The 72,089-nt window shown below is 37.2% G+C and overlaps 1 protein-coding gene and 2 long non-coding RNA genes across 3 annotated transcripts; 1 reads left to right on the forward strand and 2 right to left on the reverse strand.

The window, feature by feature from the left end:
• Positions 1 to 1,241: 1,241 nt before the first annotated feature.
• LOC135407438 (uncharacterized) lies at positions 1,242 to 4,698 on the reverse strand. The gene is made up of 3 exons (XR_010426873.1): positions 4,112 to 4,698; positions 3,401 to 3,555; positions 1,242 to 1,436 (listed from the first exon to the last, which is right to left on the reverse strand). It is a non-coding gene; the product is annotated as an uncharacterized LOC135407438 (long non-coding RNA).
• Positions 4,699 to 16,612: 11,914 nt separating this feature from the next.
• ANXA1 (annexin A1) lies at positions 16,613 to 34,250 on the reverse strand. The gene is made up of 13 exons (XM_064640841.1): positions 34,144 to 34,250; positions 30,292 to 30,370; positions 28,058 to 28,151; positions 27,190 to 27,284; positions 25,805 to 25,918; positions 25,130 to 25,220; positions 24,083 to 24,162; positions 23,121 to 23,177; positions 21,666 to 21,759; positions 21,002 to 21,097; positions 19,924 to 19,982; positions 18,923 to 19,045; positions 16,613 to 16,981 (listed from the first exon to the last, which is right to left on the reverse strand). Exons 2-13 carry the CDS (start codon positions 30,355 to 30,357, stop codon positions 16,922 to 16,924), a joined length of 1,029 nt encoding a protein of 342 aa, XP_064496911.1. The 5' UTR covers positions 30,358 to 30,370; positions 34,144 to 34,250; the 3' UTR covers positions 16,613 to 16,921.
• A 22,838-nt stretch (positions 34,251 to 57,088) lies between these two features.
• On the forward strand, positions 57,089 to 58,697 carry LOC135407384 (uncharacterized). The gene is made up of 3 exons (XR_010426852.1): positions 57,089 to 57,218; positions 58,043 to 58,164; positions 58,602 to 58,697. It is a non-coding gene; the product is annotated as an uncharacterized LOC135407384 (long non-coding RNA).
• The last annotated feature ends 13,392 nt before the right edge of the window (positions 58,698 to 72,089 follow it).

Below are 72,089 nucleotides of genomic sequence, written 5' to 3' on the forward strand. Positions count from 1 at the left end.
CTTTCAGAACAGTTAGCTTCCTCTGTCATATATGCCTTTTTTTCTGGATTTCCAACCCTCTTTTTTTTTAATACAATAGAGTCAATCTTGCAATATCAAAATAACTAGAAAATCATCATACTGCTGAAATATTCTTGCTCCTAAAGTTCTGTGGTATGTCACTAGTTCTGTTGATTGGCTTTACTGTTAGTGCAAGTCGCATTTATTATTATTATTACTACTACTACTACTACTACTACTATTACTATTACTGTTACTACTATTACATTTTAAAGTAAACATTCTGAATAAGCGCTTTTTGTGATAATTGTTTTGGGAAAGAATCCATTAGGCAAACACTAATGACTGCTCTTTAGGATGGAATATGAACATTACCTTGTCTGTTGTTTTATGATAAAACATCTGTCTTCTGCTGAAACCCTTTATTATTAACAGTAGTTGGAAATGCTTCTGTTAAAAGATATCTGTACTAAGGATTCACAATCCACTTTTTTTTAATAACCTCATTTTCAGCTAAAATGTTAAAAAGTTTCTTTAGAAAAACAATTATTTTAATTTTGAGGTTTATATTTTTGAGAATTTTTCACCTCTTTCACCCTTTTTCCACTAAAAATGCAGTAGAAAACTACAAGGCTTTATAATTTTCCTTTAACATATTGTAACTTTAAAAAAGAAATCCAAAGTTAATGGTATTAAAAATAAAACTGAAACTGTTGGGTTTTGGTTAGGTTTCTTCTTTTCTCCACAGATGTACTAACTCTGTGAAGACAAATAAAGAGAGGGACACAGGAGAAGAACAGGGAAAAAAATTGGGGGGAATTTTAAAAGAATTTAAAGAATTTTAAAATATGAAAACTAGTCCCATTTGAAGTGGCCCCTAATAAAGCTAGGCTCAGTCTTGAAGAATTACACTGAACTCATGTTTTCCAATTTTGCAGACAGTTTTTTTCGCAACAGCTGCATATTTTTTATTGACTAGAGCCATGCTGTGGCTGTACCAAATCTCCACAACAGCAGACTGTTTAAATGAAAGCAGAGGCAATTAGAACAGAATTAGTCAGTGAATTTTTTATGAGCTCTAATAAGATCCATTAAAATATATGATTGATATATATTTTTATATATTTATATATTATATATATAAAAAATATATATTTGATACTAAAATTTTTTCATTAATTTACTTTTTCCCCTTGACTTATATTTAACAGATGAACCCCTTAGGACTAAAGAATCTTCAGTTTCACTTTATTTCTCTTCACCATGGTGTACATTTTAATCTTTTACAAGACCAGTAGTTTGAATTAAGTGATGGTCAAAAGTCAACAACACACTTAGAAACCACATCTGTAGGTATACAGTAGGCTAAAAAGGTACATTCAGAGGCAGGCTGAGAACTTCTGTTGTCCAAAAGCTAGACTACTTTTTGGCTTTATCTGTAAAAAAATATATGTGAAAAGTCTGCTATAGAAAATTGTATTTTAATGGTGTCAAAAACTTTTAGGCTGGTTGCACCATCAGGAATACAAATGTAAGAAATTCTGGTGCCATTAGAACCACATGCTACAGACAAGTGAAGGTAAAGGATAACTTTCTCTGCTGTTCCAGCAGGGAGAAAAACAGAAGAAAATAATGATAGAAACAGGACATGAGGAAGGTGAAGAAAAATAAATTTTTAGATTGCTTTTTAGTATTTTTTCTCAGCTACAAAATAATATGAAGTTTCAGCTGCAAAACCAGCATTCTGAAATGACCATACAAATAGCAGCAATTTTCAAATGTTCCTTTTGTAATGCTGTGTCATCGGAGGCCAAAAATGTCATTCTTGCATAAGCTTTGTTAAATGTTATTTACATAACAACAGGAGAATCTGCTCTTAGGTTATGACAGGCTTTACTCCTACCAGGAACAATCTGGCAACCCATGCAGTGGTCCTCAGATGAAACAATGCAAAGCAAATAATTACTATAATAGCATAGCAAAAGACAGAGAAATGCAGAAGTTAGGAGAAAAGTGTTGTAAGAGATGGCTTCCATCTAGTATTTAGGAAGGCTATAGATTGCATTAGTTGCAACTCCTAATGATTGTTTTTGTAAACCTATGAGTCTTTGTACCATACAGATTTTGACAATTCCCATAATATAAAATGGCTCAAACTACCATTACAATCAACAGCTATTACAATCAACTGCAGGAAGTGGTATGAAGACTCAGAAATGTCTTTTCTGCCAAGTTGTCATTCACCGAGGGTGACCTCAGGCCATTTTTTTTCCTTGCTTGATTAGACCATCTCTTAGAGCACCCAGGACTCTAATTTGATACAGAAGAATAACATAGTACTTTCTTGTGGGATTTTTTGTTGTCACTTTGTGCAGAATTCTAACATTTTGCCTATGTCAAGGACACAGATAAAAGGTGCTTGGGGTATTACAATAGATTTCTGGGTGCTAACGGACTACCGCCGCCTCTATTTATTTTATGTCACTATAATTACAATATGAAAAAAAAAAGGACAGCCTCCCCTCTAAAAAGATGCAAACAAGGACTTTTACATAGGCACCTGAAAAAAAACCCCACAACTTCCCCCTCCTCCTCACCGCCCTCATGCTCCCCTGGTTTGCAAATATTTCTGTGACTGTGTCTGAAAACAACGTAGTAATGACAGGCTTACCTGTTATTGCCAATTGTATTATGCTACTAACAGCTTCTGCAATGTCTGGTGTTTTGTTTGCTTCCAATACTCTCACTTTTATCCACTCTCACTTTTATCCCTTTGAAGGTAGCAGTCCAGGCATAATGTGTACAGTGTTCCCCTAAGCACCCTACAGAAGGCTAATAACCAAATGAACTAAAACTGACCACAGACTAGAGCATGGAGTCTTGTGCTTTTTTAGTAACAGCAGTTACCCAGATGCAATTCTGTTGATGTCAGCGAGCTCAGAGGAAGTGGGAACAGAACTTTGAATTTCAGCTTTAGAAACAGAGTTGGCTGTTTCACCTCTACAGATGTTAGAGTGGAGAATTCTATTGCGCTTATTCATTGCAATAAGTATTATGGTTTGTCATTGGATTAGAAAAAGCAGTTGGCTTGAAAGAGCAGAATAATAATTTGAAATCATGAGAAAAGTCTGAGATCGGTAGTTTTTTTTTTTTTTCATTTTCCTTCCAGTGGATTGTCAATTATTAAATATCCTATAACTCGTAGAAGCATATGCTTGTTTACAAATATGTTGCAAATAATATCTGAATATGTATTACAAGTAGTTATGCTGACTTTCTAGCTTCAATGCAAAATTAAAAAAAAGATGGATTACCTTAAAAAAGACTTGCACATCTTTTTAGGGGGCAGGGAGAGAGGGAGTATTGCATATTCAGAACACAGCCATAGAAAGCAGCATACCTTCCTCACAATGCCAGTAGTAATGTCAGCTACATATTTTCTATGGGGTTTATTGGCATCCATTTTTCCTTACCCTGCTTTCAAGAATGCAGGAAAGTTGTATAACTTTTGTAGCAGTTTTTGTCTCTGTTACATCATTTTTAATTATTGTTTTTCTGAAAAGAGATAAATTTCATGAGATAAATTTTATCATAATATTCAATGTCACATTTTTATTCATTTTTTTGTTTGTGTTGCTAAAAGACCATAGAGTTAGGATTCTTACAGGATTAAATGAAAATTAATTTGAAGCATCTTCTGTATTCATTAGCACCTGCCGAATGAATTACAGGAGTGGTCATATTTCTTCAGTGACAAAACATACACTCCATTAAAAAAATTAGGCAGCTGTTGTCTCTGTTGCCTATGGAATGTATGTGTGGAACAGAAATTAGCCCTTTAACCCTTCTGCACTTTCGAGAGGATGATGTCCTGGAAGGATTGTTAATTCCATTGTAAAGGAGTGCAAGAAGGATTTATGCAAGATTTCCCATGAGTCCAGAGCAAGTGTGAAAACACAGCCCCTACTTTGGAAATTGCTTCAAATTTCTTCAGGTTGTGCTCTAAAAGATTGGGTCAGTGGAATTAGAAACCTATTTGAAAAAGTAAGTGAAATAAGAAAGTAGAACACATCAGCAACCATTCTGGGCTATTCTCAGTCACTGCACTTACCTGTGGCATTGACCTCAGCATGAGTCCTCAGCAATACTATAGAACACATGGTAATCACTCTTCTGTATTTTCTGGATTTGAGTGTGTCCTCCTGCATTTGTGAATATTTTCAGTAAAATTAAAACAATTACACTTTCTACATCACACAGCAAGCTACGTGCTAAATGGCTTCATTAATAAAGCTGTGAGATGTTTTAAAGCGCAGGCTATGGAGGCTAATGGGAGCCAGTGAGCTGGCAAGACATCTCCTGAGAATCTCTAAGGACATTCCTGTGTTAAATCATAGAATCATAGAATCATAGAATCAGCCAGGTTGGAAGGGACCTCTGAGATCATCAAGTCCAACCCTTAATCCACTACCACTGCGGTTACTAGACCATGGCACTAAGTGCCACATCATCTTAAAAACCTCCAAGGACGGAGAATCCACCACTTCCCTGGGCAGCCCATTCCAATGCCTGATTACCCTCTCTATAAAGAATTTCTTCCTAGTATCCAACCTAAACCTCCCCTGGCAGAACTTAAGACCATGCCCTCTTGTCTTACTGATAGTTGCTTGGGAGAAGAGACCAACCCCCACCTGGCTACAACCTCCTTTCAAGGAGCTGTAGAGAGTGATGAGGTCTCCCCCGAGGCTCGTCTTCTCCAGTCTGAACAACCCCAGCTCCCTCAGCCTCTCCTCATAGCACTTGCGCTCGAGTCCCTTCACCAGCCTTGTTGCTCTTCTCTGGACCTGCTCCAGCACCTCAATATCCTTCCTGAACTGAGGGGCCCAGAACCGGACCCAGTACTCGAGGTGTGGCCTCACCAGTGCTGAGTACAGGGGCAGAATCACTTCCCTGGACCTGCTGGCCACACTGTTCCTGATCCAGGCCAGGATGCCCTTGGTCTTCTTGGCCACCTGGGCACACTCTGGCTCATGTTCAGCTTCCTGTCAATCCAAACTCCCAGGTCCCTTTCTGCCTGGCTGCTCTCCAGCCACTCTGTCCCCACCCTGTAGCGCTGCAGGGGGTTGTTGTGGCCAAAGTGCAGGACCTGGCACTTGGCCTTGTTGAACCTCATCCCGTTGGAATCACACCATCTCTCCAGTCTGTCCAAGTTCCTCTGCAGAGCCCTCCTGCCTTCCAGCTGATCGACACTCCCCCACAACTTGGTGTCATCTGCAAATTTGCTGATGATGGACTCAATCCCCTCATCTAAATCATCAGTAAAGATATTAAAAAGAACTGGGTCCAACACTGATCCCTGTGGGACACCACTAGTGACTGGCTGCCAACTGGATGCAGCCCCGTTCACCACCTCTCTCTGGGCCTGGCCCTCCAGCCAGTTCCTAACCCAGCACAGAGTGCCCCTGTCCAAGCCCTCTGTGCTGCCAGCTTTTCCAGGAGTATGCTGTGGGAGACAGTGCCAAAGGCCTTGCTGAAGTCCAGACAGGCCACATCCACAGCTTTCCCCTCATTCACCAGGCGGGTCACCTGATCATAAAAGGAGATCAGGTTGGTCAGAGAGGACCTGCCCTTCCTAAACCCATGCTGGCTGGGTCTGATCCCTTGTCCATCCTGTAGGTGCTGTGTGATTGCACTTAGGATGATCTGCTCCATTACTTTCCCAGGCACTGGGGTCCGGCTGACAGGTCTGTAGTTTCCTGGGTCCTCCTTCTGGCCCTTTCTGATGAAGGATACTAATATTTGCAAAAAATCACATATAAAGAAAAGGACTAATTTTTATTTTGCTTAAAACATCACAGAGTCTATGTGTACCAGCAGACAAGTCCATGCTGAACACCAACCACTTTGTGCTTGTATTATGTCTTTTTGCCTTGTAAGGCATTTAAAAATTTCCAGGGTCTAAAAGGCTTTTCACCTACCTGAAGATTATTTAGTCTAACCAAAAGGGAAGTATGTGGCAACAGGCTATTTGAGACTATAACAAGAAGAGCTCCTGTCACAGTTATTGGAAACACTAATCTAGGTTTGTTGTTTAGGACTGCTTTTTGAACCTGGATTGTTCTCATATTTCCATTTGGTTCTCCAGATTGAAAGCATTTATATCGACCTGTATCTCACAAGTTTTTTATCAAGGCTCAGGCTCACCACAGTGGGTCAGGCATATGTAACTTTTAGACCAAATCACTTTGGTACTTTCTACAACATCCTCAAAAGGCTGTTGAATGCCTCTGATGCTGAATGTACCTGCCCTTCTATTAAGCCATGGCAGCTATGAAGAGATCACACTACTGGCATCCTGCTTCTTTCCACCAACAGTCCTAGGGGTTGACTGTGAGTGCTATATATATGCATCTGGGATTGCTAATGTACATTGCAGGTGCCATGAAGAAAAGGATCACCTCCTCCACCAGTCCAAGGACCAGAAAAATAGCAAAATACAGAGCAGACCTTCAGCCATATTCAGATTTTCCCTATTTCTAGGTACAAGAAATGCAGTGCAACATCTGTTTTGAACTGGATCAACCAATTAATTGTAACCATAGCAGTCTAGGAGAGGTTGTAGGCTTCTTTAGTCAGTAGTCAAAATTTAAGCAGGCAGTTTAAACGAATCAAGAGTGTGAGTAATGCACTGTATTTGCAATTCTTTTCCAAAAGAGCACCTTTGTGTGGCAGGAAGCAACTCAGTTTCAAAATTGAGTTTATAATACCTGACAATTAATTTCAGATTCCTCAGTTCTTTAATGATTTTCCCTAAATTCAAGAGACAAAAGCACACACACAAAAAAAGGAGAAAAACCCCAAAAAAACTACCCCTCCAAACAAAAACCACATACCCCCAAAAAACAACCCCTAAACAAATGGAAGATATTTGGACATTTGGATGGGATTGTTAAAATAAAGGTTCAACTACTGTAAAATGGATGATGTCAGTTTCAACATTTGGAAGGTTTACCTTTTTTATATCAAATGACTGAGTCATTGCTGGAACTTTTAAACTGCAGTGGTTTGTTTTGCTTACATTTCCAAGTATCTGATGGAAATATGAAAATCCGCCACCCTAAACTTTAAATCATCCTGTTGACTATGCAAAAATAGTATGAACACAGAGAGCTTGTTTTCATGACCCTTTGTACCATAAACATACAAATTAAAATTGTTTTGCTGTACCTTGGAGGGGCAGCACAGAGTTCATGACTGAATGAAAGCAGCCCCCTGTTATGAAGCACAGATTAGGAACAATGTGGGAAACAGAAGAAAAAAATTACTTTTCCTACCCTGATTCACAACTTTTGCGTGATAGATATTGTTGTGGTAGTTTCTGTACACTTTCTCTGGCCTGTGTACACATTTTGTAATGCAGCTCTTACCTTTAAGACCTGGACTTTCCAATGGCAGCAGCTACCCTAAATATGAGAGGAGGGAGAAAAAGGGGACAGGAGGAGAGTGGAAACAACCTCTCTTATGGGACTGGCACAGAGAGGGCAAAACTGTGTTGAGATCAGCAGCAGCACAGGACTAAGTTACTAGAAAGGGTACAACTGCTGCTGTTTTTCTCCTGGCTCTGTGGCTGCAGTGACTTTTCCCCGGCTGAGCAGGGAATGATGCCTGAGAAACCAGTGTAATTCATTATTAACTGAATTCTTCAGTTAATAAAGTAAACTGAATTTTACTTTGAATTCTGGAATTTCTCATGGCAAAACTCCTGAAGTTTTGCTTCTGGATTTGTTTAAATACCTATAATCCTATCTCTGTGACCAGTAGACTTCTTACACTGCTGATCTACTTGCACTTCTGCCTGGACCACATATGGATCTACAAATGTTGATGGAACTGTATTTATACCACAGCAATCACCCTAAAAACTATACAATGTCACAGAAGCACAACTGAGGGCAGGAGATGGGCTCAAAGAACAAGTGCATATGGGAATGGATGACACTCTATATGACAGGTCTTTGGTACCTGCAGGGTATTAACTTTCATTCAGAAAAGGGTGTAGATGCCACTCTACTTCCAATAATTAGTTTGTATAACACAACTTGTGTTAGTAACAAATAGAACATTTTCATTAACAGTAAACTAAACCCAAAACTCTTACATCTCTCCAAATACTTCAACATTCATAAATGCACTGGAATGTGTGTTCATCAAGAGTCAGACATTAACATTCTTCTAAAACTAATACTTTATTATAGTAAATATTTTTTTTGAATTTATCAGCTAGAAATGAAAAACAGCATCAGGTCCCTGGCTTCAGCACTTTTTCATTCACAGGGCATGAATGAAGCATGACAAACAGCAAAATGCATGACACTGTCCACCACCATATTCATCCTTTCTGTCTCTCCCTCCCTAAATGTAAGTTTTACAATTATATTTTAGAAAAGCATGTAAATGCAAATACAGGTTCCTACAAACATACTTGTCTTAACTTGCAGAGGAAAATAATGCAAAAACTTTTATATATTCTTACATGTATACCTTATTTTTATCAATAAAGGAATTCATAATTTATTTCACATTGTATTTTGTGAAATTAAACTGTTCCAGTAGAATATTATAGAGTGGCACTGTCAAAACTATTTTGAAAATTACTATGGCACAGATAGCTGGAAAAAAACTTTAAAAAGCAGTATAACAAGTTGTGTAACCTTATAAATGCATTTAAAATGAAAATGGTAGAACAGGATACAGGAGATTTCTCAAAGTAACTGAAATTAAAACCTCATCATATGTTTTGATTCAGTTCTGCAAGTGTTCCCTGATATTTTGCCAAGTGGTCACTGAATTCAATAATCTAGCCAGATTACTACAGGCCTTCTATTTATAGGGATCCATCTGGTATTGTGGCAATTGCAGCTGGTCGGATTACTGCCATGTCCCACCTATGTAAAATGCATCAAGGCTGCAAGAGAAACCTGCACTACACCACTGTAGTGGCAATATCAAGCCAATTGCTGGAAGCATATATACTAACATATTTTCAAATATCATTACTTAATAATTAATTCATGAAACTCATGTCATGTTTAAATTTTACAGTCTACATTTTTGAATCATGTCTAATGGAAGAGAGACTGACAAATTCAGAGACTGTGAAAGGAGCTACCTAATTATTAAGGAAAGCTACAATATGAAGATTTACTAAAAAAAAAATCCAAAACACCACACGCACAACAAATACTCAGCTGGAGAAGGTGGGGGGGGTGTAGGGTGGGCAAGAGCGAAAGTGTGGGTATGGGTTTGGGTGTGTGCACCCTTTCTCCTGCAAGTGTCAACAGCTACATCTAGTGTTTTTATGCAGCATGGACAATTTCTGTACAGCCAGACTGTATCTCAGGAAAGCATTTTGTATTCTGCATTAAAGAGAGAAGTAAAAATCTTCTCCAATACAGAGCCCTGATACAAATATCAGTGTAAAAGCACTGATGTTTCACTGAAGGTACTTTATTTTTCCCCCAATTAGTCTTGTGCAAATTAATCTACAAAGACTGGAGGTTTTTTGTCATTTTAAGTTTTAATCATGTATTTGTAAGAGTTTCATATACTACATTTCTGTATTTTCCTTATTAATAGGCTAAATACACATATAGATGAAATGAACTTGACCTTAGAAATTCCAGATTCTAAGATTTACATTTTGTGGAGTGGGATTAAGCAAGTTAAGGTGACTTGCCACAGGTTCATATCTGAGTTTGATAGAAACACTCAACTACAGCACCGTTTCCATACCTGGTAGGTGTACCATGGATTAACAAGATCTTCAATTTTCCATGATATCAATTGTCCTATTTTTCAGACACTCTGGAAGCAATCATCTCAATCAATTAGAGGTAAACTTGACGTATTTCAAACAATGCCACATAATGGTAACTTCAGATTATGCAACAAAAAATCCACACACAACCACTCCAGTTTCTTTTTTTGAAGAACAGGGTAGTGTTTGCAGGCATAATAAACAATGTATGATATTTATTAATTTCCAGTTATTAGTTGGAATAAACAAGTGTGGAAATAATATTACCAATTCAGACATCAAGAATATTTATTTACCAGTAAACTCATACTAACTGAACTGTGAAACACATAGAAAAAGTATATTAAAAATCTCCTAATCATCCTCATGATTAAACATGCATGACTTCACAAAGAGTGAAGTGCTTCGCACTAAAAAGGCAGAAATAACAGAAGAAAGCTTAAATTTAACTGGACTTCTTGAAGCCTTACATAACCCCTCAAGAAACTTCTGAGAAATTTGTCAGTAGTTTAGCAGCCAAGTTCTAGCATAGGTTAGAATATAGCAAGAGGTGGTGGAAGAAGAAAGTGTTGACTTTCAAAATGGATAAAGCTGAACAGTAGGAAATTCAAAATTTCTCTTCATACATCAAATTACATTCATCAGCTATTTCGAAAAATCAAATGGCAATTTTTTATAATGACCCACAATCATTTAATATGGATAGGAAAGAAAGATTAAGCAGAGTTTGAAATAGGCAGAATAAATTTAATTGCAGAGGTATTAATGCTAGTCAAAGAAATGCATATTATACAATACTAATTAGCTGCAACTGCTCAGGAAACCTATATTAGTGTCACAATGAAAAATTTAATACAAAGGTCTGCATAGCACAATCAAAGAATATACAAGATCTACTTTCTGCCCTTCTTTATTCAGACAAATCTAGAAATATTGTGATTTATTGATTTGTAAAGAACAGCATAGAAAACAATAGTAAATGTGGTAGTGGGCACCTTCTCCAGCTATTATAACTTGCCATCAGGTTTGTAAATCTGAATTCCTTAGAAGCAGCGTGTTTAGCTTTTCCATATTTGATCTATCTGAATGAAGGAGGTACTTCAACAGACTGCAAAACAGGACACTAAAAACTAAAGCCCAGATTTTTAAAGAACTTTTTGTCAATGTTATTCCAATGATTTGAACAAAATTCGGCACATAATAAAAGCCCAGAGTAATTGATAACATTGGGCATCAGCACCTCTGCAATGGAGATGGAAAGGTAGCTTGATTTAAAAAAAAATAAGTTCATCTAGTTTTATCTTTATGTTATGTAAACACACAGGGCTGTTTAGCTGTATCACCCTTCCATAGCACCTTCTATCATGACATCTATTAGAAGTTCCCCCTTACTTGCTCAATCTGCTGAATAATGAAGACAGAGAGCATGATGGATGCGTCTTTCTTTCAAGTACAAGGTTTGGTGTGAGCACCCATACACATTTGCTATGGTTTTAGGCAGGTTTGGTGATGTGTTTTGTTTGGGGTTTTTTTTCCATATTCTGTAATTGCCTGTCTCAGTGCTCTGAGGAACAAACTTCTCTTTGCATCTCCCCTTGAGAATACATCAGCTAGTTGTTTTTCCCTACTTGTTCCTTTTGAAACCAGAGCACCATGAAAAAACAATGCTGGAGCAGTGAAAAATTCCAATTTTACATAATATTCTGAACTACCGTATCGGTCTTTATTCCTACAGACTAGAAAACAGTCAGGATAAGACCTTCGCCTCTTCGAGACTGAATTTCTGTTGTAATACAATTCCTTGTCCTTGTTCTCAACATAGTCACGAGGTGGCACCAGAGCTCAAATTTTTGGAAACGCCATTCTGAAGCTGTCTGCCTTCTTACTAGCCTTCCGCAAATTCATTGTTTCGTCAAGGCAAAGCCAAAAGGGTCAGAAAAGCATTTACAGTGAAAGAGAACAGGGAGAATCCATCCGACTCATGCAGGAGATGGCTGATCAGAAAGCTTTAATAGATTAAATGTGAGAAATGTAGCATTTCTAGTGCATTTTATCATCATGGCTAGACTTTGCAAATGAAGATTTGGGAAGGGCGCTACCCACGTTTGTCACAAGCACGCTGGTGGCTAAAAAGGACAATATGAGGTAGACATGTCCGGTTGCAAAAGACACAGCAGAAAGACTCCTTAGGTGGTAAATTCTGCAAGACACGACTCTTTCTGCGTTGCCTTTTCTCCTCAAGAGTGATCCTGCGTGCCTTCTCAAAAGCATCAGCAGTGTTATAGATGGTGTGTCTCCAGGCCTCCCGATTGGAGGCCAGAGTAGACCAGTTATGTTGGTCAATATGGCCAAGGCTGAGATGTTGTTTCAGGGAGTCCTTGTATCTTCTCTTTGGGGCTCCTCTCATGTGGCAGCCAGTGGCAAGTTCACCACAAAGCAAGATCTTAGGGAGGCGGTGGTCCTTCATCCTGGAGACGTGCCCTGCCCAGCGCAGCTCTGTTCTCAGCAACATGGCCTCAATACTTGTGACTGCTGCTTGTTCTAGAACAGATGTATTGGTCACATAATCTGCCCAGTGGATGTTTAGGATTGTACGGAGACAGCGTTGATGGAAGTGTTCTAGGAGTCACAGGTGGTGGCGGTAATTGACCCATGATTCAGATCCATATAAGAGAGTAGACAGCACAATGGCTCTATAAACACTGATCTTTGTGCTTTTCTTCAAGTGTTTTTTTTGACAAACTCTTTTATGAAGCCTTCCGAAAGCTCTATATGTCTTTGCTAACCTGTTGTCTATCTCCCCATCAATCTTACCATCCGAGGAGATGAGGCTACCTAGGTAATTAAACTGCTGGACTGATTTGAGCTCTGATTCACCAATGGTGATATGGGGATGATGGAAGACTTCCTGAGGTGCTGGTTGATGGAGAACTTCTGTCTTCTTTAAGCTGACTTCCAGCCCAAAGAGCTCAGCAGCATCTGCAAAGCAGGATGTTAAACGCTGCAGAGCTGCTTCAGTGTGGGCAACAAGGGCGTCGTCGTCAGCATAAAGCAGCTCCCGGACAAGATGGTTTAAGGTCTTGGTGTGGGCCTTCAGTCACCTTAGGTTGAAAAGGCTTCCATCAGTACAGTATCGAATGTAGATACCGTCCTGATCATCGAGGTCTGCCGTGGCCCTTTGGAGCATCATGCTGAAAAAGACTGTGAATAGGGTTGATGCAAGAACGCAGCCTTGTTTCAAACCATTAGTTATTAGAAAGAGCTCAGAAAGTGCATTGCCATATCTGACTTGGCTGATCCTCGTGGAGTGAGATGATCATTTTAAGGAACTTGGGGGAGACAACCTAAATGTTCCAAAATGGGCCACAGACCTTTTCTGCTCACAATATCGAAAGCCTTGGTGAGGTCAACAAAGGTTACATAGAGACCTTTGTTCTGTTCCCTACACTTCTCTTGCAGTTGTCTGAGAACAAATATCATGTCTGTGGTCCTCCTGTTGGCTCTGAAAGCACATTGGCTTCCAGGTAGAATTCCTTCTGCTATGGTGGGTATTAGTCTGTTCAAGAGTATTCTTGCCAGGATTTTGCCAGCAGTGGAGGGCAGAGTAATACCACAGTAATTTGATCAGTCTGATTTAATTCCTTTCTTCTTATACAAAGTGATGATGACTGCATCACGAAGGTCTGATGGTAGTTTGCCTAGTTCCCAACAGTGCACCACAAACTCATGAAATTTAGCATGGAGTACAAAGCCCCCATGTTTCCAGACTTCGGGTGGAATTCCATCAACCCCAGCTGCCTTGCCAATTTTCACCTGCTGTATGGCCTTGAGGGTTTCTCCTAAAGCGGGCGTGGTATCCATTTCGTACTTCACCGGTTGTTGTGTGATGCACTGAATTGCTGAGTCTTGGACTACACAGTTGGTACAGAGGAGAGTCTGAAAGTGTTCAGACCATCAATTGAGAATGGAGGTTTTATCTGTTAGAAGCGTTTATCAACAGTAGTGAAGGAACTAATACTATTTGAAGTAATGATTTTTCAATATTTTCTAAATTATTTAAAAATTACTATCCCTTAAAAAAGCTTTACCTGATGAAGATGCAGGGTAATTCTTTCATTTACGTGGTTGCTTTGAAGCTGTGACCTCACAGTACTTTTCTGGTTATAGAATATAAGTGTACAATGATGAAAAAAAATCATATTTCAATCTTTTTGCTGCTTTTCTTGTGGCTTCTTGGTCCCCTCCTCACCCACCAATTTGCAATATAGCAAGGAAGACCTTCTCATGAATGTCACTATGGCCTTTTTTTAATATATTTACTGACAATTCCTTTCCTCTTGATTTCATCACGTACCTCCCCTTCATTAGCTTTAAATGGCTGAATGGCCATTCCCTGTTAAATGAGTGTTTCGCCATTCCTCGCAAGTCTGAATGCAATAATCACCACCTTACTCAAAGTCTAATATATGGCTTTCCAATAAAATCATATCTGACTGTCTTTAAAACGTGGCAGGCTACTTTCCTCATATCCCATGTTCACACTTAATTAAAAGCTTCTTTCTTTTTGTAGGCTGTTATGAAATACTTTCCCCAACTCAGAAGAGGCATTATAAAATTCATAAAAATAATAAAGTTTATATAAAATTCATTGTTTGTTTCACTAAAATAGTGGTAAAAATTGCAGCACACTGACTATGCCCAAGCAAGCCATCCTTCAGACAGCCTGAGTAAGCACCAAGCTGTTCTTTTCAGCAACAGTTTGTTGTGGTAGACTTTCTGGTTTGATTTTTATATAAGTTTATAAAAAGACTTGAAAATACCTTTCTTTATATTACTTTGTCTCATTTTTCCTAATATAGATGCTTAACTTCTAATATTGATTGAGAAAACAGCTGCAGAAAATTTATAAACAGCCTTCCTTGGTACAAATCTGTGGACTCATCCCATGCCTACAGCTCACCACAGAGAAAAGTATATTATTGGATGGAGTCCTTAAGGACTTACATTTCAAACTCATTTGCAGTGATTTTATGTGACATTTTGTCCTTTGATGCAAAAGGATAAGTGCAAACAATATCTAAACAACCTTTGCTTACTTGTCTTCTGTGGTAACCCAGATTTTCTTAACAATATTCTGACTAGAGTCAAACTACTTAGACCTCGTAAGGTAAACATATGCAGGTATTTTTCCCAAGAATGCCTGGGCAGTGGAAAGATTAAAAAAGGTTTATTTCAGATGCCAGGACCCTTTTTTACTATGTTGCACGGACCAGGCCTCTAGGGGCAAAAGGCAATGCCCCTCCTCCTCCAAGGCTTTTTGTATCTTCTCTCTCTCCTCCCTGACTCTCTCTGGCCCAAGGAGGCCTTGTACATGTCTGCAAACATGTTATCTCTCTGCATACCAGAGAGCAAGGCTGAGAACTTCTCTTGCTATGCAGTGGAGGGGAAGCATTGAGAAAGAGCCACTACCCACGCAGAAAGCCTTCATAGCAAAATGAATTCTAACTTTCTGTTACAAATTCTTCTGGATATGTATGTATTCCTACAGACCTGCACTTACATTTTGCTGTTGATGCTTTTATTAATTTGCATAGAAAAAAAGACTATTTGTGCTGGTCCATCTAATTCTCTGTCTCTCCCCTTTACTGTGCACATTGCTTTTTAGGACAAGGGTTACCCTTTCTTAATGCCAGGAAATCACCTTTCTACTTAGGTGTTAGCATAACTGAAAAACATTCTTTTTTTTTACTTTAGAAACATCCTTCATGTCTACTCAAACCATCTTGAGACCTTCTGTCAGTGAAATAGATGGTGCAATCACTCTGTTTCACAAATATTAACCTCAGCCCTACTTTTTTGCAGTACAAAAGTTTCTGGACTATAGTAGTTTGTTGCATATTTCCCATGGAAATAACAAGTTATAATAAATACATCATAACCTTGAAAACACTTGTGAAATAGCCATATGAGTAGAATTTTTATCAAAAGCTTCTGGTGAAATGTGTGCCTCTTAGACAGGAATGCATGCCTAGGGGGATTTAACTTGCTTGTTGGAGTAGTAAAACTGTGTATGGTCCTGCAAAACTCACAATCAGATAACAACTGTTTTTCTATTAATAGCACATTTAACTTTATACTCCTGTACTCAAAATGAAAATGCTAGGTGCTCATTTGTTTGTGTTTTGAAGTTGAATCGTTAGGCTGGACTCTCACAAAGAACATGTTGCTGCTTACACCCTCTTGAACTCAGCCAAAAAATGACTCCTTCAAAAAATTTTAAATAACTACTTCATCTTTAATGGGAAGTAATTTTTAAAACCTGCTATACTCAAAACTTCTTCTCTCTTTTGTTTGGGGGTGCAAACCCGGCCTTGGTAAAGCACCCGATACTTTTGCAAATGGCCAATTGTTTGAGTCATTAACCTTGAACATTTCAGTCTATCACAATGAGCTATGAAGAATTTTTCATTTTTTTTCTTTTTTTTCCCACTAAATACAACAGATTTATTTACTCTGCAATATAAATGAGAAAGAACAAGACAGAGATATTGTTAGCTTTTTTTATATTTTTAACAAGTTAATTTTTTTTAACAGGTTATCTTTAGGTGTTTTTCATGTATCTGGCTTACATAAACGCTAGCTGAAGTGAAATGAAAGGTGCAAACTCAGCTATACAGTCTGATATTTCTACATTATTTTTTGATTAAGTTATTTACTGATTTTCACATACTGTACTCAGACAACTTGAAATTAAATGCAGAATAGCAACAAACGACATACAAAGTTCCACATGGCTTAATTTTATTTTTTAAAATTTATTTGCTTAGAATAAATGAGAACTTTACAATTTTCTTGAATAATCAAGCAAATAGAAACTTGTGGATATTCTTTGACTTTGGATAAATGATAACAAGAGATATTAATGCCATTCAGAATAAAGATACTGGAAAAAATACATTCTGGGTTACAGGTTTGCAACAAAATACATATTGACCAAGTACCATTCCACAGAAACCTCACGATGTAAAACCTGTCTTTTATATAGACAGGTAAATATATAGATGTTCATCAACTGGGCTTGAGTGTGTTTCAGGAACATAATACTTAGTTATCACTTCCACATAAAGCCACCAGGATGCTTTCATAATCCCCTTTGAGTTCATCCTGTCAATTTAAGCACAAAACCCCCACAATTGTTAGAATAATGGTCTTAAGTGAAATAAATTTCAATAAGCATTCAATATACATGTACCAAGCATCAGTGCTTCACCTAAATAAATTAACCACTTGATAATACACATGTTCACCATAGACTGTGCTGCAACTGAGTACCCTCAGTGAAATTATCTGTACAACCTAGAAATAAACACATGCATTTCCAGAGTTGCGCAGTTGTAGACAAGGTGTTGACCTGGACCGGACACCAGGTGCCTACCCAGCCCCTCTATCGCTCCCCTTCCCAGACAGACAGGGGAGGGAGTAAGATGTGAAACAACTAGTGGTTTAGGAAAAGGAAGTTTCTTAAAGCAAAAGCTTATGCATGCAAAAGTGACACAAAACATAACAAGGTTTGTTCTCTACTTCCCATGAGCAGCAATGTCTGGCCATTTTCCTAGAAGCAGGGCTTCAGCAACATGTAATGGTTCCTTAGCAGGCAGCCATTGAAGACAATGAGTACGTGCCTTTCTGCTCCTTGCCCCAGCTTTCATAACTGAGCTGATGGCATATGGTCTGGAATATCCCTTTGGTCACTTTGGATCAGCTGGCCTACTTGGGTCCCCTCCCAGGATCTTGCCCTCAGCTGAGGAAGGAATGTTACAGTGCTGATGCTGTGCTCAGCAGCAGACAAAACACTGGTGTGATCAACACCCTTCTAGCTACCAATGCAAAGCACAGCGCTGTGAGGGCTACTATGGGTAAATGAACTCAGCCAGATTCAGTACAAAAGGCCAGGAGATTTAATGGCAAAAATAGAGAAGCACAGGAGATTTCTAGACATCCAGGAGCTTAAGCTTTTCTTCTCTAAACTTAGTGAAAGTTCTTCCTTGACCAGTGACGTCCAATGTTCATTAATATTAAAACACTACACACATTGTGTCTAGGAGTATCTCAAACAAAGGCTAATAGTGCAGAAATACTCTATCCACCATGGGATATTCAGCTTGGTAAAAATGGATATTATGCATTAAGTATGCAGTGTAATTATTACATGCTTTGTTTTCTCTAATTTGAATCTACTTTTCAGAGACATATGAACTGTTTAGTGTAGCCGTGCTATGCTTCAAGACATTTGGATGCAATTATCACTCTAGGACATGATGAGGTGATGTACTTACATAGCAAATTACAGTTCACCCACATTCATGAGGGAAGAATAAAAATAACCTTTGGCACCTAACAGAAAAAGTAGCAGACACCAATAGAAATCCAAAAGGTATTTTGATACGTGTAGAGAGTAGGTTTCTACTCCAATCAAGATTTTTTTTTTTTTGTCTGCACTACTAGCATCCAAAAAGATGCTCTTCCCTTTTCCAAGTTTAGCTTTCATCAAGTCCCTCACTGGTTAAATTTTCCAGAAAATACATTGGGTAGTCAGTCTCTTTTGAGAAAATATTTTTGTTAGTTTAACTCATTTACTTAGGTCATCTGGAAAGCAGGCCAAATAAATATTAGTAAAAGTTAACATGCATTTGCAGGAGTACCTCAAATGCTAAAACCCAATAGCCAGTTTCGTCAAATGTCTCCCATAGAGCTGTCAGGGCAATCATCTCCACTCTCCTGCCAAGGTACTTTATGTCTGCCTAAATACAGGAACCTGGGGATATTGTAATCTCCATTCAGCTCTTGGCTTCTATTGAAAGATGATATCCTGAGATATGTATCGTTACTACCAAAGTACTATCCCTTTTCTGACAAAAAAAAGGACTCAGAAAAGGAATTAGTTCTACCACCATGTGGACCATTGGAAACATGAGTTACTCAGTTACAATGAGATACTCAGGAAGAACTGGTGACTGAGGAGCAGAAGAGTTAACAAACCTTCACTGGACTTCAAAAATCCTCTGGTTGTTTTGCATTTTGTATGTCACTTGAGAGAAAACCTACCATAATGGCTTGGCGGAGAGAGATGCCATACAGCCTCTTGTAATAGCCTTTGATCTCATTCATATCCACTTCATGGCGCGAAACCATGATTCTGATGAGGTCTTTGTGCCGTGTCCCAGCACCCTGTTAAAAGAAAAAAAGAAAGGAGGAAAAAAGAAAAAAAAATTGAAAAGAATGATACTACTTATGTCATTGAAACATCTTTAATCAAGTTTTGTGTGGTAATCCATTAGACTTCTTTGCAGGTGAACAAATCCCACATCCTTTTCCTTAAAGCATAATGGGGACCTCTCATATCTACCTTCTGTTCCCTATGAGCACAATTCACTTCTAACAGTCTACCTCCACCCTGAATTTTTTTTACATATTTCTTTTATCTGTTTCTTGAAAAGAGTCATCTCCTTCACAGTGCTTGCTAGACATCGGAGACAACCTAGAGTTCACTGTCTTTTTTCATTATTTTTTAAACAGTGCAATGATCCGTATCTTCATAATGTTTCACTCAATTTTTCACATACTGTTCCTAAACAAGTCACAAGAGTTGTGACAATACCTGCATACTAGACTGTTTCACAGTCTCCAGCTGCCTCACTCAACTTGGGTTCCAGATTTGCCAGAAGGATCATGGATGTCTCATCAAATATTAGACTTCCACAAGGTTCGTGCTCTGTAGTTGCTTTCCTATTTCCTTCTCACTAATATTTTTGTGGTTTCACAAGTAAGAAAAGTTCCAGTCAACTTTCTGTTACTGTTGACTGTGAAAGATATGTGTGGATGGATAGATGCCCTCCTGAACACACTGCAGCACACAGACAGCTCCTCCTATGGAAAGACTCTCAGGTTTCAAAGGCAGGAACAGAAGGAGTGAACAAAATACACTGAATTTCCTTCCACAGTCTTTTTCTATCACAAGAAGAGCTTAGAGAGCTCTAGCTAGCTTGTTATTTTTCAGCTTATAAAGCACCTCATGTTTACAAAGAGAAGTTCTTTCTTTAGGTTACCTTCATTGCCAAATGGAGTTTTTCAGCAAAGAAAGCCGGCTTGCTTGTGGCACACTTCACTGTAATGAAGGAGTGAGATAATGTCACTTCTGCTCTACATGTAAGAAGTAACAGAAGACAAAAGTCTGGCAAAAGAACACTTTAAAAACAGTCTCATTGTTCCTACCAGCACATCCTATTTATGTACTTCTTTGATACCTGTCTCAAAAATATAGGAGAAGGAGCAGTTCCTTTCCTCTGTCTATTCAGAAAACAATTCAGTCAGGGAATTCAGTTACTATAAAGACAACAGTGTTCTCCCTAGTTTACTGCCACAAAATTAAGGAAGAAAAGAAGAAAAAGGTGAAAACATTTATGTCTTCTACAGAAGAGCTGAAGGTTATGATCTGATGTTTTGCAAACCAAGTTATGGTAAGTACTTGCCTAACACTTTTGATATTAAGAAGTATCTGATGGAAATAATTCTTTGATTCAAAATATGCTTGATAAAAATATTATGTGATATAAAAGCTGAGAACAAAACAGGTGCCTGGCTCCTGATTCCATGCCTGGTCCACTTGTTAGAATAAGTCCCTGCCTGACCTTATTGTTCATGAAGAACAGTCACTAGCTTTATATGAATATTTTCTTGAACACAACCACAGAAGGAAATTTGTTATATTTTTAATAGTCATATATTAAAAGTGTTTTCACAAAACTTGGAGAAGAGTGGGTTTAGTTGAAGACAAGTTTAAAACTATTGGGTTTTCTACACAAGTTGTGCTTGTTGTTTTTGGCATAGTGACTTCTTATAAAGGTTTTTTTATGTTGACAATTCATCTGTTCTTTTTAAAAGATCATCCCATATATCAGGAGAGGTATTTCTAGTAATTCATCAGCAGATAGGTTAATTAATTTTAGATAAGTTAATTAAATCACTATGATTGGATTAGATTTTTTTTTTTTTTTTTACTTAGGAAGTTTCTCAGTGAAGCAGGGCAAGTCCAGAAGAGTTTCTGATCAGAGCAAGTGTAGCAAAAGTAAAACTTAAGTTTTCAGTCAATACATACAGTAGGTTGCAATGTACAAAACCACTTACCAAGGGCAGTGAGGCAATTCTCAATGTCACCTTTGAGCTCCAAATCCAGTACTTTGTTCATGTCATGCTTGCTGTATTTGCTGTACTTCTGAAAGACTAAATAAGGGAAGAAAACTGAGTGAATAGAGATGAAAATACTGCTCATTCTGCCTCTTCTGCTGCAGCAGAGGACTGTTTGTAAGTCATCTTTCTCATTTTCTTCAGACAGCACAGTGTAAAGAGCAGTATTACTTCATGGGCTGGTGAAGTCTGCATATGGAATGGGAAGGGTTCATGTTCCCATTGGTAGGGATAGAAGTGGTCCACTGACTATCAGAGCCTGTGACATTGTGTGATAACCCTCTATCTAGGGCAAAGTGGCTTAGGAGCAAGACTATGTGGAGGAGTGTTCAGAACCTCTGTCATACTGATTGCTTGACATTGTGATCACTAGCCATTTGAGACTTCATGGTAACAGTTTTGCTAACAGCCTAAATGATATTGCTCATCCCTACCACAAAAAGAACAGCCAAGCTGCCAACTGGACCCTTAGTCAGCAAGCATTCTTCCAAAGACCTTTGTATCAGCCAGAGTCACATCTTGATAATCTATATCCTCTCTGAATTCATGAGCAAGCCATGTGCAAAATCCATGCCAGCAAAGCACAAAGTTTCATTCAACATACCACTTCGAAGATGTGGGTAGCTTCTCGTAGTAAGAATAGTAATAAACACATTAATATCTGTTCCTTTTCTTTTCTCTCCTGCTTCGTACAAGGCCTGTCATAAAGAAAAGAAAGTAGTAAAGTCAATATTGGAATAGTAAAACTCAAACAGGAATACTGTACTTCTGAGAGTCATTGCTTGTCAGCAATGAACCCTAGCCCTTGACACAATCCATAACAAAACTCTACCCTACCTCAGACCACTCTAGCTCTGTCGAGTTATACTTCGTATTTCACTTATAATAGTACTTAGAAAACACAGTGCAGCTAGAAAACATACTTTCAGACAATTTACGATCATCATCTAGCTCACACAGATATACTTCATTCTTGAATTAAGTTATTTTTCATTTATCATGATATGATAGCAGTCTGCATGGGAGTTTAGGACTGGTAGGCATTCTTAATACTAACAAATTATCTCTGCTATTAACTGGTCCAATGTGCAAGAGAAGGCTATGCACCAAGTACTCCTTGTCTTTCCAGGAGTGACTTTTACTTCCAAGAAAGTAAGAAACAAACCAGTCTCCTTCACTTTCCTTACCTCCTCAAACCTGTTTAAAAGTAATCATTAAAGACTGCCACACAGCACAAAAAGACTCAACAACACTCTGCATAAAGATAAATAGTACTGAACTTGAGCTTAGATAGAGTAATAATTTACTTTCATATCTAGGGCTGATGACAGAACTAAACTCTTTATGTACCAGGAATAAAAGCAGTATTTCTCCACGGTCTTTTTTTTTTTCTGGATTTTTTAAAAATCAGTTTAAAGTCTATCTACATTTAAATGTAACCATGATGTCAGATTTCTCAGGAAAGACTACTAAGTTTTAGCAAGACTTTAACAACAGTAGTCCACCTAATGGTGGAAGAAAGAAGGAAAATAATAGATGTTTATTTTAGAAGTACTGAGAAAATGACACATGAAGTTTACCCAATAATTTTGAAAGGTTATCACTCCAAAGCAATAGCTTTGGCTAACACACTGGTCAAGGTATGCTAGCTAGTTATGCACATAGATGAGTACACCTTTGTCCCTCAATTCAAGAACCGTGTTAAAAATGGAAGGAAGATTAGACCTAATTCCTCCACTTGTTGACCTGTACTTCAAATGGTCTGCACACTTTATATGAACTAGAAGAAGCCTTGCAGAAACATTTCTGAAGCTAGATATTAGGGTGAAGATCTAATTTCCTTTGGATAATGAAGCTTACATGAACTTCATGTAAGTGAAGCTTACATGAACTTCATGTAAGTGAAGTATTACTTCATGTAAACACTATACCCTTAGAAAAGATTGCTGTATGACATTCTCTATTTGTTCTGCAATGTACAGGATTCAGGCAGAACATGTGCAGCCAGTGTAATCTCAAGTAAGTCAGAAGTTCTGTGGAGAGCCAAGTATGATCTTACCCTGGCATCATTGTCAGCAAGCTCATGATTCACATGAGAATCTTCACATCGGTCAGCCTACATAAGGAAATAAAAAAATTTCACTGGTTCTCACAATCATTCAGTTCACTAAAGCTCAACACTTTAGAGTTCTGCAGAACCACTGTCATATCAATGTGTAACTGGAAATAGTTACAGTTATGACAATCATTCTATGAATAAAGCTGTTGTATTTGTAATCAATCAAATTTCAGACTTCTAAGGCTACCAGCAACTTATTTCTTAAGTCCTACATGAAAATCCACAGGAAGTATTCTTTCTCAATGTGAAATTGCTGGCTTAGAGCCTGTGATCTGCTCCCTGGTGATCATTCAATAGACTTCTTTCAAGTTGATTTGGAAACAAAAACTGAAAAACCAAACCATGGACATATAAAAAAATAATCTTGCGTGCATGTACAAGCTTCATATATGTACTCAAAAATCTATGCATTTTTATCAGGAAGCTCCAGTGTTTAAACTCAGCTTTTGAACATAAATTTAAAAACTGCTTTGTCCACGTGTTAACTCCTTGCCCTTGTCCCATTATCTAAGTACTGGAAACATACCTTAACAGCAGGACAAAAGGTTTATTTCTCTAATTGTAAGTATTTCTGCTTTTTCTCTTTCTGGTCAATTGACATGACATTATGCCTGTTGTTTTTTCAAGTGCTTAAAGACAGCACCAAAAAAGTCTTAAAAGCATGACTGATAAACAACAAATATGTTTTACAATAAAAATAATGTTTTTTAAAATGCATTCAGGATAAAATCTCATTGTACTTTGTTTAAGAAAAATTACAACTGATCTAGGATATGAAAGTAAAAAGCAATGTAAGGAAATAAACATTACCCAAATCTTTATTTATCATATGACTCTCTAAATAGTCTTGATAATATTTGTTTTTTATTACAGATAATGTCACTCAAAATGCACAAGCGTACCTTGGCTAGAGCAACCAAAGCCTTCTGAAAGTCACCAGATGTGTCAGAGATAATGTCTTGTGTCAGATCTCTCTTCAGCACTGAAATCAAATTGTAGTTTGTTTGGAAGTTATCATCTAGGTTGGTCAGATAATCTTTAAATGTCCTTTCAAAACCATCCTAGGATCTTTTTCAGTCTTTTCTTAATTCCCCACTTAAATATGCCCACTAGAAATGCAGTTGTCTTACTTTCTCTCATTTAGCTTCTACTGAAGAAGTGTATTTGTAATGTATCCTGTAAAATTCTAAGATATGCAGTGAAATTGGAGGTTAAACCCAAAATCTGATGAAAAATGTCCTTCTCTAAGGTCTTGTGGGTAGCATTGTCTTGGGCTCTGCTTGTGAAATACACAAGATTTTTTCTGAGCTGCTGTTTTTTTCATTCTTATTTCTGTCTGTTTTTACCAGTACTGAACTAAACCAAAACGCTTTCCAGAAAAATCAAGCTATTAATTTGGGCTTCTAAGATTATTTGAATGGAAATGTCTCGGAAAACTTGGCTCATAATCTCTGAAAACATGATCTAATTAGACTACACAGTAAACTTGACATATATGACAGACACCACACTACATTTTATTTCTTTAAATATTTTCCTCCTGTAGTTCACTGGTTGCTCCTACTGCTAACATTGTCTGTGTTTCTAACTCAATAAGCTTTTTTTTCAAGCCTAGTGATATCTCCAAAAGTCAGCCTTTTTTAGTTACAAGGGAAGAAAAGCGGCTCAGTTTAACATGCATTCTAAAAAACATCTAAATGTGTGACTCATTCCATGAGACACCCACAGTTCTGGCAGTGATGAGGTACCTTTTCCTTCTCTACTGGGATCTACTTAGGTCAGAAAAAGTCAGTATGACGTCCCTCCCCCACAACTCCTTCAAATTTTATGTGAAGCTTCATTTGCCTCCTGTAATGTTCTCTGCCTCTCATACTAAGAAGTGAGGCTGTGATTCTAATGTGCCTATTACAGAGTTGTACCATTAATACTTCTTTCTTGCTCTGAATTACCTTCTTTGTAGTATCTGTTGGCTTCTTTGAGCTCTTTGTTGTTTCTTGAGGCCAGAATCTCAATTAAGGTATCTTCATCAGTTCCAAGCCCCTAATAAAAGTGATTGAATCTTCAGAAATGTCATTCAATAGAACAAACTTAAAATTTGTAACAGAAATTAGATGCAAATCACTGACTTGGCTTTGAAGGCGCCACGTGGAACAAGAAATAAAAATTAAAAACATTGAACTTCCACACAATATTGTTATTTCAGCTGTTTTGAAATTAAAATTTTATCACATTTAATATCCTAGTACCCAAAAGAATGCTGAAGGGACCAAAGAGTGAACATAGAAATAGGAATGTAAAATCTATGAAGAAAAATACCTTCTTCTCTTTTTGTTTTCCCTTATGTGAACATGTATGTAAACACTATGGCTCTCTATCACTATATTAGCAACCCATTTTTAGAAGGCAGGGTTCATTCTCACAAAAGAGTCTCCTCCGACCTGAAATTCAGTACAGATTATTGGGTCTTGCTCCATAATCTGAATTACCAGTATAGATTTGTTTTGCAAAATGAGGTTAAAAAAACCCAATACACAAGCTTTGCAGTCAAAGGCCGGTGTAACTTACAGGCCCTGATAATTACTTAGGTTCTTTAACAAAGTTTATCTCTGAAGATTTTGTCTTACCTTCATAGAGGCTCTTAATTCTTCAGCATCAAACTGAGCTGGAGTTTTGAGCAAAGCCACAACAACATCTTCTAAGTGGCTTTTCAGGGCTTTTTTCAAAGCTTCTTCCAGACTCTGTGTCAAGAAGAATAAGAAACATACTAAGCCAATGAATGGTAAAGAGGTAGCTGCTGTTCAGCTGCAGTCCAAAAATTAGTCTGACCTCCAATGAATCTCAGTCTACATCATCCCGTTGGCTACTAAAAAAGATTATGAAGACCTACATTAATTGTTTGTCACCTTTATGTTAATCAAATCATCAGGGTTTTTCAGTAAATATTGAGAAGATGACTCAAAATAGGCTGTTTGTTTTTCAAGAGAAGGTAATGCTATATTGTTCTTAAAATTATGACTAAGTTGCTTATGTGGATAACATTTAAATTTATCCACTTATTGCATGAAGGATACAGAATTTGTAGGGGAAACTCTGAACATATATAAACAAAATCACAAGTCCTGAAATTAAAATATGGGCTACATTCTAATTTGACCTAAATTTAAGTGAAAAAAAAAAATTAAAAATCATATTTATTCTGCCTCCTATCTGAAAATCCCCAGTACTCTTATTTTGTTACATTAAACATTTCAGCCCTATTGTTCACCATGTATGAGTCCAAGCTGTAGCTGTGAGAGTGAGAAGATCAACCTGCTTTGTCAAGATAGCTAAACCAACAAGATTATTTCAGAAACAAGCCCTATGTCCGTAATTAGTATTGTTCTGCTTTAGATGGTGTGCCAGGAACTAGGGTATCTGATACTTTAACATCATTAGTCTCCCTATGTCTTTAAAGTTATATTTTAATATAATAATTTAAAAATATAATTGCAAAGCTGGAGCTTCCTCTAAGGGAGGAGAGAGCTGTGAAAACCACAAATGAGGTTTTCCTGAACATAAACAGGAAGTCTAGGCTAAAACAAGATATTAGACTTATTTTCTGACTTGGCCTTTAAAATTACACTTAAAGGAATCCCTGTTCCAAGAAGCAAATGCTAAGTAACTTCAGTATTGCCAACTGTGAAATTGCAATTTCAATTTAGAGTTACAAGTTTAACTGAAGAAAATCTGTAATAGAGAAGAGTAAGAGCAATCTAAACACATAGAAACATGTAGTAACTTCCAAGCTTCTCGGTTCCAGGGACTAGCGGTTTTATCACTCAGAGGTAAGAAAACACTGACAGCTGTAGGCCCAGCCCTAAACCAGTGGTGGTATATTTATGGAACAGTATTATGGTCCTGTAACTCTCCTATCCAATTCAGTATTCTATCTAGATTCATACATGCCATCTAACCCAGGAGAAACATTGATAATCTGAGTGTAAATATAATCTTGGCTAGAATACTTTACCTTTCCTTTAGTCTGCTGATAGGCAGCTTTGATCTGCTGACGCTGAGCATTTGTTCTTTTAGTCAAGATGTCAATGATGGTAGCTTCATCTACACCTATGAATCACCAAACAACAATAATCCCAATATATTCAAAATATATGTATCATTTAGCCAATTGTATTTTTATTGTTATTTGCTTCCTGTCATATTTTGATTTCTTGACACACTTAAGTTTAACTGAAAGTGTAATCATTATGGACTCATAATTAGTGCTGTAGTAAAGAAACCAAATAAATAGATTCCTATAGAACTCAAAAATGTATGTTTCTGCAATTTCATACAGAAATTCTTAAAGTGTCCTGAGTGCAGAACTTCCACTAAACTGAAAACAATAACAAAAAAACTTAAAAAAAGAGATGGTATATTCATTTAATCTTATTTAGTCAAACTGAAAAAGGTTTCAAAGTACAGATGAAGTGCCAATTGTGAATTTCATTAAAAAAGAGAAGCACAACAGAAGGATGCACTACATTATCAGCATATTCACTGCCTCATGCAGGAATGTTAGAGAAATCAAGTCAAAAAGTAACAGTATGGTATGCTATAATACCTTTTCATTCTCTAGAAATTAAATTTTTACAACCCTTCCTTCAACATATTCAAGAACTTTAATGCAGCATTAAGGTCTGAAACTGTAATACAATATCAGGTTATCAAAGAGTTGAGATTCTTTAGCAAGTGGCATAATTTAATGTATTGTCAAGCCTTGAAAAGCAGAGGCACCTCTCCCGCTTGCCATTGCCTCTTGCTCTGCTATTTTATACAGTGCTATTCTGAAAATTTCCTCAGGAAGAGTCTTAGAGTAGCAAGATATATACTCCTCTTACCTTTTACAGTAATAGCCCTGTCCAGAGCAACAACATCAGCTGATGGATCAAAATTAGGGTATGTTTGTACTCCGTGGATACCTTTTGAACTTTTCTGCAGAGGGGAAATAAAAAATAAAATTAAAAATAAAATAAAAATTGCTCTTTCCAAAGAATATTTTTGCAAAGAAGCAATTTTGGATGCCTAAATAAAGTATGCATTTTGGGTTGTCTGTTATAGAAGTATGAAGGACACACAATTTTGTAACTCCAGACAATTAAACAGATTCAGTAATGGCTATGCATCAGATTTATTCCTTTCACAGCTCATAAATTAAACAGAAAGTACTTCGTATATTGTTTTAGGTACCTGAAGACCTGTTTCTCAGACTAAGTTGGATTGTGTAGAAAAACACTTAACTGTCCTATTAGCAAATTATGTCCAAATTTTAAAGGTTCTAAAACTATAATTAAGTCCTACATGCACTGCCATTAAAGCACTACTAATTTATCTGCTCACCTTATGCAAACTGTGAATCACATTAAGGGTCTTCTCAGAAGACTCATATCTAAGGCTATAAACACTTCTTGCATTCAAGATCTGGGAGAAGAATTCAAATCTAATCCTATAAGGAAGTGGAGACCTGTTGCCTAACTTTGAAACTTAAGACATAAGCCACACTCTGCACAAAGCATTATCTACTTATCGCCTTTGGTGAATCTACTCCTAGGAGGCCACTCTCTAATCAGCCTCTAAAGGCCTGTGGGAATTATACAACAGATTACATGCCTTGTCTGAAGTCAGCAACATGACAAATCATGTTAGTGGTAGGACCTATAATTCAATAGTGTTACCTAACTGATGCCTACTTCTTTTTCAGAAGTTACAAGATGCCCCAAGATTCTTGGATGAAAAATTTATGTCAAATTCCCATTGCTCTGATGTATAGCGAGATTTTTTTATTAGAAAACAAAATCAGTTTAGCTAGACTTTTCAGAGTCACCTGTACTCTTTCTCTTGTTTCAAAAACTGTTATTTTAATTTTTTTAATCCTTTGCCATTAAAATTAAACACCACAAGAGAAATGGCAAAGTCTTATGGATACATGTTTTACACACAACACTCTGTATTGAATTTTGTACACTTCTAACATCTGTTAGATGTTCATCTCACTACACAATTTTATCACTAGGAGTCATAAGAAAGCAGACAGATTGCATATTTAAAAGTCTCTTGCATACATTTCAAAACATCGTTGAGACTTGCATGATAAGTCAACAAAGGAATGGGACTGTTTTGCTGCCTGTTTCTCATTCTCATCAAGTTTGTATAGTGGTTTCCATGACAAACTTATCTACCAGCAATAAAAAACTGCCTGTAACCACCACAACCAAGAATGTCTCAGGACCCTGGGAGTGAAATGGGGATAGGATGGTGAAGTCAAAGTTTTACACACAAAATGTTGTGGAGTCAGTATTACAAAATCCATAAAGGCCTAGAGCAGAAAACTTTATTTACAGAAATTTCTCCTATATTTCTTTTCAGTATAATGAGTTCTTTAGGGAACTCCTGTGACTTCGCAGTGTACTGCTTTGCCCTTGCTGACAGTCATTTCAGTATCTTAACCTCAGAAAGCTTCTCTGTATCATCCTAGTGAAGTAACTCTAAACTTCTCACCACCATATTCCTCCCTTCTAATCTGTATCAGTAGTGATTGTCTGAGATGTTTTATTACATAATGTGGCTCTTTCAAGCATAAGCATGAGATGATATGATAACTAGGACATGTATTAATGACTTTACTTCCTCCTCTACATTCCTGGGTTCCAGCTCCTGGCTCCCTATACCTCAGCGTAAGGGTCCCTGATTTTCATGTACATCATTTGAACATGTTCTTACACATTCACACATGCCAGCAACAGATTACTACTTCAAAGAGGCCAATTTGAGTGAATCAGTGACTGGCCACTGGGAATTACAGTTTCATTACAGTAACTAGTTTTGCTTAGGAATCGATAACTAGATAATATGTACAAATAAGAGTAATTTTTTCTGATTATCTGATAGCAGACTTCCTCAGTTATTGCATTATACATTGCAATAGAACTGGGCTCCAGTTCTAATCCATCGAAGTTTTGCCATTGTTTTTCCTCCCTTTGCATGTATGCAAAGCTTTTGGTGGTCTGTGCCTTTAAATCACTTGTAAGAGTACAGAAAAACAAGCATTATGCTCTCAAAAGCTGATAATACTTACAATACATTCCTGCTCCTGATTTTCAATGAACCATGCCTGCTTCAGAAATTCTGATACCATAGCCATGTTGACTGAGTTTCTGGAAAGAGACGCGTCAAATTTTAATTTTTCATCATTTTCAGCACCAGTGAAACTCAAGGTTTCCCACTCTCGAAGTCGTTTCTCTAGAACTATGACATGCAGCAGTTAGTTTCCCAAGTCATAACTGACCTGTGCTGTTGGAAACAGGGAACTTTGATGTTTGGCAGGGGATGCGATGCTCCACAGCTGCTTGCTCACCCCCATACTCTTAGTTACTTGCAGAAGTTTTAAATTAGTTGGACTAATTGCTTATTAGCAATACCTTAGGACTAGAATTGACTTAAAAAGGGAAGTTACCATAACCCAATTAGTCTGTCTTTCTCTATCAGCTATACCCACTTAGCTTACTGAGTATTTAATTATTTTCAAATTCAGTGGTAGACAAGTATTCTCGTCTGATCGTTTACTGAGGCTGGAGTTCTTGTGTATCACGTCAGGACAAAAGATATTCCCTTGTTAAACATGTTCTCATGGGATTTCTTTGACTAGATCCTTTCTAAGGAAGATGTGTAAAAGTGGATAATTTCCTATACATTGTTCTTTTTTCTTACATATTTCCTACAATTTCTACATAATAATAGAGCTTTTTGCATTTAAGAAGAGATAAAAAAGCATAACTGTGCTTTTTACCACTTGAAAGGAAAATCCATCCAGCCTTTTCATAAGTAGCTATGCAGAATGGGAAAAAAATATGGGCTGTGATGTTACATTGAGCACTCAAAAATAATTAACAGGTTGCTTCACGCAACCTATCGGTTGTGAAATAGGTGGTGAGAAATTCTCTGTTTGTTAGCTGAAATAGTGAGTGAACAGATAGGAGGAACCAATGGTTTATCAAATAGAGTTATTCAAAAGAATTTTTTTTTCAAAACCCTCTTCCACAGCAAAGTCTAGGGAAGGCTTGGTTTTAAAGCCTACATACAAACAATAAACTAATGTTGCTGAGTAAACCAGACTAATTTGGAATCTAATGTGAAGAGACAAAATTCTATTTGCAGTCTTGTGGTACAGATTATGTAATGTAGATTATATATACAGATATAAAAAATAATGTTGATTATACTGCTAACACATGCTGTAGGTCCTACAGGAAGGGCAGAGACCAGTCTGTTGAAACAACACAAATTTAGGACCAAGTTACGTAGCTACAGTCCAGCTGTTTTTTTTGCCTCATAGCAAAACTGTAAAGCTTACTTCCATGTTCTGCAGACAGCAAAGGAACAGCTACCTCCCACAGCCTGCCTTAAGCTCCCCTTACCTCCCCTCTCTGAGGCAGGAACCACCTATATTCCACCTTCCCCAGAAAACTCTTGCTTTTGTGCCCTTCCTTCAGCCCCAAGGGCACAAAATTCAGCTCTGCCTGTGCTGCCAAAAAACCTGAAACTGATTCCAAATCTGTACTTGTATGGTATTTAGAGTAGGTCTTAGCTGGGCAAACAATGGTCAGAATATTGTGTAAGTTTTAAGGACTAACTTTTATAATGTGTCATTTGTTCAGGATCAGAAAAGCACACTTACACTGTTATCACAAGAACACTTTTATCAAGCTGTTAGAGTGACTCCTACACCCTTCTTGTATTGACAGAACTTAATGAGGGCAGATGAAGTGGTATCGTACCTGAAGTTCTGCTACATTTTATAACAGAACAAACAAAAACCATATGCAGCAGGATGAAAACATTTAAAAGTCTCCATACTGGGTGCACTGAGTCATCAACACCGACATGTGTTGACATGTGGATTCACAGAGCGTACAACCATTTAAAACTAAGAAACAAAAATAATTCTCACACCACCTCTAAGAAGAAGAGGGAACAAAACTGTGTTTTGGTTGATAAAATAACACAGAAGTTATGTCTCTCACAGAGAGAGCTGGTTTCAGGAATGTATCCATGTTTTCTGCGTATCCCCACACCCATCCCTCACACCCAGCTCTAGGGATTTTACTGCTCTTGGGGTTGGCTAGAGCAGAAGGCTGACATACTACACTGTTTATTAAGCTTCTAAACCTTTATGTATTTTCTAATTTAATTTATACATAAAAAAACCTCTGCCCTAAGAACTAAGTTTGAGGGTTTTTTTCTTTTTAAATAAAGATATTTTGGCCCGCAGATCCATCTATTTCTGTCTAGTAAACAATTTTAATAGAAGTCAAAGTAGGCAATGGCTCTTGAGAGGAGCTAAAAACCTTAGACTGAATTGGCTTAGAAAGATAAGAAACTAACTTACATATAAAACTCTTCTGCTTTATGTGTCTAATAAGAAAAAAGAAGATTGGAATCTAGGAAGACAGCCAGCTCCCTGACGTGGTCTTTCCAAATGCTTTGACTCACGCCACTCTAAAATGCAAACAGCTCATGTAAACAGTACCTAGATCCAGGACAGATACATTCAGCCCAAATATTATTTTAATTTAGTATCAAAAAGACTGAAAGGACTGATGGCTGTCAGATTTTTTGTCTACTTTTATGCTCAGGACATAGATTATAAACAGGGAGAAGAAAAAGCATGTGCCTACTGAGTGATACAAACAGAAGCTGACATAGAAAAGCATGATGCTCCTTTCTGGTTACTCCATACCAGATAACTATTTGAGAGTTATTCTATTTAACAAAATATTGTCCTGTCCATGTGTCCCACTTTCCAATCTGGAATCAGTAGATGTCCTGTTTGAAAGGAAAAAGGATCACGAACTTAAAATATCTCATTTTGAAAAATATTGTGATTTTTATGCATTTTATCATTCCCAATTGGAATGATCAACATTGCAACTGGCTTCAAAAATCAAACAGACTGAAAGCCCTAACTGTTGTTTCACAAAAATTATTGCCATGCTGCTTTCTGTCTGGCTCTTAGTCCATAAAAGATGCACCCTTGAACTGGACATATCTGAATTTTTGAAAGTTTTGAGAAGGTACTCTACTGAAAATATTTAAAGACACAAACTAAACTTTTACACTACGGTTTGTGTCAAACAGCAGCATTTATCTATGCTTATTTAACCATATCATGAACCATGTCAGATACATCTCCAGTTACTGTCCAAGGCTAGAGACCAAGATCTTGCTCTGAATTATAGTCATGACGCCCTATCAGAAAAACAGGCAATAATTCATTTTGCATTGGAAATTCTGCTGAATATGAAAACATCAGAGAGAAAAACAATCTCATCCTTGTAAAGTTCTGTGGAAAGATTTAGCAGAACAAACCACAGATGACAGAGCACTTACGTGGCTTTGCCTATGTTCTTAGTCATAAAACCAGGATTTTGCTCTTACGCTTCTAAAAGATTGGTTTGATTTGATTTCTAAAGATTTCATCTTCATCATTTTAATGAGCAAAGACTCCTCTACGGTCCCAAAGCAACAAACTGTTGTTGAAGTAACAACAGCTGTATCTATATTTTAAGTTTCCATACAAAGAATAGTAGTTTTCTAGTACCTCCAGTTTTACTGTAGATTTCTAGAGCAGCCTACTACAAAGGCAAAGAGAAAGCATTGAAATGGTCAACTTCAAATACATTTCCTTTTAAACTTTTAAGCTTTTTTTAATTCCCTTTATTTAATTCCATTAAATAAAAACAATAATTGTCCAAACCCTGCCATAAAATATTTCAAAACTGAAAGAACTTCTCCTCCCCACATCCATCTTTTCCTTTGCCAGCAATTCCAACCCACAGAAAATTTGCGCCAGATCACTTGACAAATTCAACGTAGGATTCTTAAGGTGTGTCAGGTTTACAGAGAGCAGTAATGAACTACAAAAACCTACCTTCCTCCTCACAAACACTGCCTTGCAGGGCTGCACAGTCAGGAATAAAGGAGCAGTGTTCTCAATGCTTTTATAGCCTGTGAGGGAGACTCCACCCAGCAACCAGAGTGTTTCCACAGCGGCAGAAATCATCTGCAGCAGCTATCTGGGTGCTGCCCAAAACAGAGAACCACACGGAAAAAGTCATTGTGAAACTATGTGCTGGAGAAAGCATGTGCAGATTTCAGAAAGGAAAAGACAGCAAATAAGCATGTTGTGGTAGCTCTCCTCCCCTGCCATGGTCCCATCCCTCACTGTAATAAATTGCCATAAACCTTTCGGAATTGTACGATTAAATGTTAAGAAAACTAAACTTGAGTTACTCCCTTCACATTATGACATGTCTGATACCAGTACAAAGTGAATATAATAGGAAATATCTTTGCTCATTGCAACTTTTAGATAAAAAAGAGTGAGGAGTCAATGCAGCTTCCTCAATTCACTGAGCTCTGTTGGCTACTAGCTCTGCTTCTTCTGCACATGGGCCCATGGCAGAAATGGCCCAGGAATAAAAGAGGTCTAATACTTAATATAAATCCCCCCCTTTTTTTTTTTTTTTTTCTTGAAAAGAAACACCTGGAAAATGGCAGGCTTAACAGAATGGCAATAACTGTCACCTGCATAACTAGAAAGAGGTTGAAACAATCAGATTAGACTCTGAATATCAAAGTGAGAGTGGTTTGCACAAGCTGAGGGTGTATCCCAGCTTGCTAGAAGTGGTTTTCTGCAAGCACTTACTCACCAAACCAGCCAAAGACGTTTTACAGAACATGTCCAGCACAGCACCTTGCCTGTTGATAGATAGATGAGGAGGAAGGGGAACAGACTGATGTTTATTATTAGAGGGGACCCTCACAAATTTCTCAAATGTAACACAACATTACATATACATCCCAGCATAGCTTACCCCTTCCTCTGTTTAAAATAGCTCTGTATAAATGGCTGGGTCCTAAACATGTACTGCCCATAGGGTTTGGTTGCAGGTGCTGGGGATAATCTGGTGCAGGATCATCACAGTCAAGGAAGATCCCTTCCAACCAGGTTAAGGGGAGAGCCTCCAGGAGGGCTGAAGGTGACAGTGGCCGACCACCCCAGTCCTGGGGTAGGAGGGGCCTTGCTGACTCTCACGGGAACCCTTGCCAGCCCTCAGGGAGCACCCAGTCCATGCAACTCTCTGACATCAATTTTCCCCTGCACTTTATTTCCTATTTCCCCATACATTTCATATATTATTTTATGAAAGTATTTCAGATATTTGCATAAACTGAATAATTGAAGGGGCCTACCAACTGACAGTGATATTGTGAGCAAGCTGTCAGGTTGTATTTAGGTTTATTTAATTATGATGTGTGATGTTCAGATTACTCCTGCACTCCCGACTATCAGAATGATTTTACCAGTCTTATTTCACTTGTGTAAATTGTTGGCCAAAACTCTGTTTACACACTCTTTCTGGAACTGTTTCCCTTGTCTATTAATGAACGTATCTAAGGGCAGGAATCAGTGTGCTGCAAGTTAGACACTCCTTGATGTCGACTCTTTTCTAATATAGTTTCTCCATAATTATTATCTAATTTTCTTCATAGTAGTTTTTCATCTCTGGGTTTTTGTTTCTTGTTTGTTGTGTTTCTTTTTTAATTCATTGTATTTTCTTTAAGGTCTGCGTTTCCATTGTGCTACAACTCATTGCAAAAGCTGTTTGCATTTACTTTTCCTCCTTCTTAATGGGCGGGCAGATGTTGATTCATCATCTTCCTGGAGCTGGACTGAGTCACCATCTGTGCTAGAAGGCCTTATTGTGTAAAATGCTGACACTTAAAAAATGCAATTTAATTGGATGGAACTCTTAACAATTGTTTATTGTTAAATTTTTAACTGTTACTCCATCATTTGCTTCATAAAGCTGTAACAGTCTGTGTATTGTTGACCTGGTATTAGTTATTCAGAAGTGGCAAAGCATGCAGACACTGTCATAGTGTTCAAATTTCTCATATGAGACAAAAAATAAAGGTTCCTTTTTGTAAACTGTCAGATATGGCCATGCTAAATATTTCTTTTGAGGCTAGTGATAACAGCTCAAGTGGGGAGACAGAATTTCCCCAAGCCTACACAAAATAATAGTACACTGAGTCAGAAATTTTCTTGGAGTTTGAGAGGAACATCAGCAGCCATTACATCTATTTCAGAGGCTGCTGCCAACCCTGTTGTAGCTCTGTATTTATTCTATCCAAATTGCCTTAAAGAAGACTTAAGTCTTAGGGAACTGGGGAGATGACCATTCTACCTACACTCAGCCGAAAGCCCCAGTTTACAAATGACCTTCGGATTACATATGAGATAAACTTTAAGTTAAAATTGATGCTAACAAATCACATTGTTATGAAATAGCTTTATCCTGAAAGAGCTCCTGAGAGTACTGTCAGGCAATAAGTCATAAATCAGAGCTCTGCCTATTTCACACCAGGATAGTTATCCATTTTGAGCCATCTGATATCAAGCCAGAGCCACATGGAATCTGTGCCTTTCCTCTCTTGCACCCTGTGACTTCAATTATCTTCAGTACCTTTTATCCACATCCTAAAAAACTACGGAGAAACATTACTCCATTTCCTTAGGCAGCCAGGACTTGCAATGTAGCAGCTGTACTCAAGTTTCAAGCAACAGAGAAGTGATATAGGTGATACAGATCTAAGACTGTGTATAAGTTACAACGGTTTTACCCAAGACAGTAATAGTTCGAAGAAGGCATTCCAGAAAGAACACAGTACTTTTCCTGATACATATTTGCCAGTTCCTATATAAACCCTGTTTTAAGAAACATATCTCAGTTACATTATTCAGAAAAATATCCTTCCTGCATGTTGAGTTACAGTGCCTCCTCAGACCTTCATCTATTCCTTTGACATTACAGCAGATTAGATTTCAAATTCAGTGAGAACAGCTACACTGTCTTCATTTGCACCTAGTATACATGGTTCTAGTCAGTCCATCTAGGGTCGAGTTGTAGTCATTGGTATCCCTGTGATCCTATACTATGGGTTGGATGACATAGAGCCTCAAATCTAGACACAGAACTTTTCTAGTTTCATGCTTAAAAAACCAAAATATATTCATTGGACACAATAAGACACAATCAAAACTGTGTAATATCTTTTATGGCTTCTCTGTTAAAGGACTTATTTTCATTAGTGTGTTATTTACCAATCAGATCATGTTTCAGCTGTGCACCTCTTTGCAAGCTTGTAAATAGGGAAAAGATCAGACAAAATGCTTTTGTGTCTTGATGCTGATTCGAAATAATTAATAAATATTTTTGAGGAAATTTCCAGCTAGGATTAGCTGAATTTGCTTTTGCAATGCACAGAATATTTAAGACTTCTGTCTTCATAATAGATTTGCCAGCATTTTGTTCTTGCCTCATGAAATACTGAATTGGCAAAAATTCCCAGGCAACAGGAATTCCATGCATTAATCAAACATACACCTACTTCTGTAATTAGGTTTACTACTTACTGCTCACTTAGTTGCAATAAATACCTATTCTGTAGCTCCAGAGATTTTTAGAAGGTTAAAGGGATACTCTGAATCTCATGGTAAAACAAAGGTTGGCTGTCCAGAAGACACAAAACATTAGTGAACAACCCCCTACATAGAGAAATAAAAATAGCCCATGCCCTACTATAAACAGGCAGAATAGCTGCATGTAAAATCATGCCAAGGTAACCATTTTGGGAATTAGAGATCCCATTCAGTTTAAATGAGATCAAATTCTCATTTTAGTGGAACCAGAAATTCATCTTAGAGATACTGTGAGACACTGGATTATCATATTAATTATTGGCTCAGACCAGCTCAAGTCAGTGTGCATGGAGGGGGAAGGACAGGTCGAATTTCACGAAAGTGAGGTGATGCCCTGTCCCATACCCCAGACCCTTGGAGTCTCTTTGGGCAGCCTGGGAGCACTGCCCCTCACACCCTGGAGCCCCTAACCCAGCTCCACACTGGCAGGCACACCAGGAGCACTGCCCCTCACCCTGACCCAGAGCTCCAGAATGGCCAGTGGGCTGGAAATCCCACCTGGGGGTGGGGTGGGGTGGGGTGAGCACAGGGGGGGACAGAGCAAATAAAACCAGCAACATGTGCTCTCCATGTTGTTTGGACCCCACTATGTTTCTGGACTCCTGGTAGATAGATATGTTGGATCTAGGGGTGGTAGTAATAATTCTCTTTCTCTCTCTCTCTCTTTCTTTACTTGTTCTTCTCCTAATCTCCTCTCTTAGTATTTTGGGTAACTTAAAGCTTGATTTGTTGGATTTCACTGAGTTGAATGGGTTAGAACGTGCTAAGTCAATGCTTTGTGGGATGTTTTATTTTGGTTGAATATTGCTCTTTAAACTTTTGCCAAGTTCCCTTATTTTCTAAAGTTTGTCAGTAAAAGTACCTCCAGAAAAAACATGTGCAACATTTCTCCTTTACACTCTCTTTTAAGGTTTTAAAAGAACTGAAGTCTCTTCTAACAAATTTGGTGGCCAAATTTTTGGAGCCTTGTATATTTTTGAAATAAACCCCCTTTGGTGAACTTGTAGCTTGGAGCCCGGAGTCTTACAGGCACAAACTGAGAAACACTTCCAGAAGCTTTTGAACTTGTCAGCCTGCCTTCCAGTCATAAACCCTGACTCCGCTATGGTTGTATGCCAAAGTTATTTGTATGTGGAAAATCTGTACCTGCTAGGAAGCCTCTAGGAAAAAACTTTGCAAACAAACCCTGGTTACACAAATCTTCCTCCAAATTGCAGTAGAGCAAAACAGACCTGTACGATGATACAGCTGCGACAAAAATAGTAAATCACTGTGGAAGAGATAACTTAGTGCACACTCAGGTGAAAGTACTAAGGGTACAAGACAAATTCGGAATGCGTAAGATTTTTACTGTCTGTGAAGTGTGTAATGCTGATCAGAAAGTGTAAATAGTAACAGAAGTGACATGCAAGGGAAGGGAACACAAATGACAGAGTGCTTCTTTAAACAATTGAACTGTATTATTAATGCTGTGGAAAGGTCAGTTCCCTTGACAGAGAAAAGTCTTGATGGAAAAAAAAAATAAAAACAACACAGAAACAAAAACCAAACCAAATCAAAAAAAACCGAAACCAAACAAAAAACCTCCAATCAAAACCAACCAACCAACCGACCAAAACAACAAAACCAAAACAACAGCAACAAAACAAAACAAAAAACAAGAACAAAACCCCCAACCAAATAGTAAACCCAGGAGAGGTGCTGATGTGTCACAACTTGTCTTAGGACGAGTGGAACTGGGCAGTGTCTTCCATTGAGACCAAGAAGCAGGATGAGCAGTTCTGTGATTTACAAGGGACTGAACCCTGCTCCAGAATTATGTTGTCTTAACTTCAAAGGAAGAAGAGACAGCACTAACTAGCAAAAAGTTAAACAGCAGATGAATCACCTGTGCCATTGCAATATGGAGGTTAAATTTAGCCATCTAGGATTTCCTGGTTTATTTGACATTCTGACATTGCTTAGATCCTTCAAAGTAGCTTTATATCTACTGCCATTTCTTGTGCGTCTCTTTATCTTCTAAAAAAAATTAACAAGTTTATAAATAAATATTATAAATATATGAGTATATTTACAAATATCTCCTTAGCAAACTGTGCTGCTTTGGTTGTTTCTGTATGTTGAATTATACCAGTGAGCCGACCGATTGACAAAAAATGCCCAGGTTAAATAATAAACCATGTCTTATTCCTTATTTACAATGAGGAGCAAGTAACATACTCTGAAGCTTCAGAGTCCCTTCAGTCAAGTTGATATTTGTTTGGAGTGGCACAGCCCCGTCTTGGGTCCCACTACCATGCAGAAACAGGAATCACATAATAAGTGAATAATAATAAATCATGTTTTGCTCATTGTCTACATTCAGGGTGTGGTAAGAACAGTCATAAAAAATTGAGGAAACTGTACATTCCATTTGCTCTTGTAATACCTTGCTTCCATTAACAATAGGGGGGTTTTGTGCTTAGGAAAATTTGTTTGAGACAGCTTGACTGTTACTGTTTCACTCAACAGCTTACCTGCCAAACTTAGGAGACAGAACTAATTCTCAGTTAGTCAGTGATTGCAAAACTGATCTACTTCTACGGAACATTAGAACAGTCTCATCTCAGAAAAAAATGAAACTCTTCATGTGCTTTTACCTCTAACCTTCACAAAAACAAAATACCCAGAGCGAATTATCTAAACTGCAGTATTCCATTTGAAAATGTACTTTTTTTTGCCTTCTCCATTTTATATGTTTTTTCCCTCAATTTAAATATAATTTTGTTCTTGACATTAAGTAATATAATTTATATCTGGGAGATTTCCTACAGATTTCTGTATTGCGATGTTGAATAGGAATTCCTTGTTACATTTCCAGCTAAAACCTCAGAAAACTATTCTTTTGTTTCAGTTTTACCCTAGGTTGGATTGTCCCAAGACTGTTGCTGTTTGGGAAGAAATACCACCAGGACACGGTGGGTGGCATAGTGCAAGCCACAGTTATTAATGAGAAATTTTAAAGAGTTTAAGCTTGTTACTATTTCAAAGAGAAGAAACTTAAAGGCACGTTTGTATTTGTTGTAATTTGTCCCATTATAAAACTGCCTAAAGATACAAAACTCAGAGCTGGGATTTGCATCTTCATTTCCTCAGAGAAAGGTGCAGATGTGACATTTGTGAAATGTGGCCCAATTCTATATTACAATAAATTATCTCTCCCCGGAGCTGCTACAAGGTTCTAAAGAGAATCAAAGTAAATGGGAATACACAAAGAGGAACATGAGATTTATCTTCACATAATTATGCATGAAGTATTATGGATGAGAAAATACCAGAGACAAGAATGGAATAGTGAGTCCCAATGATGATTTTTAAAAAAGGCATTAAGTGTAACTGATTACTATAGGCTTTTTGTGAAGGGTGTTTTATATAAAAATGTAAAGAAGTTTGTCAGGTAGGGATTCTTCCTAGTGTAAAATTAGCAAGAATACCAATCAGAACAAAAGTACTGAAAGAAACAGCCTTAAGATATATGTAGCACTACTAATCTGTTTTATTATGTTTGTTTAATAGCTAGTATAGTCACATTATAGTTCAAGACTAGGACTACTACACATTCCTTAAAAGATTAAACAAAGCAGTAAACATTACAGTGAATATTAAAAAATTGAAGTAGGAACCTAAAATATCTTATTTAAATACAACTTGAAGTCCAGTAATTTTTTTTGTTTTGCCAGTTTCTTCTTTTAGCAATAGTTGTAGTGCTAATCATATGTCATATATAATTTTATTACTGTAAAAAGATTTGGATACATAACCTGTCAAATATGGTTTTAATTTTATAAAATAAAAGGTTGTGAATATTTAAAATCCACCACCCTCAGTTGTTAAGATGGTTGATTTTTCCCATTTCTTTTTCTCCTTTTCTATTCCTTATTCTTTTTTTATTGATGTGGTAAGAAAAAAGCACCCCTTTATATTTTTGTTATCATAAGAAAAAAAATCACAAAAGGGTTCCTTTTTTATAAGAAAAGTACTCTCTCAGAGAAGCCTTTTATCTAGGTCTCATATCATGCTATATTCTTTGCCTCCCAGTGAAGCTATAACATATTCAAAATAGCATACTAGAGAAAATAGTCTTCAAAATTAAATTAGTTGTCAATTATTTGTACAAAGATTCACAATGAAGCTGCTTCCTATAAACCCACAGCAAAACTGCTTGTTGAGTTAGTGATACCAAAAGCCTTCCTTTTGGACTACAATCTAAAGGCAAGTTCCTGTTTTTAATCCTTTTTGACATAAGGGTGGAGTGCAGAACAATTGCTGTGAGGTAGAAATCCTGAGCCACTGTTCTCACCTGCCGAGGGTGGATCACACCAGCCTGCAAACACTTCATTCTGTATTTGCTTTTGCAACTGTGGAATAATACTTGCTTCTCCCAGTTTCTGCTGCTGTATTGTTCATAATAATATAGGAATATATCAGAAGTTTTGTTCCTGGAGTTATTCCAAGAGAACAGCATATTTGATTTGCAGATCAAAATAATCTGCCTATCTCAGCTGAGGCCAGTCACAGCACAATGGTATTGGCAATGATAAAAGAGTAGGGGTTTAACCTTTAATTATGAAAGAAGGAAAATGGCCATACACGTATGTGAAGCAATCATAAAAAGCAGGGCAAACTTTGCTCTAATATGGCAACAGTTTCATCTGGAACCATGTAGTAACTCAGTTCATATAAAATTAAGGCTGAAATGGCATAAAACACCACTTGCATCTTTACCAGTTTCATCACTACTGGAAATGTAACAGAATACTATTTCACATTGTTTCTGCTGAAATGGGGAAGAGCGGAGGTTTGTAAAATATTCTAATGAAACACTTCTAAAATAACTCTTGTGGGTATTTTTGGTTTCAGATATATAACATCAGCCTGTATTTTTTTTTTTCAGTTATAGTTATGCTTTCTACAGCATTTGGTTTCATTTATTAAATTCTAATCTGCTGGTAAAACCAACATTTCCCATCCTAGGAATCAGTGAGAAGAAACTTGATCTATGTCTCTCATTTTACTTTTTACAGGTATCTTGTTGCCTAATGAAGCTCTTGCATTTTTTGCAGGTTAAATATTTATGTACACAGTGTGGGAGGCTTTCAGAAAATAGCAGAAGTTAAACTCATCTCTGTGAAAACTCTGGCCCTGAGAAACAGACTGATTACCATGGATGAAGGTAATTTTTTAGGATATAATATTTGTTTAGTTTAAAAAAACAAAGTTCATATATGTTACCTTATGGCATATAGTTGTTGAGAGTGGAAGGGTGAAGCCAGGCCACTATTCTATTAAATAAGCTGAGTGAAAAGTGTAAAGAGGAAAACCCTCTGTTTTCAGCTTCTCAGGTGTAAAAAAATAAAAAAAAAAAAAAAGAACCCACAGATATGAAAGACATATTAAGAGACCTAAGTTGTTTACATAGCAGAAAGATAACCACAAATGAATGAGTATACTTTTAAATACAGCTAATTATTTTTCAAAAGCTCTCTTGCTAACCTAGGAAAATGTGTGTCCAAATGCTAGGGACCAGTTGGAAAATTATGTACCTGTCTCCATAAACTTTTAGAAAAGTGTGAAAAATTAAGGCCTTCTAAGTGAAGTCACTGCAGGTTTTACAAAAAGTCGGTGAGTTTTCAGAAAAACAGAATTGAGTTTCCACAGATCAACAAGTTAATAAGTATTTCGGGCATGACACTCTTGTCATTTCAAGAAATACAATATTAGAAGATGAACAAGAGAGATTGTACAGGAGAATGATCAAAGGGCTGATGAATGTGGCTTCTGGTGAAAGACTAAAAAGTTTGGTGGTCTAGAACCTTGAGTTCTTTCTCAGGAGACTGAGTTCAGAAATCTTCACAAGTCATCAATTTAGTTGCAGGAAGCAATGAACTTACACTAAAGGGGAGGGAGTTTCAGCTGGACTTTAAACATTAACTGTTCTAACTAATAAGTGACTAAAAATGGGATAAGCAAGTCCTACTTTCTTTTCTACGATTGTTTTATTTAGGAACATCTTTTTGAAAACTCAGACCTTTGTTCAAATTCTGATGTCCCTGCTACTTATTACTTCCCTGAAATCTTAACTCCTGTTTGCTGAAAAAAGTCTCAAACTTGCAAGACAAGGATTTTCCCTCAAAGAAGAGATCATTATGCCACAACAAAATTAAAAAATTATATTGCCAAAAATTGTGGGTTTCCTCTTAGATCTTCCACAGAGATAGCATGTATCCTACCTTTGACATCTGAAAATTGTCTTTAAATTGCACCTGTACTCTTAAAAGCATTTTTGTTATATAGAATATAAAATACTGTTGTGAGTGTTTAGACTTTTTTGTTTCTTATGCCTATCATGATGTGGCAATATTTGAGGGCTGGCAGCCAGCCAAGGTTAGGGTCTCAAAAATTAAAATATTCAGAATCTACAGTCATTTATAGTTTGAGACTTTTATTGTACTTAGGGGTGAAAGCAGAAGGCCAGATTCTATGACTGCTTTTCAAGGGTGTTTAATCAAAGAATAAATGAACAGTCATGCAAAGCCTATAATAAAAAAGCAGGATGGTTTGCTTTGTCCCACCTTAGGGAGCAGGCTGCTGAAAAGAGGTGTGAGAGAAAGATAAGGAACATTTCTGTCTTTTTCTATGCAACCTGCAGATCCTGCCAATGGATCATGAGGGAATAGTCTTCTCTTACGCAATAATAATGAACCTATTTGAGGCCTCCCCACACATATTTGTAAAAGTAATTTTTTCTTAGATGTCAAATATACTTCTTGAGAATTATGCTTAAAATTTAAATGCAATAATAAATATTAACATTAAATTGTCATATCTGATTTAGAGATGAATAGCACTCCATTAGTGGGGCATTGGGGTCTGTCTGTATTCTCAGGCATCTGACTAATGAATGAGGAAAGATTGGGAATACCATGGAATCTCAGGTCTAGCCAATACGAATGGAATAGCTGTGTCTGTCAATATACATACAAACACACATAATTTTCCAAGGAAAATTAAATATAGATTATTGCATTTTTCTCCAGCATTTCTGTGGCTTATAGTAGGAAATACATGTCTTTATTTTTATTTTTAAGAGGAAAGTGGTAAGATAAACAAAATATAGCAAGAAAAAGCTTTGCTGTCTGTGGTAGCAAGCTGGAATGTTGACATTGGCGTTTTGTTCCATATTGGCAATTTAGCAGTTGATAGCTTCTATATATTCTCTTCGTCTTGCTAATATACTATATTAGTGTACCTAACCTGACTGACTGACTGTTTAACCTTCCTTCACACCAGAATGAGGAATAACAAGTTAAGCAACACCTTTGAGTGACAGCTCTGTTAGGCAATACCATTGGGCAAGGTTGTTGCTTAGGGCAGTGTAACCTGAGAAAGTTAGAGATAAAAATGTAGTTTGACCAGACTGAGTAAAAGGAAAATGTTTGCATAATTCATTTCCATTTGTAAAAAAACTGAATTGTAGCTTGTAGTAATGTAAACAAATATCTACCTTTAACACATCTTTTGAGTTCATTGTTAAATTACTTTCAGGTGATGAGATGGAGTTATAAAAGATATTACCATATGAATCTTCATACCAGCTGATATCAATATGACACAGTACCAGTGAGGAAGGACTTCTAAAACCATTCAGAGAGTGGGTAAATAGCAGAGGAAGCTACTATCCAATCCACAAGCAAGAGACAGGCCCCAGAAGGCCCATATTCCAACCACTCAGCTACACTGAATATTGCAACTACATCTCTACTTTCCTGTTTCTCTGAGCAATCAGCAGCACCAGCAATAAAAATGATAATTTCCACTTTTCTGTAAGAAACAAAGAGTAACAATGTGGTCTTGGTTGTCAACACCTATTTGTTTAGGATGTTGCGTGAACAGTTATTCTTTATCCACATCAAGTTTCACACTCCATTAATGAAGAAGGGAACACTGTCCATCTGCCCAAGACACAGAAGCAACTGTCTTCTCTTTCATTTGGGCTGTTCTAATGAACCACGCCTTAAGGATACTCCCACGAAACCCTGCCAATCCTCTCTCACTCTGCCGTTCCTTGTCTTGCGCCAGAGCACACAGGGTGGGACAGGCTCCATTCAGTCCATTGATGTTTTCATAAGAAAGCCTAGTGCATTCACTTGCACTATGGGTAATATTGAATAGCAGAGAGACTATGCATGGATAGCGCTGTAACCAGGAACAATGAAGAAGCTTAGTCTCCAACAGCCTCTCTATACAAAGTTATTAAAAGTACATTTGTTATGTATTTTACAGATATTCTTCTGTCATTGCAGACAACCTTTAGTGAGATACTGCAAGCTCCCTGAAAATGAGTGGGTATTAGTCACAATACAGGGGTGGGGCTGAGACCAAGTACTAAGTTAATTCACCCTTACTGCTCCTCCGAAATCATAAATTTCGACAAATTCCTGCCCTGGCAAGATATGAGAAATTGATGTAAATGCTAAAAGTCACTCCACTATTTTGCTATGTTGATGAAAATTGCAGTGTTCTGTACCTTGCTGTACAGTGATTCATACAACAAACACACAATGTTAAATGCTATTAACGAGAAATAGACACAAAGATATTCTTTGTTTTCTATTTTTTTCTGCCATACTCCTGAAATGCCTTTTTATTACATAGAAAAATTAATCTTTGTGGAGTTTATAATACCCATATAGTGAGATCCACAAATATTTAACTGAGTACATTATTCATTTAAATACTGTATTTCCGGAGTTAAGGAAAGATATCATACAAACCTACTTGTTTCTCCACCCCTTTACTGCATCTTTTCTTTGATGTCTGTAGAACCTCTCAGTACAATAAGCTGTGCCTTGTGTTTCAGAAGTTCCCAGATATGTAGCATGCTTGCAAAATTTGCAATTTGAATGAATTACATATGTGACTGATTTACATAAATCCTCAGAGGCCCACTGTCAGAGCTAGTCTAGGTTGGCTCTAGGAGTAATCAGAAGCCAAGGAAAACTCAATATGATTTTGAAGCATAGGACTGTTAGTTGTTTCCCTGCATCTTATAGGATACACTTAGTATACAATATTGGTATTGCAGTTAAAATTAAAGTACTGAGAATTAGAATTTGCTGTGCAGTGAAACTCCAGAGGAAGAATCCTATATACCTGTGAGATGACTTTTAATCTCTAATATCATAAGATTTTTTTATAGTGATTTTTTTATAGTGATTTTTTTTTTAATCTGAAAAGGCATTAAACAGATTCATGCTGTAGCTGGCAATGCTACATGTAAAATTTCTTGGACTGTGGACTAATTACTGAGATATTCTATTAAAACCTGTTCAAAGATATAAAAGGTCTAGGTAAGCTTATAACGCTATTTTTTTTTTAGCCATATGCAGAACATGAACACACTGTACAAGAATAAAATGATTGATTTTCATCTGCCTCCATGGAGATTTTCTTTAGATAATATACTTTAAATAGCAGACAGTGTGTCTTTCTTCTTTTACTATAACATATGATAGACAGGCGTGCCTGATTATATTTTCTAGATTGTCTCAGATGCACTGCCGTCTATTCTATGCATATTCACAGAAGAATTTGGGGTTTTTGTTTGGTTGGTTTTTTGTTTGTATTTTTTGTTTGGGGTTGGATGGGGGTTTTTTGAGTTTGGTTTTATAACAAAAAGCTCCACTAACCACTGGAATAAGAATTACTTTTTCATAATATATTATTTGGTAGGGTATATTTCTGTTCCTGTTTTTTTTTTTTTGTGGTGTAATTTTGGTTTGTTTTGGTGGGGTCTTTTTTCAATTTTACTTAGACCAGTATTCCTATTCTGAAGAAAATATTCCCTTGTCATCACAATCCTCATCCTGGAAGAAGTGTAATTCTGTTTCTCCTGCTGCTAAAAGCCAAAGCAAAACAGTTAACATCAGGCTTTTTTGTTTGAAAAGATTTCCGCACACCAAATTGTTAGAAAACTATTGGAAGGCATATGACACCACTATAATGGATGTGTGCGGTTTTATTATTTATACACCAAACTTTTTAAACAATAAGATAAAACCCATTGACACACAACCTGAGAAGATGATGTCAAGCTCTCCCACTTAAATGATGGTCTGAATCACTCCTTCGAGCAGCTAAACTGTAGTGCCTGATTGTTCTAATTGCAAGTATACCATATGTGCGGCTGAGAGCACCACCTGAGACCAGACTGGAAACCTCTGATAGGCCACAAAAGTGGGAGGTCTCTCGTACCTTAGACTAGAGGTAGTGTGGCTGAGCCAACAGCACATATTTGACTTTTGGAACATTACTGACACCACGCTATCTTATTAATGAAGATAATCTATTCTATCTTGGTTTAAGTCCAGATCTCCAAGCAAATTCTCAGCCATTCTCTTTTTATATTTCAATGTGGGGATGGAAGAGAAAGAGAAAAAAGCATTTGAAAGAGTTTCTAGCTGTGACATTCCCACAGCTAGTTTCAGACATGATCTTAGAATGTCACTTTCTGGTATACTGATATTATGATAAACCAAGTATCTTTGAGAATTGAAGACTAATTGGTTAACTTGTATTTCCATACAGGGCTTTAGCCTATAACTACTGTAGCTCCCTGAGCTTCTTTTCATGTGTCAGCTAAATCTTTGCGTGTTAAGGTCAGACAATTGTGTGCTATCAGTCACCAGGCAGTTTGAGCGGAAAACTGTGACACTATGAGAAATAATACCTGTTTCAGTGACTAAATGCTCAACTTGTTTCAACAACTAGGCGGCCTAGGTGGATCCCTAGGTAGTTTTGGGACAGAATTAAACCTGCCATCTCTGTGAATATCAGTAGTAATATTGCAGTAGCTTTAAACCCAAAAATAACACACCTGTTAAGCACATGGCTCCACCTTCCCACAAGGTTAGTTTGAGACCTAACAATTCAGTGACTCCAACTTACAGATCGGTAGAAAACCGACTGATCTGTAAGGTTCAAAACAGTTTAAAGAGGGTGGTGTCATACTTCTGTTAACAAGCTGTACTGTTTCAAAAACCAGAATGGAGACATTTTTCTGGGGCATTGCTCTTTTGTAACTTCATGAAACTAAACTTAATTATATACTAGTAAAGAAACCATGCTTGCATCACTTCTATTTTTCTCATCCAAAAATGAGGAAAGGGAAAAACAATAAGTTTTTTTAGCTCTCAAACTGATAGTGCATTCAGTAGAAGTAATCAATTCAAAATACAATCATCTTTGCTTTGTGGTTAGCAAATTTCAGAACTCTAGAAATAACTGCCCATAAACTTTGTAGGATTCAACAAGGTCAACTGTGTAAGAATCTCAGAGATGAGATGCAACAAAAGAACTACATTACTGCATCAGATAGTTCTGGTAACTGATCCAGAATGAAATGAATACAAAAACTGTAAAACTAGAACTGCTTTGTCTGACAAAATTTTAATCAGAAACTCCACAAGGAGAGTGTAAGTTTATCAGAATCTTGTGTGGGGATACGAGGACATTAAGCACATAATAGAGTTCAGAATGAACCTAGAACAGAAATTGTTATCAACATCAAAGAGATACCTGCTCCAAAATGTGCAAAGAGTAAAAGCAAGTGTTTATACTCTCATTCCACTGGACATTAGGAAGTTGAATATTAGGTAATCAGTGGATTAGCACATACAAGGAAAGTTTACCCCCATGACACACCTTTCTGCATTTCTTCCATGCTCTGCTGCTTACCCATGAGCCAGTTTTCTTACTACAATACAGCATAGGTCTGCCTATGAAATTTTCTGAAGCTAATTGCAAAAAAACAAGACATTCAGAGGCCTGAGGCAGGTTCTTATGACTGTTGCTCAGATGTTTCTATTATGGGGCTGCCACACCACTTCTGTCTTGCAAAAGGAAGTCTTTACTGGAAGAGATAAAACACTTGGAGGTCTCCTCTTCAGAATATCAGTCAATGTTATCATGACAATTTTGATCTTAGAGTTTAAAAAAATATTTTAAATATAAAGAATTTATGTGCATATATGCATTATATAGTTTATACTTTTGTTATAATGAAAGGACTACAATTTTTCTTTTGTTTTTAATTTGGACATATTGTTATTATTTTAGAAGTTCTGCAGGACACACAGTTTTGAGGTTTAAGTATGTATATTTTCTCCAATAGCTGAGTACTGCTGGCTAGTTCCTCCTAGCAAAAAAGAAAAAGAAATATTTGCCAAAACAGCCAATTATTACTCAATATACAGTTAAAATTCTGTACCAAAAGTGTAATCTTGACCACAGTTCTGTATTAAAAAATATAATTTCTCCATTCTTTAACAAGAACAAGCAGGCACAACTTGCTTGTCATAAACTGTCTTTTCCTTTTGGTAGAATAATAGTGTAACTACAATAGCAGCATTTATACCTTTCAACGACATTACTACTAAGAATTAAAAACATATGTAATTGTTTCATGACCACAAAGAAAACAAGTGCCAGACCAGTTGCCTTTTCTTTGAGATCCCCAGAAACATTCTCTTATGTAACGATAAAAACCTTGGCACATCTGCTTTGTCTTTTCTCCATCTTCAGAAGGGATTAGTTATGAGGAAAGTGGAAATTGAGAGTGCAGTGCAACGCCATTTTTTCTGTTTTTTGTTTTGATCACTTAAAAATGCAGATTCTAATACACAAATACTTTTAAAGTATCATCAAAATGTGTCCTTAGAATGAATTATAATAGTATTTTAATAATAATATAATAGAATCATGGTTTTTTCCATGCTGGCATGCTTTGAAGTCTTTATTTTTTTAGGGAAAAAAATTCTCTGGCACTGGGAAAATAAAACATTAAAGCTATAAGCTACCACCCCCCAAACAAATGGTCCTCTTCCATCTTGTTTGCCTGTTTTAAGCAATATTTTGAAGATACTTCTGTTTCTGACCATTTTGAAGATTGTTAGTAGCCACTTTTCTGAAAAGAAAAAAGCCCACTGTCACAAAGCAGTATATGGTGGTGCAAGGAGTAAAATAGAAGTCACTATAGCAAAAAAGTACCTAAATGGGGATGTGACAACACTACAAGATGGATCTCAGAATTTGTGCTCAATACATCTAGATATTAGAACAATGAAATTTACTGGAATTGGTATGAAGTAGCACAGAAATAACATTAAGAGATTTCCATTACTATTGCATGCATTACAATGGCAACTGAAGTGTATTGTTAACTCTTCAGCATAAAATACCAGGAAGGAGAAGCCTAGCTATAAAGCAAGTGGGCTATAAATTGGAAGACAGAATGTCCCTGTTAAAATTGTAACTGTAATTCTTCTGTACTTCCCAGGCATCAGTGTTAAAGTGTAAACTAAGATTTCAACTCAACCAAGCAGGTATCTTTCTCAGCACAGCCTGTCACCTAGGTTCCTTAACCATCACACTGGAGATGTGGACACAGACAGTGTTTGTTCACTTTCCATCCTGACACAGCTGGTTACATAATGATGATAGACAGTGAGGATTATTGAGTATGTTCTCTGTTCAAGACTTCAGTGTAAGGATTATGAATGTGAGAATGTTTTATGTTTCTCTTCAGACATTTAGCAGTTGTATGTACACACAGGACAAAAACCAGCTAACACTTGAGAGGATGAGTGACAAAAATGCTGTATTGTAATTTCCAAGAATAGAACACATTAAGAAAGTTCCTATCTTGTCAGAGGAACTAACACTTTATACGAAAATTAAAACTTTCATGTAAAAATGATACTCCTCTACATTTCAAAATTAGTCTTGTACATGGAAAGATTCTGATTAGGGAATTAAAGTTGAAAAGAAATAACATATTGAGATCCATATCTGGAAGTGAGGGTGTCATGAAAATTAATCACAAAATCACAGAAGTGCTTGGGTTGGAAGAGACCTGTGAAGATCATCTAGTCCAAACCTCTGGCCATGGGGAATTCTATTAAGTCTTTTTAAAAGAAAAGAAATTATTCAGGTTGTACCTACAAGGGGTCTACCTCCATTTCTCAAATTAAAAGTCTCTCCTTTTACATCCTAAATAATGCTGGGCAGAATTGATCCAAACCCTCACTTCAAACCCCAAATCTAGTCAAACTCCAAATCTGCGTCTAAAATACAATAAAGAAATAACTACAGGTTAAATAAAACTCCAAACTACTTCTAATACGATGCTACTGATTACTGTCTGCACTTTTACTATATAGATGAAGGAGGTATTTTCTCACTGCTCATTAGAAACATTCAGCATCAAAAGTCCTGCTCTCCAAAGTCAGGCATAGATATTTATTTCAAAAAAATCTTTGGTGGAATCCTCTGTTTACAAAGGAAAGACTGGAGTAGAGTGACTGTCAGTAGAACTTTGTGATTTTGTATTTATGTTACGTAGTGAGGCTTTTTCCAAGTACAAAGAAAGACACTTATTTAATGAAGATCTTACAGTCTGAAAGAAACATACTAGATGCCTTCTTAAATTGTGAAAATACTTTTCATTTAAACTGAGTTCTGATCACAAGATTAAATTTTCTGGGAATTACTTCCATTAGACTGCAGACCAGTTAGCCTGGACATAAAGGAAGGACTTCCTGACTCAGTCGCATTGTATGAATGAAAGATCATCAAAATTTATTAGTTTTAGTCCTTTCTTTCTAAATCACTGTTATTTGATCTACAGAAATGAAGATGATGATAGCTTAGGGGAATTTATAGTATAATCTTTTTTATTAAAAAAAAAAATTATTAAAAGGGACTGAGAAAAATCCTTGTTTGTATCCCAACTACAGCAGAATCCAGCAGGTTATGGTTTTCTCTTTACAGACATAAGCGTCTTACTACAGTAAATGATATACTGCTCATCTTTAATCTTAGCTTAAAATATGTTCATAAATATAGCTCTGAAGCCTCCTTCACTCTTCCAATGGCGTTTTTTCTGTGTGAGTCAGAGTGTTTCTCAAGTCTCTCTCTCTCTTATAGTGAGAATTATCAAACAATATTGTATTTGTATGTAGCCTTCATCAAAGCTTGTATTCAGCACAAGAGCTTATAGCAGTTTGTTTTCTGCACAGAGTTTTTATATTTCTACTTTCTTACTGCATAGGTTTAAATGCTTATCACATTGAACTTGAATGAAAACCATTGTTATCCTTCTAGCTTTAATGAATTTTCACTCACCTACCAGTCTAATATCACCTACCTTTCAGGCTACTTGGAAGCTCCACTGATTTGACTGGGATAGAGTTTATTTTCTTCAGAGCAACCTTTATGGTACTATGGATTTGAGACCAAAACACTGCTGATAACTCACAGTGTTAGCACTGAGCAGTGCTTACACAGCTCCCAGGCCTTTTCTGCTCGTCACATTACCCCACTAGTGAGCAGGCAGTATATGAGCAGTTGACCCCAACTGTCTGTCCTGATTCTGGCCACATCATTGCTGGTGGAAGGAGAAAGGAACTCTCTCTCCTACCAGGAGAAGCAGTTCCATCTGGTTAAGAAAATGTGGGAGCTGTCCCCTACTGTTGGGGTCCACAGTGAGCATTTTTGCATGTGAATCACTCTCTTTTGAATACTTATGTTTTTAACATTATTGCTGTTCACTTTCTTATTTCATTGTTGTTTTCAGTAAATTGTTCTTATCTCAACCCATGACCCTCACCTTTTGTGCCTCCAATTCTCAACTCCATACCACCACAGCAGAAAGAGGGAGGGGAAGGGGCAGTGAGAGAGTGGCGTGTGATTTGGGAGAGTTTCAGTGGGGGCACTGAATTGTGGAGTACTATTCCTAAATCACAGCAGCGTCCAAGGGAATGTCACGTGCCATACAATACTGAGCACAGCAATAAAAGTTTAGAGAAAAGAGAAAGAAGAAAAGATTTTTGGAGTCAAGTCATTTGTCTTTTAAGTAACAATTAACGTGATGGAGCCCTGTTTTACTGTAGATGACTAAACATCGACCTACCAATGGGAAGTAATGAATTAATTCCTTATTTTGTTTTGCTTACATGTACAGCTTTGCTTTACCTACTAAACTTTCTTTAACTCAACCCATGAGTTTTCTCACTTTTTTCCTGATTTTCTCACCCATCACTGTGAGGGAGTGAACAAGCAGCTGCGTGGGGCTGAGCTGCCAGACAGGGTTAAAACACAGCAGAAGCTGGTATAGAAATATAGGAAAATACTCTTATGCTGTTTCTTTGGCTAGTGTTACTTACCAAATTGATGGGGGAAACATAAAAAAAGTTCAAAGCTCTGGTGGTGGTGGGAGGGAAGGATTAGTTAAAGCATCTTGATCTTTGTTATATTCCATTTCTGAGCTGCATTTTTCAATCTGCCATATGAAAACATTCTGTCAGTTTCATTAGCTATACACAACTTCAACCAGTCTATGTTCATTTTTACTTTGCTATCATCATAATTCTTTATGACCACCGTTACTTCTGGAAGTGTAATTTACAGGCCTTTTCAATGAACACAAGCCAAGTTTTTAAAGGTTTCAGGACATTTTGTGCAATGTTGAGAGATAGTGAGCAAGTACCAATGCTGAGACCCCTAGTCAGATAGCTGGAAATTCTGTAATAAGATGTGTTCTGTTGCTGAATTTATAGTCACCTACATTTTAATTCCTGCACATGGGCTCTGATTGCTTCCCAAAAAGCCTATCATTTGTATTTCATGTTCCAAATCAAGCACTCATTTTCTTCCTGGCTGTGCCATATACACCATGAAGAGTTATGTGTTTGAGATGTGCTTTTGGGTGGAAGCTGCAGGAGAGTTGGCAGGTTTTATTCAGGATAGGTGGAGAATTCTGGTAATTTTATTTCATGGACCTTGATGTGCTTGTTATTCAGCTAAATCTGACAGTCAAACCAAGATTAAATCACCAAATAATGTTACATTTCAAAACAGACAGAAAGAAAAGATCCAAAATTAAAGGTTTGCTCTGATAAATTTCTAAGAAACTCACCCAGGTTTAATTAAATTGGCTGTCAGTTTCCATTTTTGGGTATGATCTTACAAATCTGGTCTTGTTTCATGATATTTGTTCTTAAGACTCTCAATTTTTCTTGTCTGGTATCTTATTAAAAACAATTATATTGCTTGTTTTTCCAGAAGTATTGGTGCAAACAGTTAACCCTTCAGGCTGGCAAGCCTCTGGAGATTCAGCAAGAATTGATCCTGAAGCTAAACCACAGACCACCATTCACTCATTTGCTCTTCTACCGGGCAGCGTTATTGATTATTCAGAGGACATACAGGAACATCCTTCATGTGTGATTAAAAGTGTTACAGTGGAAGACACGCCTGAAGAGGGTAAGTAGTAGTTTATGCCTCAGATGTTTAGAATGGGATTGTACTTCACTGTTTTCCACAAAAGATGTTACTGTTGTGTCACAGAAGCAGAGCTGCATAACCATTATAGTACACAGTGCTAATATAGCTTGAATACAGATGAGCGACAGTATAGACTAAGTAGGAGAGTTCTTGTCGTGGTTCAACTTATGGATGTGATCATCAAACTTCTCATGTACAAGGGATGCATACTGGCTTCATACATGCTAAAACTAAAGGCATTAGAACAGAACTTAATTTTTATATATTCTGTATCTGTAACTTCTAAAATGAAGTGTGCAACTTCTCTAAAAACTGTCAAAAAATACAGTTGAAACTATTCAGAAGCAATAATGTGGCTGCCTAGTCTGTACTGGATGCTTTCATTCTAGTTGTAATCTGAGAAAGGAGAGACCTCTGGGTTGAGGAGCCTTACATTCTAAAGGAATTAAACTGTAAGGAGCTGTGGTACTCAGAGTGCCTTTTTGGAGTAGTCTGAATGATGGCATTGAAAACAGAAAGAACTGTTACAGATGTCTTGTCCCTGCCATACCAGAGAGTTCTGTAAGGGTTAACTCACAGGAGTGGTGTAAAAAGGTATGTTCAGTAGTTTTTAGAGCGACATGCTCTACAAGATGCAAAGTTAAACAGAAGGCATGTAGACTGATTTTTAGCATTCATGAATTAACTCGTAGGAGTTTCAAATATTTTTTTTTTCCCAGTGGTCTGTATAATTTGAAGACAGACTTTGTAGTCATTTCAGTAGATGATGTAGTAATGCATTTTTTCTAGTTGGAAATGAAGTCTATATCTTGATTTCCATTAAGGGTTTGAAATTAATCTTTATCCTAGAGAGAAGGATACACTCTACACTCCTGGCCTGCAAGCATGACACACTAGTGGCTACTTTTGCCTAAAGTAAGATTATGTGAAGTGGAAGGCTAGTAAGAGTCTCCAAGGTGGCAGAAAGAAAGCAAAATGTGAACCAAAAGGATGTAGATGTGAGAGGTCAAGTCTTCTAAGAAGTAGCTGTTCTATACAGAAGTTAATATGTGTCCTTTGATGACATAATTCACAGAACAAAAGCTGATATATTTATACATGTATGTAATGTATAGTGATGACAATAATGAATTCAGAATTTGTTTAGTTATGTGTTTTATAAATCATTAAAACTGGATTTTGAAAAACAAGACTTTTTGTCTGTATCTGAACAGGATCTGGTGACTCCATCTAGTAGCTGGACAGATTGTGTTTTAAAATAGTGCATCCTTCTACAATACTAGTAAAAGCAATGTGAAGAAACAGATATTTTGTTATATAAAATCATTGCATTAGGTAAGTAAATGACTATTGCTTTAGGAACTCAGGAAAGGTATCTATACATTTGGATTTCTCCAGTGGACAAAAATTCTGAATTTCTGATAATTGTTTTGACCAATTCAAAGAGTCGGAAGACTTCTTTCAGGCAGTTTTCTCTTTCACACCAGAACACTTGAAAGGGTTGTGGCTTTGTTTTCTCTCAGCAGGAGTGTTTTTTGCATCCAGAGTGCTCATAAATAAACCAGGGTGAGACATACCTCACATAGCAATGCGATACAGCCCCTCCCCCAACACACACCCACACCCCACACACACCCTCATACACACATGTTTTCCAGGATATTGGGCAAAATCCAGTTTATTTTTTAGTTTTTCAGAATACATTTTGAAAACATTTTCACAGAAAATGAGAAACAAGTCCGGAATATAGCCTTTAGATTGATTGCCTCTCTGTTTTTAAGATCAGGTGGAACCATTCAAGTCTTATGCAAATATTAAATCCTTCTTATGCTTGCAGCTCTCTCAGTGACTTTCCAGTTTCATACTTTTGTAACTCTTTTAATAATTTAAAAAGCTTTTGGTCTGAAGAGAATTAATGCAAAAATTTCAATAACCTTAAGAAGATTTTAGGATCTGAATTTTGTTAACAGATGGAGGGGGAAACTCATGGTTGCACAAGCTTGGAATGAATATAAACAAGTGGTCATTTCTGAATTCCCTGATTGGATGGAGTGAAAACAGAACTCAGAAAAAAGGTATATTTACCTATCAAGTATTATTGTTGCTTTCTGGAACATGTGATACATTAAAAAAATTAGGAGGATTGTTCTTTTTTTTTCTTTCTTGTATGTGAGGTTTAATTGAATGCAGTTGTGTAGCTTGGATTTTCAAATGAAGTTCCTAAGTGTAGATATATACAAGTCACTATTCTAAGTATCTAAGTAATTAGATCAGTCTTTTTTGACCTTATATACTCGTTAGTTAATTATGATACTTGCTTGAGGATTATGATACTCAAAGTAATTTTCCAATAGGAAGTCAGCTACTGTGTTAAGCCAGAGAGATGTCAGGGGGGGTGGGAAGTAATTTTATGTCTTTATTTTAAAAAAGGACAATTAAGAAAAAAGATTAGAATTTATATCATACACTGTTATAAACAGGGTCTGTCAACTTGTAATTTTATAAGGATTTAAAGTGTCTTCTTAACTCTGATAAAAGTTAGTTTTCTTAAGAGGCAACATGTTTCTGCATGATTTTTTTTTAATTGTAATGACATGAATTTATGAAAGTAATAAATATCAGAGTAGTGAGGGACAAGTAATTGTTAAACTACATAAATACGTGTGATAGTGTCCAGAGATCAAAGTTGATAAGTAAGAGTTGCTATAATTCTCCTCCCAAAAGTCTATTTTATTTGTTATCAGAAAAAACCCCAAAAAAACGAAAAAACAAAAACCACCAAAACAAGAAGAAACCCAAAGATTTAAAACCATATTTGTTGCCTCTAATAAAAAGATTTAAATGTTCATCTGAAGCTGCTGTGCCTTTAGCTGATAAAGTAAACTTTTTTATGCAATAGATCATGTTACCACATTCGGAGGTTGTTCTGATACTGATCACAAAGCAACTGAGATGAAGGAATGTACAAACAAAGAAGTGCTGTATATTCCCTACAATTTGGCTACATTGTATATCATCAAGGTAAAAAACCCTCTACAGTCTGTTACCTAATGCTTAAATGCAAAAATGCAATCTTCTCCATTGTGTCCCTTTTTTTCCAGCAATAAACTTCACAGACTAAAGCTTTTTCAAAAACTTTAGAAAAAATTGTAGTGACTGTGTCTTCAATATTCAATTTAGATCACTACAGTAAAAAGGAAGAAGTGGAGATTCCATACTAGGACCGGAAGAGAAATTCCATTTCAAGTCACCTACGGATTTTTGTTCAATAGCATAACATATTTTCTAGTTATTGAAGCCTGAAAGCTTTGGCTGCAGTCCTTTATCTGTTTTTAAGATCAAATACTTCACTGCACTGTATCTGTCATTTTGAGAAATGTACCTCAAAGGTGTTTGGTGGTTCATTATAACTAGCGTTGCTAGTGCTCTGAGTTGATAATTTCCTTCATCCTCTACAGATTGTAAAAGACATGCAGCAAATGAAAAGTAAACACCTGAAAATAATCAGAAAACTAGAAAATATAAGGAAAGAAAACAATGTAAGTATTCTGGAGCATTATCACTGTTGTGTTTTACCATTGAAATGATACAGAAGGATAAAATCTACTTCATTCAGAATTACACCTCCATACACCTACCCTTCTAAGTGTCTGTAAACAGTGTCACTGTATCTTGAAATATATTTGATCTTAGAATTTTGTGAAGTCTAATTTTACTTTTTACCTGGCACAATGACAGGGATTTTTCTAAACTTTATTCGTTACCAGAATTTTCTCTTAAATTACACGTTCTTTTCATTACTGACACCATGGTTAGAACATTTGCATTTATATAGGCTATGCCTCAAGAATGATTGTACTGTAAAGGACGGTGCTGAAATGTATTGCCTTTATGGCTTTTTCTTCTGTGGTATTCTTTTATCTACTTTGCTTTACCCTTTTGTCAATATACCTTACAGAGTATTAGACCTCTTCACCTGTAAAGCCTGAAAGGTCACAATGAGGATCCAGAGGTGCCATTCCTGTGACCGTAACTCCAAATGCCTCACTTGACTTTGTGAAAGCATTTCTGCATTCCATTAGTCAATATTTCTCCCAAAAGATGCAATTATCCACATCAACTTGGGCTACACTCTTCCGGAATCTTTTCTTGAAGCTACTGCTTTATCTTTCTATTTGTCACATCATTCTCCTTTTCCGATCTAGAGTAAAACAGGCACTTCATTCCTATGAAGGTGTATGTTTCCACACATTTAAAGTTTATTGTTGGTGCACAAACAGAAGAGATTTGGAAATTCCTCTAGACTCTCTAAGGGGAAGAGAACAAACTCTTCAACTGAACTTGAGAGTTTCCTGTATGTAGTGTACAAAGGCTAGATACCTTTTCATAGGGAATGCAGAAGAATTGTAATACCTGTGTAAATCCATTTCTACGCTTCAGTAGGAATGTAATCCTGGTACAGTCCCATCTTACACTTTCAACTGACTCCAGACCACTCAGGGAAGAGAATCAGGAAGAACACAGATGCATAACAGGGCACTGATGCAAACACAGGGACTGTAGTGATCTTTCTTCATAGAACCTCTTTCATTTTTGTTGCTGTATGTATTTTTTTATGCTACTTCCAAGCTTTTGTTTTCTGAGGTAAGTTTAATTTCTTTAAAATTGCTTAGCTATGCTTGGAATGACTTCATTCCAGTCTGCTCTCAGAAAGGCTTTGGGTTTTACTTCTGCAGAAAGATACATAAAAGATAAATTAATTTAACAGTAATTTTTGTTCAAAGTCTGCAGCAAATGAAAGTACAAACCTCCTGTGATAAATAAGAAATGTTTGCAGAAAATAAAAGACATTGAATAAAGAGCATCAAAGACTAGGTCTTGTGGAGACTATTTCTTAAATCATGCCTGGCTTTCTGCTCTCATCACTATTTATTTTCTCAATAATATTTTGTAATACAGGAGCAGATTATAACTACTATAAAGAAACATTATGGAGAGAAAATGAGGTGTCTGAAATCCCAGTTAGAAGCTTACCAAGAACTGATGAACAAGAGCAACACACATTGGGAAGATACAGTTAAGGTAACCCAGTATTACAATTTTTATATTGGAATAAGCCTGGCAGGTACTTACAGAGGTTGCTTTCTTCTTCTAGACTAACAGTCAAATGAAGACACACAGTTTGTGAAATCAATACAAAACTATGTCTGTCTCCTTCTGGAGATTAGTAAAGCCTTGCACAGTATACCTTCAAACCAGTTTTCATAGCTTGGCCTAACTGTGCTTATGCACTTGGAAATAGCTTTGTTTTCATGCAAATAAATCTGAATTCATTCTAGAATATATATGATGTGTGCTGCTTTTCTGGTGAAACAGATATTAAAGTTTATCCAGTTCCTCATTCTGTTCCACTACAGGAAAAAGTTCAGAGTGTTCAAGTCTTTAGAATCAGACTACCTGTGGTCACGTGGTTATAGCAAAATGGGAATTTTAATTATTATTTGTGTGACATCTCCAGGTCTTAGCAGCCTGGACCAAATATTATGACTTTTCAGTGCATGTATGGAACAAAAAACCCTCAAATTTTAGGCCTTTCTGAAAAATGGCATTAAAATTTTGCCTTATTTTAATGTCTTCAGAGCCTGAGAGAAAGAAATAGGCAACTGATCCAAGAGAATGAAGATCTTCTTCACCAAATGAAACAACAAACAGAGAACTGGGAAGAAGAAAAGGTGAACAAAGCAAGTTTGTGTTTTCTTTTTGGTGTAGTGTTCTTATTACCGCATCCAGTGTGTGCTGTTTGCCTGCCTGTCTGCCTTTAGATATCTACATCTGAATCAGCCAAGACTGAATTGCTGTGCACTTGCCTTCTTTTTTTCAGGGAGTCCATCTAGTTTTTTGCCCTTTATACAGCAGTGAAGATGACACGCCTTTTTGTCTTACTATATTAAGACAAATCCACTAAAAACTACTAGACCGTCATTTTTTCTCTCATTTCACATTTCATGTCTTTTTGAAGATTTCTTAGATCACAGTACAGCACATTCATTCTCTTTTATTTAGCAATTAGCATTAAAAATCAACATGTCATCATCTAAGCTACTGCAATACTGCATTTCACCTGGCTGACGTAGCAGCAATACTACCTCATTTGGTAGTTCCCACAGAAAGCTACCTAAAGTTCCTCAGGTTTTCCAAATTTTTCTGTAATAATGCGACTTCAGTTTACCAAAGATTTGAGATGACTTCTTAGGTGTAAAAAAAGATTTTTTTTTTTCATTGATAGCATCTGTGATCATGGTCTGATATTTGTTATTTTCTGCCTAGTGTTCTATTCTGTTTGATATGGTCAAGTCTTTCTGCAATTTTGCAAATCATCAACATCACTTTGTTACAGCCAATTTTCATGATAGTGCTCCAAGACCCATATTCAGGGAGATCCTAATCAACTTTGTGGTAGGGAGTGCTGGGGGCAGTGAGTCTGTGAGCCAGATTCTCTTTTGCATTTGTGAAACTGAATGCAGATTTCTGTAGGATTTCTGAGTGAAGATCTCAGGCAAGTTTTTTAGTTCCTTTTTCAAAGAATGTGGCTCCACCTTCTGTTTCAGTTTTGCATGGTAGCAGTATTTAAAATTAAAGGATTTTTTTACTTTTCAAACACTTTGGCTTATGTCTACTGTTATGTCTACTGTGCCTCATTGGTGAAAAATCGTGGGTTTTACAAGTCAATTGACCTAATTATTACATATAAAGAAAATGTAGCAGAAATATTACAATAAAGGGAAAGAACTGATGAGGATACAATATTCTAAGGCTTGTAGGAAGAAGGAATACTTTTTATTAGGCCAAAGATTTGGTGCACACAACCTTTTCTTCAGGGCTGTCTTAGGAATTCTTCCAAAAGCTTTTGTTATTCAGCTGTTTCAGGAGTATCTATCGGTTTTGTCTCTATTATTATTCCAGTAACATGGACAAATGTTTTAGAAAGTATAAGTGTGGGACAACTTGGTTCAGGCGCTTGTGAAAACATTGGAGTCTGAGCAGTCTCTGGTTTATTTCAATATTTTCTTTTCAAGTAAGAGCCAATTACTGCTCAATAGCCCGTTTGTGTACGTTGTACCTGTAAGTGGCAACAGCATTAATTTCCTTTTGTTGACTATTCTCCCCAAGGAAATATAATGAAAAATGGTAGAGCACTGATTTCCTGCTATCTTCTTTTCTTGCCTTGCAGGTCTGGATTCTACAAAATTTGTGTAAAAACCTAGATTATCTTTATACCCAACATGCACTGAGTGAGTTTTGTATTTCAGATGTAGTTTCTTGATTTCTTTCCTGTTTGCTTTTTGCTGCTTGCCAACTGAAGTCAATATAAGCCCTTCCATTGCAATACTGTGTGTGCAGATGGAATAATAAAAGAATATTGAAGCTACAAATAATGTCTGTCATGAATCTAAACTCCTTAGCACAACTGTCTTATTACAGTCAGCATCATTTCTCATTAGGTTTATTTCAGCACTTTAGGTCTTCCCTTTAGAAGTTTAAAACCCAATAAAACATGACCCCTTTATAATTCTTTGAGTTTTAATAAATTGAAATAAATTATTGATTACTAAAAAAGTATTAGTTCATGACAAATTCTTGGCTTCTAAACGGAGATCATTTGGCATAACCAGTATTGTGGAAAATGAAGATTAGAAATGCTTAAGTTGTTCCTACCTAGTTTTCTCTTGTTTTCAATGCAGCTTTGCAGGAACTACACAACATCAGTCTTCATGTGGAAAGATTGCGTGACCTCATGAATTTCCAGATAAAAATTCTTCAGCCAAAATCTGAAAAGGCAGAAGGAGAAAAATCATATGTGTCGGAGGTTTTACTATTAAAAGCAGAACAAGTGAGCACAAAAATGGAAATGTTATTGGTTGTTTATGGGATTATTGCAGGTATTTCAAAGGCAATCAGGCTGACTATAGCAAAAGCGGAAGTAAACCATGGGACTAGCTGATAGCAAAAATCGTGTGCAAATATATACATAGCTGGAGAATGATAAATTTTTAATGGATGACTAAAATATCACAGTAATGAAATCAATTCATTGGTTCAGGAATCACTGATAGTGTTCTGTTCCCATTATAATATTTGATAGCAGAAAACTTTGCCACAAAAATCTTTTAAATATCCACTTCTTTGAATTATAATATATATATATATACAGACCTTCATATTCAATATTTCTTTTGTTTTCTCCATTTTTGCTCTACCTTGCTCATTAAAATCTTAAAATTTCACATGAAAACAATGAAAATCTAGATCCTGTCTTAGTGTATAAGACTTATCTTTGTTGCCCCCAGACAGCTAATGAAGAAGAGAAGACTGAATGGTCAATGGAAAAGGGATATTTTTGGCAGGGACACACCATTCTTCAAAAGATACAAGGATCTTTGCAGAAACGAGAGAGGGAAGTCACTGAGCTCCTGCAAAGTGAAAGAAGATTTAACAAGGCAATGAAACCTCAAATGACCATGCTAGTCTTCTTGAAATCTCTTGTCAAGAAGGTAAGAACACAGTTTCTGCAAAGATGAAAATTTATTTGATGGGTTTTCTATATAGTTCAGTATGGAAAAAAGTGCTGTTTTGTTTATTATTGTTATGATCTTAAAAATTGTGAAATGTTATTTAGTGTACATTGATTTACAGGCTAGATTTTAGGAATAACACATGGAATTAAAGAACCATAAGTACCCACTGAAAGTCAGCCTACAGAAAACTGATTAGACCAACTTGAGCACTCATTAATTGGTGTTATTTTCAAAGGTAAATTAGTGAAGCATGAAAATGGCATCATGGAAAAAAAATGTAGTTTTCTACCCTTTCAGTTAATGTGAACCGCATGGATCACAAACAGATGCACCAGCTTTACAGGAAATGTGATCTAATTTTTGATTCATGGTAGGTTCACACCATATATTGTGATGTTCCTGGGGCACAGCAATGCGTCAATCAGCTTATCAGGAAGAACGACGATGAAAGAGTTGATCGGAAAGAAGCCTTTAACAAAGCTCAGGCTGACATTTTGTCCTATGAAGTACTTTATGGAAATGAACCTATGGATGACAGAAGGTATACTGAATAGTGAATAAAACAAAGATAGGAAAAATATAGAAAAATAATGAAATAACATAGAAAAATAACCTATTTTCACAAAGAGAAACTACATTTTGAAGGATGCTGTCATAATTTCCATGTGCAGTTATGGGGGGAAAAATATCAAAGTATTTTTTATTTGTATGATGCCTAAAAGAAAATTTAGGGAGGAAAAACTCCAAGGCAAATTAGTTTTGAAGGTGAGATAAGGAAAGGGTTTTAATTTGTGCCTCTGAGGCATAAGGTTACAAGACGCGCGCAACCTCTCTGTTACAGATGTTTACAATTTATAATACTGCTTGTCCAATCCTAGATGTTTCCACCCCATGGTTTTTGCCCTGGACTGCCCTCAGTCACGCCCCTGGGGAATTGGGGTTGGGGTCTTTTGAGACCACCTCTTCATTAATCTTCATCTTCTTCAGAGCACAAAGGGTGCACGGTCACCCAGTTTCTGACGATGTTCTGCAGTTTAGGCTAAGATACAAGCATTCTTGAGATAGAACAGGCTTATCCAGGGATAAAATTGGTATGAGGAGCACAGAATGGGGTAATAGGGTTGGAGAGTTTCTGTGCTAAGGGTAAGGGAATAAATGCTGCTGCTTCTAAATCTACTTCTGCTATATAACTACTCATAAAACTTATAAAAATTAGAAAAATCAAAAAACTAAATGGACCTTAAGGTATCAATATTATAAATATAATATATATATAATATATATAGTGTATATAAAATATATGATATATACAATATATAATATAATATAAATATTTTACTTATATTATACTTTATATTACAAAAAAAATCAAGTAACTTAGAAAGACCACAAAAAGCAGAAAAACATTTCAGCTTAACTGGCTTATGCAAGTTTCATCCATTGTATTATAAAATATGCTGAAATAAGCTTATTTGGCAGCCTTGTACTGCAACATCAACATATTTTCTTCCTATTCTTTCTACAGGAAGTTCACTACAAACCTCTCTCTTTTTTTTTAATGATAGGATACACCTCCCAACGAAGCTTTTCAGAAATATTGGGAAAGCAAAGTCTGATTTAGAATATGTTGAAGCAGAGAAAATTGTGTTTGATTGTATCCAGACAGGGGAAATCCCCAACTGGATTAAAAGGGATTGTCTTTATGTAGCCTGGACAGGTGAGAAATCCCCTTGTCAATTGACAGAAGCCTAACTATCCTCAGCCAATTTACTTTTGAATATAAGAAACAATAGTACATCAGTAAAAGGCATTTAGACACATGCTGCTGCCATGCCATGTGTCCCATGACACATCTTCCATTATGTGCATTGTAGTGAATAACTGTATGAATTCTAATACTGAGTCATGGCTTGTAAACACATGGTTTCCAAATTTATACCCCACTGTTAATTTTTCTTTAGTATCTTTGTTGTTTTGAAAATAGGTGTCTTTTGTATATTGTGCCTAAATGTCGCAGTGCATGTCTAAGACAGATGTGAACAGAATCTCCCCAGATTTTTCAGCCATGCACTGATTGCAATAACAAATGCAGAATTCAGAAGGAAGTAATCCCTTTTTAAGAAAACTTAAAAATATTCATTGCATAAATTTAACACACTATGCTTTTCTAAGGGGACTAGTAGAGAACCTGTCTTCAAATACTTGATTTGCTTTTTCTATGATTCTGCCATACAAAGCCTGGTTGTTTTGGGTTTTTTTAGTCAGGGAAGAGAAGGTGGATATGTCTGAGAGAATGACTATCTCTAATTTACAAGATTTACTGAGTTAAATGCTGATTATATGTAACTATATAATTATTGGAACTCCCTAGAAGACCCTGCAACATGCTCTAAGGAGGCAGAGTCACCATCCCAAGGAACTCACGCAGAAGTTTAGAATGGGAATCAAGGTAATACATTACAATGTATCACCCTACATGGTTTCAAAGAAGTTATTAAAATGCACTCATTTTCCTAAGCATTCTTAAAAGATCTGAGATTTCCTCTGGATTATATTCTGTGATGTCCGTATTTGCATCATTTTCTATAGAGCAAATTTCAATGCCAATTATGTACAAAGACCTACAGTTGTGTATCTCTATCCCCTAAGCACATTTACATGCAAGAACTACAGCTTTGCTAACTAGGGAATGACATGGTGAAATGTTTCTTTGTGTGAAAAGATTCCCAAGTTATATTTTTCACCTGTATATTTACTTTACATGCAAATCCTTATGCATCTTGGTGACCTTTGACATCTGTTACAAGTAAAAGTATATTAGAGTCATAGAATCCTTTAGGATGGAAAAGACCATTAAGATCACTCAGTCCAACCATTAACCCAGCACTGTCAAATCAACCATTAAACCATGTACTTAAGTGCCACATCTGCATGGTTTTTTTGAATAACTCCAGCTGTGATGACTCAACCACTTCCCTGGGCAACTTGTTCCAATGCCTGCCAACCCTCTGTGTGAAGAATTTTTCCCAATATCCAATCTAAACCTCCCCTCAACTTGAGGCCATTCCTCTGGTCCTTTCACTTGTTACCTTGGAGAACAAACCCCCATCACACTCCGACCCCCTTTTATGTAGTTATAGAAAGCAATAAGATCCCTCCTGAGCTTCCTTTTCTGCCTCCTTCACTCCCTTATCTCCCTCAGCTGCTACTCATAAGATTTGTGTTCCAACCCCTTCACCAGCTTCGTTGCTCTTCTCTAGACATGCTGCAGCATTTCATATATTCATACATCTATGATTTGGGATATATGGTGTGAGACACTGGATTATTATATAAATTATTGGCTTGGACCAACTCAAGTGTGTGTGTGGGCAGGGAGGTGATAGGTCAAATTTCACTGACTGTGCCCAGTCCCACACACCAGCCCCTGCAAGCCTCTTGGGGCAAGCCCAGAGAAGCTACTGGTAAAAAACATCCCAGATGAACTGCCCATACCACATATCAGAGCCCCTGACCCTGGCCTTCTTGGCCACCTGGGCACACTGCTGGCTCATGTTCAGCCACTGTCGACCAGCACCCTCAGGTCCCTTTCTTACTGGCTGCTCTCCAGCCACTCTGTGCCCAGCCTGTAGCGCTGCCGGGGGTTGTTGTGACCAAAGTGCAGGATCCGGCACTTGGTTTTGTTGAACCTCATACCATTGGATTCAGCCCATGCTCCATCCTGTCCAAGTCCTCTGCAGAGCCCTCCTACCCTCCAGCAGATTGACACTACACCCCAGCTTGGTATCATCTGCGAATTTGCTGATGGTGGACTCAATCCCCTCATCCAGATCAAGTACTTTTGCTAAGTACTCTTATTTTCTAGAAGTTTACCAGTAAAAGTACCCCCTGGGAAAATGTGTACAGCTATCCTCCTATGTGCTCTCTCTTAAGGTGTTAAAAGAACCAAAGGATCTTCTAATGATCTGAAGGATCTTCTAATGATTGTTGGAGCCTTGCATATTTTAAAGTAAAACTCCTTTGGTGAGCTCATAGCTCAAGACTTGGGATCTTACACATGGATTTCCTGTGTAATACAAATGAAGTATTGCCTCATATGAAATTACATCAGAGTAAATAACTGAAAAAAATAACTGTTTGAATTGAGTTTTCTCAACCTAGGCAAACAACATCCACAAGTCCATGGGCCCTGATGGGATGCCTTCATGGGCACTGAGAGCTGGCAGACACCACTGTGAGGCCACTCATATTCAACTTTGAAAGGTCAGAGCAATCAGGAGAGTGCCTGAGGACTGAAAGAAAGCAAATGCCACCCCAGTTTTCATAAAGTTCAAGGAGTACACAGAGAACTACCAGTCATCTCAGCCCCCAGAAAGGTGGTAGAGTGCCTCAATTCTGGAGGCTGTGCCTTTCCACATGGATGACGAAAAGGTGATCAGGAGTAGTCAGCATGGATTGGCTAAAGGCAAATCATGCTTGACTAACCTAATTGCCTTCTACATGGAAACAACTACATGGATGGATGAGGAGAGAGCAGCAGATATTGTCTACCCTGAATTTAGCAAGGTTTTCAACACTGTCTCACAACATCTAGTTAGGCAACCATAGGAAGTGTGGACTGGATTAATGGACAGTGACATGTATTGAGAACTGCAGCTCTGTGGAGAAGGACTTGGGGGTCCTGGTATACAACAAGCTGTCCACAGGCTAACAGTGTTCCCTTGTAGCCAAGAAGGCCAATGGTATCCTGGGATGCATTAGGAAGAACATTACCAAGAGGGCACAGAAGGTAATCCTGACCCTCTTCTTAGCCAGATGAGGCCACGTCTGGAGTACTGTGTCCAGTTCTAGGCTCCTCAGTACAAGTGAGACATGGAGCTCCTGCGGACATCCAATGAAGGGCAACAGATATGATTGTGGTGGTTTGAGCCGCCACAAAAATCCAAAATCCAATTTCCAGGCTTCCCCCACCCCTTCCCACAATTTTATCTCAACACCGAAGAGAAACTTTCAGGCAAGAGGCTTTTATAGGGGAAAGGGGAAATATATATACATTTATTTTACACAAATAAATACTATACAAGCTAAAAGCAACTATATATATAATATTATACACTTCTATCAGTTCTTTTAAGCTTCTCCTTCAATTCAGTCTGGGAAAAACCCTTCAGGGCTGATAGGTACCCAGTCTCTCTCTTGTGGGAGTGTTTGGAGAACCTGAACATGCCCCCCACACCAACCTCCAGCTGTTTGCTGAAGTCCTTTCTTCCTCACGAAGTCCAAGAAGATAGCTCTGAGTCCTTTCTCCTTGGTTCCATGCCATCTCTACTGTGTAATTCTCTCTCTCTCACACACCTCCATTCTGTGCTGCTGTAGTTCAGCTTATCACAATACGCGTCTTGGAATCTTCATTCCTCCTCCATGTTTTCGGCTGTCCTGCATTTAAATCACTGCAGGGACGTCCTCCAGGCCTGTCTCCGGTCAGTCTCCAATGCCTGGGGTTATCTCCCTGGCACCGAGCTGTATTTAGCCCGTCTACTTTGGCTCCAATGCCGAGCCTCCCCTCCACTTTAAAGTGAGAGGGAAAGGAGAAGCCCCCCTCCACATCCTAACTGCAAAGGTGGGGGGGGGAAAGAGGGCTTGGCTGCAAGGCCTGCCTCTTTCTCTCTCCTGCTTACCAACTGTTTGTGAGTCTCGTCTCTCACAAACACACACTCACTCCAGTGCTGCCTCCAACCCTGTCTTAGGCAGAGCTGTGGGGCGGCAGGGCCCCCTTCTCCCCCAGAGGTGGAAGAAGGAGACCCTGCCACCCCTGGCCTTCTCACACCCACACGCACACAGCAGACAGACAGACCAATTGCCAACAACTTCCACCAGTTGCGTATATATGATTTTTCAGCAGGAGCGAACAAGACGGGCGGTGATTGGCCCTCCAGGGGAAACTGCCCTGGCATCCAATCACCTCTAGGCCCCCTGGCTTCCAGGGGGGGCAATCTGAAACTATGACAACGATTAAGGTACTGGAGCATCTCTCTTATGAGTGTAGGCTGTGAGAACTGAGCCCGTTTAGCCTCAGGAAGAGATAACAGAGAGTGGACCACAACAATGTCTATAGTATCTGAAGGGAGGGTGTTGAGAGGATGCAGTCAGGCTCTTCTTGGTAGTTCTGAGCAGTAGAACAAGAGGCAATGGAGAGAAAGTGATGCACACGAAGTCACAGCTGAATATGCCTCACAAGAAGAGGAAGAATGTCTTTTTATTGTGTAAGTGACCACGCACTGGAACAGGTTGCCCAGAGAGGTTATGGAGTCTCCCTCACTGGAGATAATCAAGAGCTGTCTGGATGCAATCCTATGCTGTGTACTTTCAGATGACCCTGCTTGAGCAGGGAGGTTGGATCAGGTGACCCACTGTGGTCCCTTCCAACCTTACCCATTCTGTGATTTTGTGATTCTTTGCTGAAATTGACACAATCGCAGACATCAAAATTCATCAAAAACCAGCATGCAATAATGCATTTATGACATTGTTGTTGTTGAATCTCAAAGTGAATGGACTCAAAATTGCATGAAATAATTATTTTTCCCTACATAGACATTAACACAATAACCATCATGTCAGTTAATGTACAGAAGTTCTTTATTGTTAAGTAGTGAATAAAAACTGTAAAATATTTTTGTTCATAATTATTAATTATATTGTTGGTTGTATTTTTTGGTTTGGTTTGGAGTTTTTAGGTTTATTAAATAACAAAAGAACTGTAAGAAAGATACCAACTCGGGAACAAGCTCCCCATTTTAGAGAGGGGAAATGGAAAGAAAGCTTGAAGTGGAAAAACACTTTCTGCAGTATCTGTTGAGTGGACAAAGAATTGGAAGCATTAAAGACCCATGGCTCTCTAAATGTCAGAAAACTTTTGCAGGCATTTAAGTGTTTTGAAAATTTTATGTCTTTTATTAAATATTTTTTTAAAATCTTCAAAAAGAAAGAAACAAAAACCCACCACAACAGTAGCCTGAAAGATTCTGTGACTGAGTCAAACACGTATAGATCTGCTTGCGAGTCAATGTATCTCAATAAGTTTTTGCTGTCTAAAATGGGGCATTTAACATGTCTCTACAAGCAATGTATGCAGAGAGATAGCTCAAAGAGTAATTTGCCTCTGTGAAGCATAAGCCTCTGTAGCAGCATACTTTGCCCTGGGAGTAAGGTCAAGCAACTCAAAAATGCACTATTTTCAAGGCTACAGTGGTAGACCGAGAGAGGATACATCATACTGCTTTTTGTGATTAATTATGCTAAAACCAGTCTGACACATCAACCCCAAAATTAATATCCTGATAGTGAGGCAAAGATTTGGCTGATAAACTGACACAACTGGACTGGGATAATGTGGAGACATGACTGGCAGTCAATCACTTTACACTATAAAAGTCCAGTCCACTTTCATCTGGTAGGTTCTTCTAACACACCTTTTCCTTGTATGGAGATCTCCCTTGAGAGGGATGCCCTTCAAGATTACTCCTCAAGGCCGAATGAAAGAAATATGCCCAAGGTCATAGGTATGGGTACTTAATAATTGTTTCTTTCTTTTTTGATAGCTTTAATATAGTTGCTTTAATACAACTACTTTGATATAGTGCACTATACTATATCATACTATACTAATAGTTTTAGCTTCTATACTGTGTAATAAATTATTCTGATTAAGACCTTTTTGTCTAATCATTTTTCACAATAAATAATTCACTTTATGTAAATAGATATGATTTTCCATCTCTAACCCTGCAAGACAGTTTTATGAAAGTTCAAACACACCTCTATAATTCCTATAACTGTTGACAGTCTGGAGCTGAAATTGGATTCAGCTGCAATTGGATTCAGACTTCTCTCTGAGGAGTGCAAGAGGATCCTTTGTACACCTCATGACTCAACACAAGGGCTTTTCTAATAAACTTTTTGTTTGAAACTTCCACACTTCATAGAAGATGAAAACAAAGAAATAGATAGGAAGAAAAGTTTAAAACTATGAACTTTGAAATTATAGATCGAATAAAGAACAAATGAATGTCAAGATGACGGTTGTTGTTGAAGATAACAACAGCAACAACTTGTTCTTGCCTCTAACAAGTGGTTGTTGAAGATGATAATGCTAAGTTCCTGGAAGAAAATGCAGACTGCAAATTTAAATACCAAATGTGCACTTTTAGAATTATTTTTTCTCTGCCAAGCATTGATATCCGGGGCTGAGTGGTTTATTTGAGTTAGTCAGCTGAATCAAGTCCCTAATGTTACCATCTGTATACTAAGTTGAAAAAAAGTTTTATACCAGCACTGACCTGTCATTCAGAAGGTAACATCCACAGGCTT

The sequence above is a fragment of the Pseudopipra pipra genome, chromosome Z (assembly GCF_036250125.1).
Source record: "Pseudopipra pipra isolate bDixPip1 chromosome Z, bDixPip1.hap1, whole genome shotgun sequence".
Classification (NCBI taxonomy): Eukaryota; Metazoa; Chordata; class Aves; order Passeriformes; family Pipridae; genus Pseudopipra; species Pseudopipra pipra.

Coding starts and splice junctions, on each gene's coding strand:
- ANXA1 (XM_064640841.1), bottom strand. CDS start 30,357: ATGGCTATGGTATCAGAATTTCTGAAGCAGGCATGGTTCATTGAAAAT. Junction 28,152..30,291: donor ATCAGGAGCAGGAATGTATT/GTAAGTATTATC, acceptor TCCCCTCTGCAG/AAAAGTTCAAAAGGTATCCA. Junction 21,098..21,665: donor CTACCCACATCTTCGAAGTG/GTATGTTGAATG, acceptor TCCCTTATTTAG/TCTTTCAGAAGTACAGCAAA.